Source organism: Balaenoptera musculus, chromosome 20, assembly GCF_009873245.2.
Source record: "Balaenoptera musculus isolate JJ_BM4_2016_0621 chromosome 20, mBalMus1.pri.v3, whole genome shotgun sequence".
In the NCBI taxonomy this organism is placed as follows: Eukaryota; Metazoa; Chordata; class Mammalia; order Artiodactyla; family Balaenopteridae; genus Balaenoptera; species Balaenoptera musculus.
Window position 1 is genome coordinate 48,699,234 of NC_045804.1, and position 68,724 is coordinate 48,767,957.

General features: G+C 50.1%; 5 protein-coding genes across 21 annotated transcripts in view; 3 read left to right on the forward strand and 2 right to left on the reverse strand.

Annotated features, from left to right (window-relative positions):
- The first annotated feature begins 889 nt into the window (after positions 1-889).
- Positions 890-30,356, forward strand: SLC13A5 (solute carrier family 13 member 5). Of its 9 annotated transcripts, XM_036835950.1 has the most exons (14): positions 1,578-1,660; positions 5,202-5,296; positions 6,605-6,629; positions 6,869-6,997; positions 7,280-7,416; positions 9,711-9,898; positions 10,888-11,053; positions 12,543-12,665; positions 15,929-16,144; positions 16,981-17,081; positions 18,138-18,256; positions 20,179-20,340; positions 23,385-23,522; positions 24,681-26,873. In XM_036835950.1, exons 4-14 carry the CDS (start codon positions 6,899-6,901, stop codon positions 24,804-24,806), a joined length of 1,575 nt encoding a protein of 524 aa, XP_036691845.1. In that variant the 5' UTR covers positions 1,578-1,660; positions 5,202-5,296; positions 6,605-6,629; positions 6,869-6,898; the 3' UTR covers positions 24,807-26,873. The 9 variants fall into 9 exon arrangements, 7 of the variants coding, with proteins under 7 accessions (XP_036691843.1, XP_036691849.1, XP_036691848.1 ...); XM_036835948.1 differs by lacking the exons at positions 5,202-5,296; positions 6,605-6,629 and adding an exon at positions 890-947 and having other exon boundaries at positions 1,545-1,660; XR_005017716.1 differs by lacking the exons at positions 5,202-5,296; positions 6,605-6,629 and adding an exon at positions 29,819-30,356 and having other exon boundaries at positions 1,082-1,660; positions 24,681-26,151.
- Positions 30,357-51,754: 21,398 nt separating this feature from the next.
- Positions 51,755-52,159, reverse strand: C20H17orf100 (chromosome 20 C17orf100 homolog). Its single transcript, XM_036835972.1, is given in 1 exon segment — positions 51,755-52,159. A coding segment is annotated over 1 exon segment (378 nt). The 5' UTR covers positions 52,135-52,159; the 3' UTR covers positions 51,755-51,756.
- Positions 52,160-52,477: 318 nt separating this feature from the next.
- Positions 52,478-59,147, forward strand: MED31 (mediator complex subunit 31). 2 transcript variants are annotated; one of them, XM_036835971.1, is made up of 4 exons: positions 52,478-52,619; positions 53,506-53,583; positions 54,048-54,144; positions 58,771-59,147. In XM_036835971.1, the coding sequence occupies exons 1-4, from the start codon at positions 52,592-52,594 to the stop codon at positions 58,961-58,963; spliced, it is 396 nt and encodes a 131-aa protein (XP_036691866.1). In that variant the 5' UTR covers positions 52,478-52,591; the 3' UTR covers positions 58,964-59,147. The 2 variants fall into 2 exon arrangements, with proteins under 2 accessions (XP_036691866.1, XP_036691865.1); XM_036835970.1 differs by having other exon boundaries at positions 58,759-59,141.
- A 1,053-nt stretch (positions 59,148-60,200) lies between these two features.
- Positions 60,201-62,668, reverse strand: TXNDC17 (thioredoxin domain containing 17). Of its 2 annotated transcripts, XM_036835969.1 has the most exons (4): positions 62,233-62,455; positions 61,587-61,668; positions 61,080-61,155; positions 60,201-60,442 (listed from the first exon to the last, which is right to left on the reverse strand). In XM_036835969.1, exons 1-4 carry the CDS (start codon positions 62,375-62,377, stop codon positions 60,374-60,376), a joined length of 372 nt encoding a protein of 123 aa, XP_036691864.1. In that variant the 5' UTR covers positions 62,378-62,455; the 3' UTR covers positions 60,201-60,373. The 2 variants fall into 2 exon arrangements, with proteins under 2 accessions (XP_036691864.1, XP_036691863.1); XM_036835968.1 differs by lacking the exon at positions 61,587-61,668 and having other exon boundaries at positions 62,360-62,668.
- A 62-nt stretch (positions 62,669-62,730) lies between these two features.
- KIAA0753 (KIAA0753 ortholog) overlaps positions 62,731-68,724 on the forward strand; it is a 60,474-nt gene continuing 54,480 nt past the window's right edge. For 3 of the 7 annotated variants that reach the window (XM_036835947.1, XM_036835940.1, XM_036835945.1), the window contains exons 1-2: positions 66,120-67,001; positions 67,680-67,842. In XM_036835947.1, the coding sequence (XP_036691842.1) occupies positions 67,750-67,842 (93 nt within the window). In that variant the 5' untranslated portion in view covers positions 66,120-67,001; positions 67,680-67,749. Of the gene's footprint in view, positions 62,827-63,257; positions 63,348-66,119; positions 67,002-67,679; positions 67,843-68,724 lie in introns of those variants that run through there. The other 4 variants (XM_036835944.1, XM_036835942.1, XM_036835941.1 and 1 more) reach the window with 4 other exon arrangements.

Here is a 68,724-nt window from a genome sequence, read left to right on the forward strand (position 1 = left end):
AGCAGCAGAGTTGGAAAACCGCAGACTCCCAGCCGACTTGCAGCTCTGGAGTAAATATTTGCTGTCACAAGCTGAACCTAGCGAAAGCTGACCAACACTCTCTTCTAATGGCAACATCCTATACTCTGAGCGAATCAAGCTGAATTTTGGTTGTTGAATTTTTAGCAACCAAAACTTGTTTACAAATAAAACAGTGTTCCCAAGTTAAAGCCTGGAAACAAGCGATGCCTGCTTTTATTAGCAGTGACCAGTCCTTGTAGCTGCTCTATCTACAGAAATACTTACACACCCTGCCCAAATAGACACAAATAGACTCAAAGAAAAGTATCTAAAGTTTAAGAAAAACTATTCACCAACTGCATTCTTAGGCATGTTTTATGCATGTCACCCTCTCAACAGTAATACCATTCTCTTTGCTACAGTATCAGCCATAAAAATATGAATTGGGAGGGATTGGATTCATTAGTCTAAAGTTAATTTTTTACTTACTGCAATTTTAAAAGGGTTTTTAAATTTTAACATAGTTTGATTTATAAGGAGTTGCAAAAAGAGTACAGAGAGTTCCCATATACCATTCTCCAGACTGCCCCAACACAGCATTCCATATAGACATAGTATGCTATTAAAAGCAGGAAATTGACATTTCTCCTCTCAGGGCAGCCTTGGTTAAGTCCCTTCCTCTCTGGACCCTCGTTTCCCCTGTAGAATGGCAGTAGCTGCCGCTGTCAGGCGGGCTCAGTCCGCCTTCCGCGCACGCAGTGCCAGCAGGACGTCGGCGGGCTGCGCCAGTGTCCGCTGGAGGGCGAAAGCACCCCGGGCTGCGGAGGACGGTGGCCTCACCTCCTCCGCGATCGCTGGAGAGTGCCCGGGATGCGCTGGGTGGGAGAGGGCGCGCTGGGGACGAGTCCTGTGCCCAGAGCAGCGCGGACACTGCAGGGGAGCTGAGGGTGACGGGGTTGGGGGGGGGACTGGGGGGCGGGGAGGCCCGCGGAGCCGACGGCGCTGGGCGCGCGGTGGGTCGCTGCGGGAGACCCCTCCGGGATGGGAGTGGGAGGAACAGGAGTAACCAGGTGAAGAGGAGGGAGAGGTTGGGGAGATGGATCCGAAAGACTCAGAAACCGCTAGGGACTTTCACCGGGGACCCCGGCAGGGCCCAGGAAGGGCAGGTGCGGATGCAGAGGGGGCGCCGCACGCCTAAGCCCGCAGACTGAATGACCGATCACTCCCGCTTGGCCGTCCGCGGGCGCGCCTGTCTAGGGCACTGCAGGAAAGCCTCGGAGAGCCAGGGGGTGCCAGGGCCCAGACCACTCCTGGAGGGCCCGCCCGAAGCGCTGGAGTCCGTGGGCGCCGCCCGCCTCCGCCCGCAGGCAGAGTTGGGGGCAGGCTTGTCCCACCGACCCCGCAGGATTGGCCCCGCCCCGGGGCCGCGGGGAGGCCCCACCATGGGAGGCGGAGTTGCCGCCGCCCCCTCCAACCCCCTGGACTGCGGCGCCTTCTTAAGCCCGTGAAGCTACAAGCTGCCCCTCTCTCGCCTCTACCGCCAGGCTCCCTCTCCGCGATGGCCTCCGCACTGAGCTATGTCTCCAAGTTCAAGTCCTTCGTGATCTTGTTCGTCACCCCGATTCTGCTGCTGCCACTCATCATTCTGATGCCCGCCAAGGTCAGTTGCGTCTCTGGGCAGCCCCTTGGATTCTGGGCGCCGGGTGCCCAGCAGCGGGCACCGAACCCGGCAGCATTAGGTGGAGCGCACGGATTCCCGGGGGCGGGCACGGCTCCCCTGGGGCACGGACGCTCAGGAGCTCCGGGTGCTATGGGGGGTGCCCTGCAAAGAATTCTGACAGCCATGGATCTTGGGGTTCACAGATCCCAGGGCGCAAGAACTGTTTTGGCAAGCACAGAAACCCAGAAGTTAGCACCGATCTTGGCCACACAGCCCCTCTATAGGCCCAGAATCTCCCCAGAGTGCATAACCCGGTCCCCAGGCCCCCCAAATGCCACCTGTACCAAGAGGGAGCCTGGGGGCTTGTCTTTCCCTTCTTTCTCCTGTCTCTTCCCTTGGGGAATGGGGACTTCCCAGCTGTAGGTGGCTTCCGAGGCCAGTCGGGGACCTACACGAAAAGATCATCACCTAAGTGAACCCTGAGTGCCATCTTTGTCCCTCTCTGGCCCTCCTTTGAGCCTCGGTTTCCCTGTCTGTGATCCACATTTCTTTCCAGCTCTGAAACCTGGGCAGCCACAGCTGAGTCAGAAGCCTGCTCCCAGCTGAAAGGCAGGTCAGGTCGGCCTGCTTTTGCTCACTGCCCGCTGTGGCGGCGGCAGGAGGCGGGACACAGTCCCAGGGCTCACGCCTTGGGTGGCACGACGCAGGGTCTCGGGGAAGCTGTGTCCCAAGCCCTGGCCTCCTGGTGCTCCCAGGAGGGAAGCGGAGAATGAATGGCCTTGGCCACAGGGTGGGGGCGGTGCGGGGAGCCCTGGCCCAGGCCCTGCTGGGCCGTGCGAGGCCTGTTTGGCAGAGACCCGAGCCCTTTGAAGGCTTTTGTGGCTGCTGGCTGCTCCTTCCTCATTCCCTCTCTCCACCTTCCACTCTCAGCCCAGACAGGAAACCTCAGCTCCCCCCAGCCCAAGCAGGTTTGGGAAACAGAGGGGCTCTTTAGGGGATGTTCTGAGGGCAGTCCTAGAGGAATGAGGTTGTACTGGGGTATCGGGAAGCCAATCTTTGAGAGAACCGGACTTCCACCTTTCACCCATCCTTGTGATTTTAGCCAAGCCCCTGCGTTCTCTGGGCCTTGGTGTTCTCATCTGTATGATGGGGCAAGGTGGTTTGGTTGTTGACATTTTATGGCTTTAGGTGCCAAAAGGGATTATGCTGGTTCCTAGGATGGGGGAGGGGGAGGCTGGGAGGAGCCCTTGGGTGGGCTGAACACAGACCCTGGATGGGCCAAGGACAGCAGGTCCAACTAGAGGGGTTCTTTAGTTTCCACACCAACTGTGATCGGCCATATTTCCTCTGTAGAAAAAGATTTGGGAGGGAGCCAGGCAGGAGAGCTGTGATTTTAGTTCTGCTGGTGGGGAGTGATGCTCCCTGGACTAATTATGGTAGCTTTGCTGACCTTCCTGCTCCGGAAGAGTATGACCGAGACCCCACCCCCACCCCTGCCCATCCCATCCCCCAACACACAGGTGGCCCTGAGCTGGGACCCCCAACTCAGGCTGTGTATGCATGTCATTAACCTGCCCCGGGAGTGAGGATCAGGCGAGGGAAGAGGAGGTATCAGTAAAAGTCATTCCAGGGGCTGACTTCATGTGCTTTCTCTCCCGGTGGTGTAGGTGACTGGGAGCCAGAACCCTGTCTGCTTGTTTTCTCCCTGTGTGCTTCTGTTTTGGTCACCACTGAAGAGCTCCCCGTCCCCACCCACGGCCACAAAGTTTGCAAGGAAACCTAGGGCAGGGGGCAGCGCAGCGGGGAAGCTGGCGAGAAGTTGGCAGCCTGGGCGGCCCCGTCCAAGCGGGGTGGCGACTCCCAGGGCATGTCACCCTCTGCCAGTGCCCGGGCCCCTCTCCTGCAGCCTTTCTTCTTTTACTCATCTCCTGCACCTTGCTTCCTTCCTGTCTTCATCTCTGCTCCACTTTTCTGCCTGTTCTCTGGGTTCTTTCTTTAAAAAAAATAGCTTTTTATTAAATAAAAATATATATTCATTGTGTTATTAAAGTTATGTGAAAATTCTTATGTTTAAAGTCTGTGAAGTATAAAGTAAAAATGAAAAGACTTTCAAATCCCATAAGACTCACACACAGTATGTTCTCTTAGCTACATTTTTTCCATTAAGCACTATGTCATGGACGCCCTTATTTGTTAATAATTAGGTAAATAATGAGCCATGGTTTTCTTCAGTTGTGCACTTAACGTATTTTTTGAGCCCCACTATGTGCTCTCCACGGTGCTGGGTGTGGACTTTTAAGTCCCACTGTCCACTGTGAGCTCAGCTTGAAGTGCTCCGCCGGCCACATTCTCAGCGGCAGGGAAGGCTCCGAGCTGACCAGGAACTGGGCTCCCACCTGCAGGCAGAATCCGTCTCATTCTGCACGGTGACCAACCCCTCCTCAGGCTTCTCTAAGGTCGCCTGTCCTATTCTGCTCTCTCCACAACACTCTGGGAGCATTCTAGACGAGGGAGGGTCAAGTTTGCTGACTGGTATTATTCAGGGATGGGGCACCTCCTGGGCCTCCTGATAGGAGCATGGAGGTGAGAGGGCAGTTAGCCTGTGTCTTTTCTGTTGGTTACTTCTGGCGCCTCTAGGAACTGTCCCGGGAAAACTGGTTACACGTGTCACCTGCCGCTTCTAAGTTCAGATAATAAAAAAATCACTTTCTGTGTGCCATATGTTAAGAATGGGTACTTTTAAATCTTCGATTTACAGGTGAGGACATGAAACAAGCAGGGGGAGGGGCCAGGGTTGGGAGTGGGAGGAGTATTTTATCAAAGACATCGTTGGGAATTGTTCTCACATGATGATAAGAAGAGGGAGACTGAGTTTTAGACAGTATTACCGTTTTAAAATTCTCTACAGCACACCGTCTTATTGCCCCCCCTGCAGCGGACCATTCCTACCTCTCTCTCCCTTGACACCAAGGCCCAGAGAAGGCGTAACTGAAGGCCACACAATGGCAGACAGCGGACATTGATCAGGCCTGCCCGGTGTCAAAGCCTGGTCTTCTAACCACGTTGCTATCCTGCCTTGGGCCCAGAGGCTTCAACCAGCATTGATTCTCCCCTCCTTCCCAACAAAGGGACATCTGACAAAGTTTGGAGACATTTTTTGTTGTCACAACTGGAGAGAGTGCCACTGGCATCTAGCAGGGTGGAGGCCAGAGATACTGCCAAACATCCTACCATGCACAAGACAGGCCCCCGCCGCCCCCAACACAGAACCATCCAACCCAAAATGTCAGTAGTGCCGAGGCTGAGAAACCCTGCATTAGACAGTAGGGAGGTGTCCTGGGGTTCTCATGGGCTGCCGAAGAAAGATCTATTTTTATCACTGATAACACGGTCCAGACAAAGAATGTCTCAGCCTTTGTGTGACGTTCCATGCGTATAATATGTGTTATCTCGGGTGGTGATAAACAGTGATTGTGTGCAGGTACGTTTCCCCAGCAGTGTTGTCACAGCCCATGCTGTGCTGGTCCGTTTCTCTAATCAGCATTTGCAGTGTCCCCTGGGTTTCAGGCCTGTGCTGGATGCAGAGTGACACGGATTCTGCCCCCCACTGCTCACTGCACTGTTCAGTGTTCAATGGTGGGTGAAATATAATGCCAACCCAGTGTGCTAATTGCTGCGGGTGGGGGCGTGCATAGAGGAAGGACACAGACCCAGACTAGGGGCAGCAGTGAACTGAGCCCCCAGCACTCACTCCAGGCCAAAGGAACGGTGTCATGTGTGAGAGCAGCCGTGGGAGGCGGAGCATCTGCCTCAGTTCCCACCAGTGCCCTGGGGTCGCAGGAGCTCGGGGTGGGAGTGGGCATGGGAGATGTGGCTGGAGGGCCCTGCAGGGCCTGCTCCATCACAGAGGGTCTCCCAGGACATGCTCAGGCATTTGGCTTTTGTCCTGAAGGCAAAGGAAGGCTTTTAAACAAGGGAGTGATGTGATCCGGTTTGTAAAAAGAGAAAGAGGGAGCAGCAGTGTGGAGTGATGCAAGTAGAAAGATCGTATTAGAAAATAGCTGTGCTGTAACACCTGAAATTAACACAATATTGTAAATCAACTATACTTCAATTACAAAAAAAAAAAACTACAGTGAATAAAACAGCAAAAAAAAAAAGATAGCGGCAGTGATGCAGGCAGAAGATGTGGCCTGAGCAAAGGCAGGGCCACAGGGTGAAGGAAGAAGGGAAAGAGGAAGATTTTGGGGTAGAAGCTATAGGTTTTGGAGGCTGATTAAAGTGGAGGGGGCTGGAATGAGGGAGAGGCAGAGCCTGGGTGGTTAATAATGATTATAGTAAAAATGCTGATGAAACAAAAAACAACCCAGGGAGGTGGGCATTATTATACCTATTTTATTAGGTGATGAGACGGAGAATTAAAGTCCTACAGTGAGTAAGGGGCCAGGGCTGCGAGCGCTTGAACCAAACCTAGGTCTGTCTCACTCCAAAGCCAAGATCCCAGTGGCTAAGTAGCTAAAGGGTGTGAACAGGCAGTTCACACAAGATTAAATACGAACAGTAAAGCTTGAGACCCTTGTAACTAGAGAGGCTAATAGACACCAAGACCATCTTCTCAATTATAATAAACAACAACCCTGAAAATACTCAGTGCTGGCCATTGTCTGAACGAGCTGGTTTACAACACACATTTCTGGGAGCCGAGAAAGTTGGAGCAGCCTTTTGAGAAGGAAATTAGATACAGATACCAGGAGTTTGAGGATGTGCTTTGGGGAGCCTTTCCTAAGAATTGCACTTACTTTGTAAAATGATTTAATTTTTAGAGCGGGTCATCAAAAACAGTATTTTCTTTTTTTTTTCTCTTCTTCCTCTTCCTTCTTCCTCCTCCTCCCCTTCCTCCTCCTCCTCCTCCTCCTCCTTTCCCCCCTCTTCTTCCCTGTGAAGACGTGAGGATGCAAGGCTTGGAGAGGTGAGAGACCTGCCCAGGACTGCACAGCTGGGGGGCAGGGGGCAGGAGTCTCTTGATGACGGGTCCTGTGCCCGCCTCACTGTCCTGACCCTGGAAGGCTGTGCTGACGGGGGCAGGGAAGCAGGGGTTCCCACTGACATGCCACCCTGTTTTGGCAGTCCATGCCCTGCTGTCCCGAGTGTTCTGGGGTGGGGAGCGGGGCGGCAGCAGCTCGCCAGGCCTCAGTGCCGTCTCTTCAGTTTGTCAGGTGTGCCTATGTCATCATCCTCATGGCGATTTACTGGTGCACAGAAGTCATCCCTCTGGCTGTCACTGCCCTCATGCCTGCCTTGTTTTTCCCACTCTTCAAGATTCTGGACTCCAAACAGGTGAGCAGTCCCAGAGCATCCGGGCGGCTTCCTGCTTCTCTCCCAGTGGCTCCTTCTCCCGAGCCCTTCCCTGAGCTGCCTAGGACCCGGGGGACCAGATAATACCCTGTTTGTGGGCTCTCTCTGGCATAGAGACATACCCTTGACCCTCCATCCCCATTCCAAGCTGCCCTGAAGTCAGCATCTGCTCTGCTCGCCTATCTCTGGGGACTTGGGTGACCCTGAGCCCAAGCAGCGTGTGGTCGGGGGCAGGCCTGATGGGGCCTCCATGCCATCCTGCAGGTGTGCGTCCAGTACATGAAGGACACCAACATGCTGTTCCTGGGCGGCCTCATCGTGGCTGTGGCTGTGGAGCACTGGAACCTGCATAAGAGGATCGCCCTGCGCACGCTCCTCTGGGTGGGGGCCAAGCCTGCCCAGTAATTACCCCTTCTCTCTCTCACCGCAGGGCCCTGCAGTAGGCCCCAGGGCCAGGGAGGGGTGCGTGGCACAGGCCAGATCACCCACAGGCAAGGACTGGCCATGGCCTTTCCTGGGCTTGGCAGCCAGGCAGACCCCTGGGTGGGTGGAGGCCAGATCAAGCCATGCCTGGTACCCCCAGGGGCTTTGTGGGGAAAGCAGGAAAGAGATGGCTCAACTACCCAGCTCGGGGGGAGGCGGAAAGGTCATCCCTCCAAAGCTGGCACATCTGTTCCCTCTGCAAAGCTGCTGCTTACCCCACCTTCCCCCCATTACTCAGTCGTCTCACCCCTCTCCAAGATCTCCCCTGCCAGTCACAGGTCATTCCGACCAAGCCGTGGAGTTGATACAGCAGAATCACCTGGGTGTACTGAGCGCCCGCAGGGCCCCGGGCATGATACCGGGGGCTTATTTACCACCTCATCTGACTCTCACCGCACCTCTGAGGGTTGGGGATTATTCCCATCACCCACGTTCTGTTCTGAGGCAGAGAGGAGTTAAATGGTTTGCTGACGTCACACGGGGATTGGACCGGGCCTGTCTGATGGGGCCTTGGCCCCTCTAATTGGGAACTCAGCATGCACCTTTTTTTTGAGGCAACGTACTCCCTAAATGATGGCGTGACCCAGCCCAGCCCTGGGAAGGCAGGTTGGTTACTTCACAGTAAATCCCTCCTGCTATGTCCTCATGTCAAGGACCATGCTGGGCTCTGAGCACACAGAGACCCTGGCCCGCCCAAGCACCCTTGGTGCCTCAGCTCCCTTGAGTGAGGGCTTTGTGACTCTCTGACCTGTTACCCGAGCCCCTCCAGTGATTGGTTTACAGGGTCAAATCAAAAGCCATTGCATTTTCTAGAAATGTGAGGCCTCAGAATTCCTGCTTTTAGGATCCTTTGAGTGGTTGGCTTTTCTCCATCAGCGGGTGGGCCTCATTCTGGAGTGTGCTGGAGCGCTTTCGCTCCCAAATCCAGGACGTTCACACACGCGTCTCTGCTCCTTCCTGCCCCCTGGCTCCTCCTCCGAGCCTGGCTTCCGGCTGCCCAGGGCACTGCCTGTGCTGGGGGCGACCTGTATGTCGAGGCTCCCTTGGTGCCTTGGAGCATCATGTTGAAGCCTCATTCATGTAAATTCTGACCCTCATCCTAGCCTGGATCCCAGCCTTTGTACTTATGGGTCCATGAGGTCTACTGCACGGATACCAGCTAAAGCCCGGTGCAGTGCAGCCCCGAGACCCTTCTTCAGGCAAGTAAATTAGTGGCCCTGGGGAGAAGCCTGACTGCAGAGGGGCATGGGGACCAAGAGGTTGAGTTCCATTTAGCCAACCGCCCCTCCCAAGCTCCTCTGCTCCTGGCCTTGTGCCAGGTGTGCGGGACCCATGGAGAAGAATCAGACCTTCCCTGCTCACGTTCTAAGGAGAGAGCAGACATGGAAACAGTTTCAAATCCAGCCAGCGAGAAGTGTCCTAGAGAAGACTGAGGAGGGTGTGGTCAGCCCTACCCGGTGTGCACTGGGAAGGAGGTGACAGAGAAGGGATGCTGCCTGAAGGCTTTGAGAGACCGTGAGGAGTTTTCTAGGCAGATGACACAGGTGGCACAGAGGTGGAAGGTGGGGTGTTATACGGAAAGGGAACGTTTTCTGAATACTGTCTGGGGATCCGGTCCACTGCAGAGTGGAGGGCGGCAAAGAGTGTGGAGGGAGGTGGGGCAGGGGGTCAGCCATGAAGGAGGTCCCACTTCCCCAGGGCCCTCCCCGGCTCATCCTACCCCTGAAGGCTGACTCCACGCAGCCTTTCTGAACTCATGAGGGGAGAAGTGGGGTCAGGGTGGGTGGGAATCTTCTAGACAGAAGTGGGAAGTTTGGTCTGCCTGCACATAGGGCTGCTCCAGCGCACCCCTAAGTCATATTAGGGCCAACTCTCCACACTGGGTCTGCACAAACTGGATGCTGGTGCTTCCCTTGCTAGACGGTGAGCGCCTTAGAACCACGACTGAGGCTGAGGCCGCCTGGTGACCCGGTAGCCAGCAGAGTAGATGTCAGTAACGTTTGCGGGAGAGAGGCAGAGGAAGGGAGGGGAGGGAGGGAGGGAGGCACTAAAACTGCAATCCCTTCCTGGACACCCAATCCTGAACTGGCCTCAGCACCTTGGCCCTGACCCCGGGCATCCCTGCGGGGGCACCTAGCCCCCCGCTGCTCCCTAGGGCTGTGAGAGGTGGGGTGGGGGACCCTCCGGCTCTCCTCCCGCCCCTCCTCTGCAGGCTGATGCTGGGCTTCATGGGCGTCACGGCCTTCCTCTCCATGTGGATCAGCAACACGGCCGCCACGGCCATGATGGTGCCCCTTGTGGAGGCCGTGCTGCGGCAGATGGAGGCCACGAGCGCAGCCACCGAGGCCAGCCTCGGGGCTCTGGAGCTGACAGACAAGGGCAAGGCCGGCGAGCTGCCAGGTGAGCCCCTGGCCAGGGCGGCCTTCCCCTCTGTTGCCAACAGCTTTAGCCACCTCCCTGCTTCCTGGAGCCCTCCTTTTAGCAGGCACATAGAGAAATACTTAGAAGACGCTGTTTTCCTAAGTTTTAGGAATGTGGTTAGTGCATAAAAGTTAGATCCTTAAATAGAGCTTATAGCAAGTTCCTGCCCTCCGTTCCCGCCATCACAGAAATGAATACGTGTTGATTTGATCATTCATTTGGGTATCTTTTGAGCACCTACTGGATGCCCCTCAATCCCTTCTACCCCTACTCATCCTCAGGGAGCCTCCTCTGAACAGGCCAAATCCCTCCACACTCTGTTCCCGCAGGTACTGGGGTTGGTCATCCCACCTTTGCTTCCCCGCTAGGCACCGAGCTCAGGCGAGTCAGAGAGTGCCTGTATTTTTCTCTGTCTTGTTCGCTACCCCCCCAGGGCCCAGCGTGGGGCCACTCAGGGCCTGTGCTGATAGCCTGATTGCCAGACCCTGGGCCAGCAGAGATGAAGCAGACACACTCATATTGTGGAGCCCAGTGGGATGGAGTCAAGAGGCCCCTCGGTTAGTTCATCTGACTTGGGGGAGGCCACGGGTTGCCATTAGCCAGACTCTGAGGGAGCGCAGAAAAGGCAGAGACCTTGCTAGGAGGAGAGGACATCTGAGATGGATTTGGATCCCTCCCTCCAGATGAAGGGAACAGCCTGAGCAAGAGCAAGGAGGCAGGAAAGAAAGGAGTGTGTCTGAAGTTGCTGACTTTGCTCGGAGCACTGAGGAGCCTGGGCCTTGCCGAGGGACGTAGCTGGGGGGCCACGTGGGGCCGGATAAGAGCACTGGGCTGGAGGTGGGGGAGACAGAACCTGGGCAGGGAGCCGGCAGAGCTGGCACGCCTGGGTCCTCAGGTCAGCGGCAGGGTCAGGAGCTGGGGCTGGGCAGGTGGTCCCCAGTGTGCCCACGGCAGTGTGCCCACCACAGGGAGCCAAGTGCATTTTGAAGGTCCCTCCATGAGGCAGCGGGAGGTCGACAGGAAGAACATATGCAAGGCCATGACCCTGTGCGTGTGCTACGCAGCCAGCATCGGAGGCACTGCCACCCTGACCGGCACGGGACCCAACGTGGTGCTCCTGGGCCAGATGCAAGAGTGAGTCGCTGGCCATGCCTTTTGGGGACAATAGTGGGGGGGGGGGATGGGGCTGGAGGGGCCCACCCACCTCTTCCTCCTCTTCAGCTGGGCCCTGGAGCCGGGATGGGGGTGGGGGCCGCCTGGCTGGGGTGAGAGGATGGGCCGCCATCAGCCTCTGTGGCCCAACCTCCCTGCACATGCTCAGGACCCCACAGCGTAGGAGCTGATGTCCACAGACTGGGTTGCTTTCTGCTCAGGACAAGTCCTGCCTTTCTTTCCTGGGCTCAGGATTCTCGCTCAGACAGGGAACGTGGATTGAACGCGGAGCTGGTCATGGGAATTGACAGTGTAATCCGAGAAGCGGGTTCCTTGGTTAAAACTTATAGAAAATAGATGCCCCTAAAGATGCTTCCCTCAAAGCTGGCTCACGACCTCGGTTGTTAATGGCGATGGTCCTATGACACCCGGAAAGGTTAGAGGTTAGGTCACCTGGTTCCTCACTGGCTCTTTCACTATGGCCCCTCTAATTGCCCTTGAGGGGGACGTGTGCCCCTGTGAGGCTCCAGGTGGGCCATGGGGTGGTTTAGAACTTTCCAGCCTTGGCCACAAAGGGACCCAGGCTTTGAGGACCCAGTTCTGTTCTTGGCCTTGTGCTGGGTGGGGCTTGGGTCACAGAAGTGAGAGGCAGCTGAGGGTAGCAGACACCCAGAGAGTTCTGGCGGGTTGTGTAAACGTGTTAATGAAGATAAGTACAAATTGCAGTGGGCACAGAGGGAAGGAACAGAAGTATGGCGGTGCCCGTCCTGTGCAGACAAACACCCTGGACAGGGGTGGGGAGGGCAGCTGGGAGGTGGGAAGGGCAGGCCTGCAGACACTTGAGGTCGAACAAGCAGACTGTTTTGCTCCTGCAAGTGTTTTCTGTAATGATAGCCTTATGGTTCTCCCTGAAATTCCTCTGGGCTGAATGGGAAAAGCTCTGTGGCTAGTCTGACACCCTTGGGCTAAAGGGAGCAGTGCCTGGGGCTGGGGGCGGAAGTGACCCTCCTCCAGCCCCCAGGAAACATCTTCTGGTCCCACCCTGGGAAGCTTTTGAGATTTGATTTCCTAGTGGGGGGCCTTCCCTTGCAGAAGCCCACGGGGTGAGGTTCTGAGGCATCTGTGGACCCCCTGGAGCTGTTGGCCAAATTATGTGTGTACAAAGGTGTATTTTTCTGGCCTGAAGGGCCATGCCTTTCATGAGCTTCTCAGCGGGGTGTGGACCTCCAGGAGGGTCAGTTGGTCGCTCCTCAGGCTTGTCTTGTGCGCGGCCATGTTCTGGGGCCCCTGCTTGACTGGGGTAATGCTGAGTGATGGGTGTGGGTGGCTGGACTTCAGGAGGGGGAGGCCCCCGCTCCAGACCACCTCTCGGGGCCCGGCTGCCGCTCAGCCTCCGCCCGCAGGGTCCGGCCCGCCCGCTCTCCGCAGCTCAGTGTCTGGTAGAGATGTGGACCCGTATGTTTCCCTTCAGATTGTTTCCTGACAGCAAAGACGTCGTGAACTTCGCCTCTTGGTTTGGATTTGCCTTCCCTAATATGCTGATCATGCTGCTGCTCTCCTGGCTGTGGCTCCGGTTTATTTACATGAGATTCAAGTAAGTTTGAGATGCTTATGGAATAGGGGATCTGACCACACCTCGGCTCAGCAGGGGAGTCTAGAGAGCTTCTCCTGTCTGGCCCGGACCATTTCTCCAGCCCCGTCTCCTGCTAGTTTGCCCTCCAGTTCCCGCTACCCCTGCTGCTCACCGTGCCTTTGCACGTGCTGTTCCCTCTTCCTGGCAAGCCACTCCCTGCCTTCCTACCTTCCAACCTCCTCAGTCCTCAAGGCCAGTTCAAATGCTCCTTCCTCAGCGACACCTTTCCCAACTGCCCCCACCCCCACTCCGATTCTGACGGATTGCCTGCTCGCTGCTCCGGGCTTCCCTGGGCACACCACGCCCTGCCCCTTGGCACCTGTAGTCATGCTCCAGTGCCATCCCTCCCCCGACCTGAGCTCCTCTGTGGCCTGCGGTAAGTCCTCTCTGACCGCTACACCCGGCCCAGCTCCCAGCCCAGGGAGAAAGGGCAGGTGTACCGTTGTCAAAGCAATTAACAAGAAGCTTTGTTCTTGGTGCCCGTCAACACTGCTGGACAGACTTCCACTTGGCTGCCAGTGCCCGTCAGGCCAGGTCACAGCAGACCTCCTGATAATATCCACATCAGTCCAAACCCAGATTTACTGAATGCTTACAATGTTCCCAGCAGCGCACAGCTTCTGCAAAGTTTACCTTCCAGTTCCCAGCACACAGCTGGCCAAGAGTCAACCTTGACAGCAGCCAGACTTTGGACAGAAACCATGATGTGTGGCTGACAAATACCTCAAAAGGTTGTTGTCATTTTTAAAGGCACAAACTTATCTGTGGCGTGAAGGTGACCCTCTCACACTGGAGTGTAAAGTACCTAGCTGTGAGCCATGTGCTCTGTGCCTTAGTTCACATGGCGCTCGAGCCCAACAAAAAACAGAGGCCTATGTGGCCAAGAGATCTCAGAGCTGAAAGGTAAAGCGCCCACGAAGACCTGTGAGTTAATGGGAAAAAGGGGCACTTTGGTTAAGTTTTCTTCTGAAGGAGGAACTGTTTTGAAATCTGCCGTTAAAAAAAAATCTCTGTCCATAATCAAAGCAGCCATAATGACGACTTAATGGTAGCTGTAGGCATTCGTCGCGCACCCCACCCTGCCTGGTGTCCGGGCCCCCATGTGAAAGGGAAGCTGCTCCTACGGGTGCTTGGCTGCACAGTTTGAATCCCTCATCTGGTTGGTCGTGGAGAGCAATGTCAGGGTCATTCCCTCCAGCCTAATTCAGAAAAACTGTATCTTCCTGAGTTTATGGGCAGCTTCCTAGGCCACATCCAGCCAAGGGGGCCACAGACCCTCCCAAGACCACCCAGGACTCTTGGGATATTCCTGCTGGCTTACACCCAACTTTCCTCACCAGGCTAAGCCCTGAGTTAGGGATGACGGTTCTTCTGGACCCCTGCCACAGGGCTCGGGGTCCCTTCGCCTCTCCTGCAGCGCATTGACCCAGTTCATCATGCACCCACCCAGCTCCCGGGGCCCCCACAGGAAAGCTGGATCCATTTGCCTGCATCTCGTGCCAGCCCAGCGGTCACCAGACGGATTAACCCAAAGATGAATGTGAAACCACTTAGTGTAAGAGGGACCTGAAGGCCTGGGGGCACCACTGCAGGGGGCCAGCACTGGACACCTGCGTATATGACGCAGCCCCCAGAGTCTGCAGCCAGTGTGGTGTCGGGATGTGTCTCCAGCATCAGACATGGGCTGGGCAGCTACCAAAGTCACCCCTTATCCTGGAAGCCTGAAGCCTCTGGTCCAGCCCCAGAGTCTGGAGAACGACAGGTGGCAGCAGATAGGTAGTGGGTGGAACACAGACTCTCTCATGCCAAGGGGGCGAGGACAGAGAGGCCAGCTCCCACGCCAGCAGAGCCATCCCCATGCTGGATGGTCTGGAGGGTGTCCCTGGCGGGTGACCCTGAGGACAAATGTCCTTGCCCCTTGTCCAGAACGGAGATCTTGGCAGGCTGTGCAGACCCGAGTCCCCATCACTGCCACTTCCTTTCCTAACCCCTGAGCACCACAGGAAGCTGTGTCCCAACCTCCTTGAGTCCCTGCTCTAGGCCGTGCCCCACACCCTGCATGGCCCTCACCCTCTCAAGGGTGGTTCCCGTCCAGCCCTGGCTTCAGCATTTGGCACCTCAGCACGTATTCCATTAACCCCTGTGCTCCTAGGAAGTCTGTTTTAGGGTCCCAGGAAGGACTCCCACAAGGGAAGGCTCTCTAGGGATAATCCTCTTGGCCTTGCCCCCCACCTTCAGGCTGACGGGGGCTGGAACGTGTGACTGGAATCCTCAGTGGATCCCTCGGGGTTGGCATCCTGTGTGCCAGTGGCCCCAGTCAGCCCCTCCCCAAGGCTAGGTACCCTCTGTAACTCCTCCGAGATCCCTCCTCCTTCCTGCCCCCTCCTGCCAACACTCCCCAGGGAAGTCCTGCAGGGTGCCCTGGGCAGGCGTGTTGGCCAATGGGCACTGGTTCCTAGGGAGCCCGTCCAAGAGCAGGACCTGGCTGGCTTCCCTCCTGCCTTCGCCACAGCTACTACGAGCCCCCGAGTCTTCTGCGTCCTTAATCCTACGTGTCAGCTCCTTGCAATGCAAGTACCCACCCTGCTCCTGCCTGACCCAGTCTGCTGGGACCTGTCCCTGTTCCTTGTGTCCTCTTGAGCCACCTGCTGATGGGGACTGGCATCCTGGCACCATCGAAGGCAGCTCCAGGCCGCAGTGGGAGGAGGAAGACGGAGCATGTGAAGGAGCCTCGGCCCCACCTTGAGCTGGTTCCAGATTTCTCACGGCCACCCCCAGATGTCGGCAGCCACCGGTCTCTAGGCGACTGGCACCTGCCAGGACCCCCGTGCCAGCAGTGGCCTCGGTTCTGCTTCTTTCTGCTTCCTATGCTCCTGTCCATCCCCTGCTCCGTTTTGCTCAGCCTCCCACCCTCCTGCATCCTCTCTTCCTACCTCCACTGTCCCTGACACCCCACCTGGGCCATCTCAGGCTTCTTCTGGGGGCACCCTGGGGGCATATGCTGGGTCCATAAAACAGAGACTTTGCCCCACTATGTCCTGTGAGGTAGGGTAGGCAGATGACAGAAATGGGGAGTGGGAAGGGACTTGCTCAAGGCCCCCCGGGGGACAGGCAGCCCTGTGTGGCTTTCTATCATGTTCTGCTGCCCAGTGTCCACGCTTCCATTCAACCAGCCCTGAGTCAACCAACACGCCCCGCAGTCCTCCTGTCTTTGCATTCTCTAGTATTAAAGAGTCCTGGGGCTGCGGGCTGGAGAAGAAGAGTGAGGAGAAGGCTGCCCGCGAGGTGCTGTGGGCGGAGTACAGGAAGCTGGGGCCCCTCTCCTTCGCTGAGGTCAACGTCCTTCTCTGCTTCTTCCTGCTGGTCGGCCTGTGGTTCTCCCGGGACCCCGGCTTCATGCCCGGCTGGCTGTCAATCGCCTGGGTGGAGGGCAAGACAAAGTAAGTGGTTCCTCCCACAGCACCCCCCCCCCCCCCATGGCTCTCCTCCTCCTCTGCCGTCTGGTTCTGGAGCACTCTGTTGGTTTCTGGACTCAGTCTTCCTGACAAGCTCACAGATGTGTTCTTGTGGCCCCTCTGGCCCCAACAGGCTGGCAGGGTAGCCAGGCTGTGATAGAGAGAGGCCGGTTGGGCTAGGACTGGGGCTCTCAGTGCTCTGGTTTCCAAGTCTCTGTTCTGCCATCTTTCCTTTCTCATGTTTCTTCAGATCCGGGCGAGTCCCTCTGAAGACACACATCCTGGGGTCCAGAAGCTTCTTTAGATAGAGACTTGGCAAAAGGGGGGATATGAAGTTTCTCTCCTGGCTAAGATGTTATGTGGTCAGAATAGAAGAAAGGTTGAGAAACATGCATATCCTAGAAAGGGCAGAAGATGTGCACAGGGAGATTGCTGCCTGTTACTGCTTACTCCATTTTGAAGGTCTGCTTGGGGTAGCCCCAAAGTCCTTGTGGTCACCCTGGTGAACCCAGAATCCCGGAGAATCTGGTTGAGGAGAGCTCATGAAGCTCACCTATGGAGCAACACAGACAGAGAGGGAAGTGAGCCCCTCGGAGTCACTCAGAGTTGGTGGCAGAGCTAGGCCGAGAACATGGGAGTCTTGGTTTCCAGCCGGGATTCAGTCTACCTCATCCCTCCCGATCTTGGCCTTTGCGGTTCCAGTTTTCTTACTCAGACGAGCCCATCTCCTCACGTGGGAGCATTCAGACACAGTGCAGGCTTGTTGCATGACTGTCAGTGCAGCCAAGATGGGCTCATCCCATGTGCTCTTCCCTACCCAGGTATGCCTCCGATGCCACAGTGGCCATCTTTGTGGCCATCTTGCTATTCATTGTGCCTTCGCAGAAGCCCAAGTTCAACTTCTGCAGCCAGACTGAGGAAGGTAAGGCTCCTGTCCTGGCCTCCCATTCATCAGGGTTGGGGCCCCGGCAGCAAAGGATCTCCATGGTGTTCCCTGGGCCTGGGAGGGAGAACATCTCACCCTGTTGAAAAGGACTGGCTAGATTACAAAGTCTGGGCACAGCGTATTTTCCAAGCCTTCTCTGTATATTGTTTAGTGCAGAATCTCCTCTTTTGCTTTTTAAACATTTGAAATCTTATTTATTTTACAACAGGAACAGAAAGAGATTTCCCATTTCCCATAATGCCATCAGTATTTTGGGGGTTTCTCTTTCCCTCCCAGTCTTTGTTAATATGCATATATATTATATGGCTATAATCAAAACATACATAATTTCAATCCTGTTTCTTTACTGGTTTTTGTTTTCATGTTTTCGCTTGTGGTTATGCTAGAAACATTTCCTGCTATTGCCACAGTCTTCAGATTTATTTTCTCTAATAACGGCATTATATTGTATCGCGGGCTGTAACCATTCCCCTGTCACGGAGCATTCTGGCTGTTTTGAATTCTTCATTATTATAAATTAATGTTTTCGTGAATATAGCTTTTTCTTCGAGGGTGTTTCTTCTTTCGGATAAATTTCTAGCAGTGATTGCAGCTTGGGTAAAAGAGTATATATGTCTTAAAGGCTTTTAAAATGTATTGGTAAATTGCTTTTCAAAAAGACTGCACCAATTTATAACACTAACAGGAGTGTATAATAGCTTTACCATATCATGTCTTTACCAGCAGTGGGTGTTGTAGTGATTACCGTAAATTTTAGCTAATTTACAGATATGAGACGGCACTCATTGTCCTTGCAGGCTTTTATTCCCCTGCATTAGATCTCTTTTACCTCTTTTGCTTGCTAATGCTGCTCTGGGTTATGTATGGGTTGTTTTGTTTTTTTTTTCCTGGCCACGCTACATGGCTTGTGGGATCTTAGTTCCCCAACCAGGGATTGAACCTGGGCCCTCAGCAGTGAAAGCACGGAGTCCTAACCACTGGACTGCCAGGGAATTCCCAACGTATGTGTGTGTTTTTATCATCTCTTCTCAGAAAGGAAAACACCATTTTATCCGCCTCCGCTGCTGAACTGGAAGGTGGCCCAGGAGAAAGTACCCTGGGGCATCGTGCTGCTCCTGGGGGGTGGCTTTGCTCTGGCTAAAGGATGCGAGGTAACTTCTCCACTGTGGGCTGCCTAGGGCCCCTTCCTTCACCAAGAGGGCAGCTGAGAACTGCTGCACCCCTCCTCCTCGGCACCCCAGGCCTGTGCCTGTGTGTTTCTGTGTCTGTCTTCTCCATGTAACTGTTCATTTCTTGAAGACGGGGCCTCTGCCTTGTCATCTAGGTACCCTGCACCATGAATAGTGCCTGGAATAGAGAAAGTACTCTCTGAGTGATTTCAGAAATGAGTGAATGAGTGACCCTGGTTAGCCAAAAGAGATGGGGGATGATGGGAGGTCTCCTGTGGGGTTTGGTAATAACAATCTCTGCTTTGATTTATTCTAGGCAGATCTTTCTTTCAAGTCTTTGTGAATATTTTCACCATTACCCTTGGTTCTTCTTCCTGATGAACTTTGTTGATATGGTTGCCATTAAAATTTTTTTTTCTCTAGCTAGGTATGTAGCGACATAGGAGGAGAGGAAGAGCTTTTGGGGGAAAACACCCAAAAATGCAACTTTCTTACCTCCCCCCTTCCCTGATAGGGAAGAAATGAGCCAGAGGGAGGGATGCTTGGTGCTGCGTTCCTCTGTCCATCCGTTCATCCATCTATCCAGGAATAGAACGTAATAGATAGACTTGGTCTATCTTATTATTGCTGTTTCCTCAGCATCTAGGACGGAGCCTAGCACATAGTGGGTACATAACTATTATTTTGATGAACAGATCCATCCATTTAGTCACCTCTCCATCCATCTCTCATTCACTCATTCATTCGTCATCAAACCTTCCTATTATGTCTGTGTTAGGTCAGGCACACGAATTACAGAGATTGATATATGGTCCCTGTTCTTGAGGATTTCACAGCCTAGAGAGGGGGACATGTTTGGAAGAGCATTTCAGAAAGAAGTGACACATGAGTACAGAAATCAGCGTGTTGTATCCAGCTGAGGAACAGCAGATGATAAGGCTGGTGAGGCTCACAGAAGCCACTTCACTGAGGGTCAAGATAGGGAGTGTGGACTTCATTCTGAAGGTGGTGGGCAGCTACTAAAGGCTTGAGGCCAGAGAGTAACTTGGTCAGATCTGCACTTGGGAAAAATCTCTTGGATGTCTGAAGTGGAGGCCTAGGCCGGACAGGGGTTGGGGGAGACCCAGTAGATGCTCCATAGCCTTCATCTAACACAGGCTCAGAACACTGGACTCCATGGTCCACTGTCTCCTTTTTGAAACTCCTTCCTCCTTTGGTCCCCAAGACATCATTTTCTCCTGTCTACTTCTAACTCTGACTATTCCTGCCCTGCCTCCTTGGTTGACTTTTCCTCTGTTCTCCCTTAAACATGAGTGTTCCTGAAGGTTCTGTCCTTGGCTTCTTCTTTGTTCACGTTTCATTCTCTCCCTGGACAATCTATTCTTAGCCTAAAGCCCCAAATCTAAATTCCCAATTTCTGGCTCAAATCACTCTCCTGAGCTTTAAGAACTGTGGGAGACAGAGAGGAGATGATGGACATGAGATGTTTTGGGTGTCATGGTGACTGGGCATAAGAAATAAGGGGGACAGAGACCCCAGGATGACCCCCTAGCCTTCTAGGTTGGACACTAGGTGAGTCTAGTCACTGGGCTGGGGAGCCCAGGGGGAGCAGAAGATGAATTCAGGTTGGGGCATGTTGGGTCTGACACGCTCATGGGATATCTGTGTGGAAATCCAGACAGCAGACCAGCTGGGCTGGAAACGAGGATTTAGGAGATAGCAGAGTGAGGATGGAGACTGAAATTGTGGGTACGGATTAGATCACCTATGGTACGTATGCAGAGAGAGAGAATCGGAAGTGAAGGATGGGCTGAGCCCTTTGGAGACAGATGAAGGTCCCTCCAGGCTCCGGAGGAACTGTGAGCCAGGAGCCCTGTGGTGACTGCCCTCCCTGTATTTCCCAGGCCTCGGGGCTGTCAGAATGGATGGGGAAGCAGATGGAGCCCTTGCATGCCGTGTCCCCGGCAGCCATCACCTTGATCTTGTCCACACTCATTGCTGTGCTCACTGAATGCACAAGCAACGTGGCTACCACCACCCTGTTCCTGCCCATCTTTGCCTCCATGGTAAGTAACCCTGCTGGGGGTGATGACCCTTAGTCATCATTTCATAGGAAGCTGACCATATCCTGGGTCCCTAGAGAGACAGTGACATCAGGGGCCCAAGCCTGGCCAGGCTCTGGAGACCTGGGTCCTGAGCCCTGCTCTAACACAGACTTGTGTGCCCTTGATGGCCCTGGGCCTGCGCTCAATGCTTCGCTGGTTCTTCTTTGTATCCTCCACGCTGACCAAAAGTGCTAAGCAACAACCAGGTGCCCTAAATTTATTTATGAATGTAATCGATTATTTCTCAAGCTGGGGAGACAGGGCTTACACCACGGATGCCATGGGGGAATGATAGAGGGTCTCTCAGAATGTAGCACAGGTGAGCAGGAGGCCTGCAGGACAGGGGGACACCATTGGCTAGAACCCGCCAGGAAGAGATCTTGGGGGAAATGGAGCCTGGGAATGGTGGGAGGGGAGAGGATGTTCCGGGAAGATGGAGTAGCCCACATAAAGGAAATGGGAGCATGACTGAAAACTCCCAGAAGCCTTGCTTGGCAAGCTCAGGGACTGGGGATCAGTGGGCACTGAGCCCAGAGAGGCTGTGGGTGGTGGTGGGTGGGGATGCTGAGTGCCAGGCTAAAGGGCTGTGTTCCGTGGGCAAGCATGTTTTTGAATTGGGACTGAGAAGAAAGCAGAGCTTATAGGAAGCTCGACTGTGACCTTCTCTTGCATTTCCTTTTGTCACTCATCACTTGGCAGTACCAACCTCAAGGTGGTACAGAAAAAGCCCTAGGTTCGGAGTCAGAAGACCTGAGTCCAAGTTGTGGGATCCTCAAACCCGTCACTCAAGTTCTTTCCCCTTCTCTTGTGCTGAGGGTCAAGTAGGATGAGGGCTATGAAAACCCTCTGTAGATGCAAAACGAGCCAGGGAGAGGCTGAGGCTGTCATTCTGGAGTTGGGAGGACAGACTTACAAAGGCCTCAACACAGGATTGAAGTTGGTAACTTTTCATTCAGTTGCCAGGGTGTCCACGTGTATAAAAAGCAAACCCAAGTGATTTTCTCCTTTTATTCCAAGTGAAGATGGAAGTGTTAGAAAGAGCAAGGTGGCCCATCTCCCCCTCCCCTAAGCAGGCTGCCCAGGGCGAAAAGATGCCGAGGAGCGTCTTCTGATGCTGGTCGTGCCGTAGCGAGGACTCCTTCCCCTAGCAGAGGCCTGGCTTTGTCACCTCCAGATGCTAGTCAAATGGGGGTCTTCACCTGAGTGGGTGGCCAGGCCCTTCGAAAACAAGCTTTTCTAGAATCCGAAGCCCCGAGTTAGATTCCACACAGACCTCACGCTCCTGCCTCAGCACCCACCTGCAGGCAAGGGGAAGGTGGTGACCCCCAGCTGGGTCACAGAAGCACATGGGGTGCACACACCATGGGGAAACCAGGAAGCAGACTGGTTCCTCTCAGTTACTCCTAGAGGGAGTGCAACTGGCGCAGCCTTTTCAGAGACCTGTTTACCCACGGGAACCATAACCTGAAACCCGCTCATACCCTTTGACTCTGGGAATCTTTTTTTTTTTTTCCAATAAAAAAATATTTATTTTTTCCTATGGTTTAGAATATATCAATACAGTGATACATGTAAATATGTTATAATAAAAACCCCTATATTAAAAGTATATGCTAAAATACTTTCCTGATAGTGGTGAAAATAAAGAAAATTGGAGGCCACTGGTAAAAAAAATATTATGTACATATTTATATTTTGTGCATAGAAAGGTTTAAAATACAAGGTTTGTGAAAATAAAACGACAAGGATTTAAAAAAACCCAACTGCTAAGAGATTACACCAGACTCTGGGAATTTTATGTCCAGGAATCTGTCTTAGGAAAATCATCAGAGATGCCTACAAGCTTATATTATAAAGATGCACATCAAAGAATTATTTGTTATAAAAATACTTCCATAATAGCAGGGGACTGATGAAATAAGTTATCATATATTCATACAATGTAATACTATCAAGCCATTAAAAAAAAAAAAATCAGTCCTGAAGGGTAGCTCATAAAATGGGAACACATAATTTTTCAAAGCTGAAAATGTGATACATACACATAGCCAGAAAACGTCTAATAATACCAAAGAGTATACAGACCCTTACGCTCTAGCTTCCTCCCTAAAGACAATTCCTGTTATTAATTCCTTAGGTATCTTTCTGGACGTATTACACATGCACACACAGACACACACACTCTCCTTTTAAACAAATGGCATTATTCCGTGGTCCTGTTCTGCACCTTATTAAATCTAATCATATATCATGGAGATCCTTCCATTGTTAGCACATAAAACCTACTCAATTCTTCTTTTCAGCTGCAAACTATTCCATTGTTTGTATATATGTATTTTATTTGACCGTCCTGCTATTGATGGCCATTGAGTCTGTTTCCTGTGTGTTTTGCTGTTACAATATTGCACTGAACATCTCTGCATATGTGTCTGCTCTCATGTGCAAGTAGATCTGCATGATAGATTATTAATTTTGATATTGACAGACATTACAAATTATTATATCATTCATTCATTCAACAGATATTTATGAGCATCTGTCTACTCTGTGCTAGATGTGGCTGAATTTTAAGCTTTAAACAGATGGATACCAAATTCCATACACAAAATGATCCCAAATGTGTATAAAAACACACACATACAGAGGCACACACACAGGTGAGAGATGTGGTCCCTGCCCTCTAGGCCCTCTCTGTGTCAGGACAGACAGACATGTGCACACATGGCCTGGAGGAGTGCCCAGCATGGTCTCTGGCACATAGTAGGTGCCCAAGAAGTAGATGTTGAGTGAATTGAGGGGCTTCAGAAAGGCTTCCCGGTAAGTTTAGCCTTCAGGGTCCAGCAGAGTTATCATCCAGATGTGGCAAAGGGTAGAGGGGCCAGCAGGACAGAGGCACAGAGGTGGGAATGTACACAGTACATTAGGGAAAAGCTTTTCAGAGTGACGGCCCCCAGGAGCTTCTGTTTTCTGCATCTGTGACGTTGTAGTGCTGTGTTTTTCCCCAGTCACGTTCCATTGGCCTCAACCCGCTGTACATCATGATCCCCTGTACCCTGACTTCATCCTTTGCCTTCATGTTGCCCGTGGCCACCCCACCTAATGCCATCGTGTTTTCCTATGGACACCTCAAGGTTTCCGACATGGTAACGCAGCCGCTTTTATTCACTCCTATCACCTATGATGCTTTTGTCATGAGGGATGCCCCATTTGTTAATGACCTGTGGTGTCAAACAGTTTGGGACCAAATGTCCAGACCTAGCTCATTATTTGCATTTATATGCAGCTTTTTCCTTCTTTTTTGACACGATCTCTTGTTTCATAGACTGCTCTGTCCCCCAAAGCTGAGAGGCGGGTTACAGAATCTCCCACCTGGAAGTGCCCGAGCAGCCGCCAGGGGAGCCTTCACTGAGCACTGGGAAGGGGTGAGGGTGGGAGTCCCACATGGACGAGATGGACTTCACAATCTAGTAAGAACCCGTGAGGACAGTCAGGAGGGGCAAGGCTGAGATGAGGGGAAATGTTAATGACAGCCAAAGAGATTGACAGAGGTGTCTACAGACATGGAAGCAGGCAGGGGGAGAGACACCACTGCCTGGGAGCAGATGCTGCCTTGGAAACAAATGCTGCCAAAGGAGGAACTCTTCAGTTCTGCTTTGGCTTTATCCCAGCCTCCGGCGGGAGGAGGGCACCTCTGCAGCTCCGGAATGGGGAGAGGCAAGTGGGCAAACAGGGGAGGCCAGGAAAGCGGGTCCCTCCCTCGGCCCAATCGGGTGTTAGTTAACTCAGAGCCTCCGCTGGGTATCTCTGGGACTCCATGGAGCATTCTCACACAGAGGGTGGGTCCCAGAAACCAGGAATTGCAAACTCAATTCCAATCCCCAGTGAAAATCCTGCCACAGGGTTTGAAAGCAATGGTTAGTGAGCACCCAAAGAACGCAGAGCAGGCCCTAGAAAGGCCAGCACGTGCCTGTGGGACGGTGAAGGCGCTGGGGTCAGACCCGGGCCCCTCCAGTAACTCCCTCGCCTCCCTGAGGCCCAGTTTTCCAAACGTCCCAATGGGCCTGAAGAGCCCACCCGTGCTGCCTGTTTCCCAGGCTGCCTTAGCAGTGGTGATTCTTACTGGACACGAAGTTGCTCTGCCTGGGGGGTGGGGAGAGCACAGGGCCTGGCCTGGGGACGGGAGGCCCAGCAAACAGCCTTTGTTCCCTTCTCCCAGAGTGCTGGTTCCCAAGGCCCGTTCACCTTTGTTCTGACAGCCTGGCAGACCCGAGGGTGCTGACTCTGACCCTGTTTTTTTCCAGATGAAAACAGGACTAATAATGAACGTCATTGGAATCACCTGTGTGTTTTTGGCCGTCAACACCTGGGGACGGGTCATATTTGACTTGGACAGTTTCCCTGACTGGGCTAATGTGACAGCACATTGAGACTTAGGAAGAGCCGCAAGACCACACCCAAGGCCCCTGCCCTCCTGAGGACACCCGAACCTTCCAGTACAACTTGTAGCAGAGCTTTGGGGTTCATGCCCCAAGGTGACCCCACGATGCCCACACCCCACGGAGACCCAGCCAACGGTCCACCTCTTCCTCCACGCCTGGGGTCTCAGCTGGGGCCGGGTGTCTGGAGGGCAGGCTCGGAAGTGAAGGGAGCCTCCCATAAGGCTGCTGGCGTCCATCTTTCCTGAGGGCCTGCCATCATCTCTGGGACAGGCAGGGTGCCACCCCCACTAAGCCTCGAGCTGGCCCCATGGCTGGGCTCTGGTGTTCTCTCGTCATCTAAATGGCAATCAGATCCCAGCTCTGGAGGTGGAAAACAACCTTCCAGAGCCTGTGTCTCTCCCAGCTTACCTTGGGCTGCCTCAGACCCCTCCTGTCACTTGGAAGGGACAATCCAGCCCGGGGACAAAGTGTCTGGTCCTGGGCAGCTTTCCTCCGCTGGAGCGAGTGGGAATCAGAGCCTCCTGGGACCACCAGGAGTATGGTGCCACCGCAAAAGGATGAGGAATTTGAGTCGATAACTTCTGGATGACACCACCCCACTGTCACCCCACTGACGGTTCACTGCTCCATCTGAACTGACAGTTTGGACCCCCTTCCCAGCTCTGTGGGGCACCTCCTTCAGCTCCTAGGCCCCTCTGTTGTCTGGCCGACATTTGCTGGAATCTGCCCCTTTTCTCCCAGGCAGGTCAGTTTGGCTCTTCCGGGAGATGCTTTTCCTGCCCCACGACAGCTGGGATCACACTCCAAGTATGGGCAGTGATGGCCTCCTTTGGGGCCACAGGCGGAGGTCTAGGTCCTCCCTCACCTGCAGACCCAGAGGGAATACCTGTTAACCGCCAAAAGCAGGGTTCCTTCAGGGTTTGTCTGTCATGCCAGAGTTTGGGCACCTCTGGGGAAAGCCTCCCTCTGCTGACTGGTCTTGGCAGTCTAGCCTGCTGCTGACAGAGCATCGCTGAGAGCAAGCAGTGCCCGGCGGTCCCTGAGCAGACAGCCCCTGCCCATGGGTGAATCTACCTGAAGTTGCTGGACAAGGACTCCAGAGTGGCCTGGGAGCCCTCAGAACAACCTGTGAGAGACACATGAGAGGATCCTATCCTCCTACCCACCAACCCAATTTTCTTTCCTTCTTGTGCTGTTCCATTGATGGTATTTTTCAGAGCAGGAGTAAGTCTGGGAACCCAAGGAACCCCCATGCCCCACCCGAGGACCAAGCATCCCACCTGGTTCCTTGGGTGGGATGATGTCTGAGTGCCCGGTCTGTCTCCCATGGAAGGTACATGGCGCTGTCTCTGGCTTTCTGCTGTGTGTGGGGTGGGGGTGGGCAGGCAGGTGGATGAATGAACACTTACTGCCCACCTCCAGTGTGCCAGGCCTCCCCGGCCCTGGTGCATCTGACAGTCATCTCATTCAGTCTTTGCAGCAGCCTGCGAGATAGGCAGGCATTATTAACCTCCTCTGTCTTTCATTAATACTGGGGCTCAGAGAGGCCACGTCATGTCCAAAGTCACACATCAAGTTAGTGGTGGCTAAGGTTCCAATTCGGATCTTCCGCTGCCATGTCCACTGCTGCTTCCTCTAGCCATTAAGGGCCTTGGCCTTACAGGGACGGTAGGGAAAGGTGGGTGGCCAAGAGCACGTCTACCCCAAGGCCCTGCCTGCTCAGGGATCATTCACAAGAGCCCTTTCTGCTGCCTCCTCTGAGATGGGCTTAGGTCAGTCCTGGAACAGACAGGGCTGGTCTTTGCCCAGAGAAATAAAGCCTTTGGTTGGAGAGAGCAGTACGGAAATGGCTACCTGCTCCCCTGCCAAGATAAAACCGACCCACCCCTCTGTCACTGCTCCCTACACTGCTGTTGTTGACATGTCTGCCCCACCAGTGAGGGCTCCCAAGGACTTGCACTGCCTGCTGGGTCCAGTGCTGGCCCTATGGCTAATCCACAGCAGGCCACCACAAGTGTGATTGGTAAATAAATGACTGATCAGTGTTGTCAATTAGATGTATGCCTGGTGGTAGTGAGCAAGGTCAGTGAAGGCCATCCAATGTGGGCAGTGAAGGATGAGTAGGACTGGCCAGGCTGATGGGGGAGGATGTGGTGGGGTGGGTGGAAGGGTGGGGGGATTCCATCTGGTAGAGGAATGATAAGAAAGCTGGGCAGGGGTTCAGGAGAAAAGATCCCAAGGTTGAGGAGGCTGACCAAAGGCTGTTTCTAAACAGCATCTCTTGAAGTTGGCTGGAGTTGCACTAACATTTATGGCCAGTGCCAATCAGGATTGCTTTCGGCTGCAAGTAAGAGAAAACCTAGCTAACAGCGGCTTAAATCATAAGGGCATTTAACGTTTACTTAACAAGAAGTCTGGAGGTAGACGGTTGCTGGCACTGGTCCAGCAGCTCACTCGGGCCACCAAAGACTTGGGATTGATCGTCCACTCTGCTATCTTAAGGGTGCTATGCCTTTACTGTCATGCTTGACCCTCATACTATATACACATCTGCATTGAAGGCAGGAAGGAAGGTGTGCGAGACGGGGGCATGATGGTGCCTACTGCATCTTTCCCTTTTATGAGGAAAGCAAAAGCTCTCTCAGAAAGCCCTACAATCTTCCCTTCATGTCTTGTTGGCCAGAACTAGATCATATGCCCACCCTTAGGCCAATCACTGACAAAGGGGAATTGGAATACCATGAGACCAATTAGGACTCATTTCTTGGGCTTGGGAAATTGGCCTATGTTTCCTGAAATCAAGAGGTTTTCACCTACTACAAAATATGGCTTCCGGCAGGGGAAGAAAAGGGGGAGCTGCTGGGTAGGTGATGAACCAGGGTCTGCTATTATGACCCCTTCAGAGGGCTGCCCTCACTCCAGGCTACTTGAGTGGCTCCCTTTCCATGGAATTCAGTAGAAACACATTCCTGGGTAGGAAGAGAGTATGTGTTTGGTCAAGGGCTTCACCTCTGCCTCCACTTCCAGGAGAACCACTGGATTGGGAGGCTAGAGTCTGAGTCATGGACCAAGCTCAGTCCTGACGTCGGATACTGAACAAGTCAGTCCACTCTCTGGGCCTCAGTTTCCATCAGGAAGGGGCTGGACTAGAGCATCTGTAAGGGCCTTTCCCCAGAGTCATGAATACCCTTACCTCACTGACCCTTCATCTGCTTGGGCCAGATGCAGCCCCTGCCGCATCCCCATGATGTCTTGGCTTAAAGTCTATTACATGGCCCACTCCCTGCTCCCATCTGGGTCTTAGCCATTTGCTGAAAGCCCTCTGAGACCTTTTCCCCATTGATATTTTGCCTCTTATATTTTGTAAAGAGGTTCTACCCAAGACCCTTGATTTCTCTCTTCTTAGCATACATCAGACATTTGGGCCCAAGGTTAGCTGAACACATAATCTTGACCAGGATTGCTCTCTGAGCTGTTTTGCCAGGGACTTTTGACTCCACAAGGATCCCATGCATTCCAGGGTTCCTTATCCTTTGATCCTGGAATTGGGATCCTTCCCTGTCCCTCTGAGCGCCTCCTCTGGCAAAACCAGTGAGCAGGGCATCTCCCTGGGACAGGAAAAGTCTTCCCTCCTCCCCACCATCCCTTACACACAAGAATAATGGATAATGAAACTTTTGCTCTGGACTTCAAGCAGGGAGTCAGCTCACTAGCACAGAGTCCAATTCTCAGGATGAATACGGACATTCCCTGGTAGGACCCTTGATGGCATGTTCTTTTTGGGGAAATAAAGACCAAATGCTGGACCGTCTGGTTAAAAACTACACCTGGAAGTCCTATTCTTAGCTCAGAACTCCTTTTTCTGGGGTACTCTCTCCCCCGGTCCCACATCCTCTTAAAAGCCTTGTCTTCCAACCCACCAAAGAAGCTTCTTTTCACATTAAAAAAAAAATTCCATCATGATAAATCTTCCACATCATGGGATGGCTTTTTACATTCTCCAACAGAAAGCTTACCATTTCCGGCCAAAATCCTTGTGCTCAGATAGATATTCAGTTTATTTCCTGTGGCGTCCTGAGCCAGGATTCAGGTTCTCACTTCCCTGCCCCAGAAACGCCTTCCAGGCGCTTCCCTGATATGCTTGTGCAAATGCCCCCTTCCAGGCGCTTCCCTGATATGCTTGTGCAAATGCCCCCTTCCAGGCGCTTCCCTGATATGCTTGTGCAAATGCCCCCTTCCAGGCGCTTCCCTGATATGCTTGTGCAAATGCCCCCTTCCAGGCGCTTCCCTGATATGCTTGTGCAAATGCCCACTTCTACTCTCAGAGACATAGGCCGCCCACTGCCAGCAGTGTGAGAGCAGCATTTATGTCCCTGCTTCCAGCTATCAAGGGTAGAGAAATATGACAATTCAACCTCAGAACACCCTGTTATCCAATCAAGAAATTTTAACTAGTTTTTATATCTAAAAAGTTACCATGAACACAGTGAAAAAATTCCAACAGTACAAAAAAGTATTGAGACATGTCCCTCCACTTTAGACCTTGAGGCCTCCAGGCCCTTCCAGAAAGGCAACCATTGCCCAATAGTTTCTTACATGTCCTTCCAGACATGTTACATATACAGTCGGCCCACAGGGGTTGGCTCCAGGACCCCTGAGGGTACCAAAATCTGCGGATGCGCAAGTCCCTTGTATAAAATGGCCTAGTATAGTCGGCACCCCCGTATCTGTGATCCTGCATGATGGTTGGTTGAATCTGCAGATGCAGAACTCGAGGATACAGAGGGCCAACTGTATACAAGCTTACGTAATAGATATGTGTCCTCTTTATTACATCTGGGAGCATACTATACACATTTTCTGTCCTTGTTTCCACCCCTCCCCCTTAATTTATTTGGAGATCATTCCATTTCAGGACATACTAAGTTTGACTTTATTTCCCCATTCAATAGTTAATTTTGTTTTTCTTTTTTCTTTTTTTCTTTTTGGCTGCTCCCCAGCTTGTGGGATCCTAGTTCCCCGACCAGGGATTGAACCCAGGGCCTGGAAGTGAGAGCACCGACTTCTAACCACTGGACCACCAGGGAATTCCCAATTTTGGTTTTAAACTGAGGTAAAATTAAATTCAGTGAATTGCACAGATCTTAAGTGTACAATTCAGTGATTTAGACAACTGTATAAAAGGTGTAAGCAACACCTCATTTCCATCTCCTTAACCCCTGAAGGTTCTCTTGCCCCTTCCAGGAATCTACACCTTCTTGAGGCAACCACTGTACTGATTTCTGTCAGCATAGGTTGGTTTTGCCTGTTGAAATTTATGTAAATGGAATCCTACAGTACCTACTCTTGTGTCTGATTTATTTTGTGCAACAAAATGCTTTAGAAATTCATTCCTGTTGTGTGTATCCATTCATTCCTTTTATCGTTGTTGCTAACTAGTGTTCCACTGTATGAATATGCCACAGTTCGTTTATTCTCCTTTGATGGACATTAGGTTTGCTCCAGTTGAGGGCTATCTGAATAAAGCTGTTATAAAATTCTCTGCATACGTCTTTTTGTGGACATATGTTTTCACTTCTCTTGGCTGTGTGCCTAGGAGTAAGCCTCAGTCTTTTTAAAAGCTGCATAGTATTCTATTGTAAGTGTATACCGTATAATAAACAAGACCCCTGTTGATGGGCATTTGGGTCATTTCCAATCTTTTGCTAAGACTGTAATAAACATGTCTGTACTTAAATCTTTGTAAATGTACATGAGTAGAATACTTGCCTAGAATGGCATGCTGGATGAAAACGTGTATGTATTTAAATCTGGGACAGAGGGGAATTCCCTGGCAGTCCAGTGATTAAGGTTCTGCACTTTCACTGCTGAGGGCCCGGGTTCCATCCGTGGTTGGGGAGCTAAGATCCCACAAGCTGCGTGGTGCCTCGGCCCCGCCACCCCCCAAAAAAAATCTGGGACAGATATTGCCAACTTGCTTTCCAAAAAGGCTGTGCCAATATATATTCTCAAGAACTGTGCATGAGGACTTCCCTGGTGGCACAGTGGTTAAGAATCCGCCTGCCAATGCAGGGGACACGGGTTCGAGCCCTGGTCCGGGAAGATCCCACATGCTGCGGAGCAACTAAGCCCGTGCACCACAACTACTGAGCCTGCGCTCTAGAGCTCGCGAGCCACAACTACTGAGCCCGTGTGCCACAACTACTGAAGCCCGTGCGCCTAGAGCCTGTGCTCCGCAACAAGAGAAGCCACCGCAATGAGAAGCCCGCACACCGCAACGAAGAGTAGCCCCCGTTTGCCGCAACTAGAGAAAGCCCACACGCAGCAACAAAGACCCAATGCAGCCAAAAAAACAAAAAACTGCATGAGGCTATATTCTCACATATCCTGAATAACTCTGTATATAATCAAATTTCTCAATCATTGCTACTCTGATAGTTGCAAAATGCTATCTCATGATTTTCATTCTCATTTCTTTAAATTGCAAGTAACATTTATAATTTTTTCACATATTTATAATCCATTTGTGTATCTTTTTTGGGGGGGTAAACTCCTTTTTTCCTATTTTTAAGAGTTTTTTAAAAAGGCCTTTTCTTATTCACTTATAAGAACTCTTTATATATTAAGGAAATTAGTCATTTGTCGTAAGAATATTTATAGTGTATGCTAAAATATGGTAAAACTCTGTTTATTCTTCTTTTTAATCCTCCCCACCTCCTGCCCCCAGCTATTATCACATATTTTTCCATAAGAATTTCTGAATCAGCTTCTCTAGTTCCAAAAAAAACTTGGTTGGCAGTTACCTCTCTGACTATCTCTCTGCTACTCTGCCTCACTTTCCAGGGTTTCCTGACCTCAGCACAATTGGCACTTCAGACCAAATAAATCTTTGTTGCAGGAAGCTGTCTGTGCACTGCAGGATGTTCAGCAGCATCCCGGCATCTATTCACCGGAGACCAGCAGCAACCCCGCACTTCCCACCCCCCACTGTGACAATGAAAAATGTCTCCAGGCATCCCCAAATGTCTAAGAACCACTGACTCATTCTGATCTAACTACACAGGCCTCTTTGCTGCTCCTAGGGCACACCAAGTACACTCCTGCCCCATCACCTCCTTTAAATCTCTGCTCAAATGTTACTACTACTCAGCCTGTTTTAAATTGTAACTCCCCACCACCCCACACTCTCTATAATGTCTTTGATTTTTCTCTATTGCATTTTTCATCTAGCGTACTATATAATTTACTTCTTTAGTTCTTTATTTTGTTTGTCTATCTCTCTCCCATCTTTAAGACTGTAAGCCCCACGAAGGCAGGGATTTTTGCCTGTTTTGTTCAATCCTGCATTCCTTGTGCCTAGAACACACCTGGTACACAGTAATGGCTCAATACGTATTAGATGACTCAATGAATCAGAATAGGTTTATAGATTAGATGAGAAATGACATCTTTATAATATTGATCCATCCTACACAACAAAATGTTATTTTTCCATATATTAAACTTTTATATCCTCCTGTAAAGTTTTCAAGTTTCTTACAAATAAGAAATACTAAATGTTTTTTGCAGTAAACATTTGCCCAGCCTGTTTTTTCCCATTTGTGGACTTCGGAAGCCAAAATACCTGACTCACAAGGGGTGAGGACAGGCTGCCAGCTGCTTCCCTGGCCAGTGACCGTTGGGCCTGGGGTCATGTCTAGAAGCCCTCGCTGTCTCTCTTCCCCATCACCCAGCCCAGAGTGCTTCCTCCTGGCAGGCCCTCCACCGTGGCTGATGGCACTCCCTAGGTATCCATCTCTGTCCACCTCCCTGAGGGGCGCCAGCTAAGGGATATTGAAGTGATATCGCTCAAGACAATCCCACTGTGTGGGGCCTCCCCAGAGACCCAAGGGCTCACCTCTGAGCTCTCGTGTGGGGCAGGTGACAGACACACTGAGGGTGACTTTCCTTTCCTGGCCAGCTCCCTAGCCTACCAGGAGGGGCCTGTGCTAGGGGACAGATTGTCCAGCAGAGCAGGGGTGTTGGAGAAGAGGCCTGTCCTTGACAGGCTCTGAGAGGAGAGAAAGAGGGGGCTTCCTTCCTGTTCTCTGTTTCCCCAGACCCTTCCAGATGGGCCCCTGCTCCCCACCTTGCACCACACTCCTGCCCAGGTCTGAAGTGTGGGAGTGGTGGTAAGACCTGAGGCACAGCCGAGCTCCGGACTTCCTCCCTGGGTGTGGTCTCTCGCCTGTAAAACAATGACCCTTCTATGGTCTGAGAGCTCTGGGCTGGGCACAGGGCGGGCACTTGGTGAAGCGGCTGCTCTTATGTTATCAGGCATCGCTGCTGCTCCCGGGGTCTCCTTTTTGGCAGGGCCTATGAGGATGCCCATCAGGACCACATGAGCCCCAGGTCCACCCCAAGGTCACCCTGACTATGCCCAAGGTAGCCTCCAGATGGATCTGAAGCTGACTCGGTACCACCCGGGGGAGGAGTGAGACCTTTAGAAGCAATAAGCTTCAAAACGATTACGGGCCCCCCTCCTTTTGCGTAGGTCAACATAAAATAAGATGATGCTTGTGAGGTAAGCCCAGAGGCCCTGACCGCTGGTGTACAAAGTGCTGTGTGGCGTCCTGCCTGCCCTGCCCCCAGCCGGGCCTTACACTGTGCCTGGGACCTCCCGGGGGTGGGAGTGGGGCAGCGGCCCTGCTCAGAGCCCAGAGCGGAGCCGCTGGACAGGCCTGGGCTGTCTCAGAGGCCTGGCGGGGCCTGAAGCTTGCCGCGAGGCAGGGAGGCGGGGGGGGGGGGGGCAGGCTCCCGCCCGCTGTGGGGCTGCGGCAATGTCCCATGGTTCACCACTTCACATTTATAGCTCCAGTGCTTCTCAGCTTACTGTCCCTGCGGTGGGAGGCCCGGCTCTCTGGAAACCGCAGCTGTGGGTAGCTGGATGCCTGCCCGAGTGCTGAGCTGTGAGGGAGGCTCACAAGTTTCCCGGGACGGTGAGCCTCAGCCCCAGCCCCCGCCTCAGGCTTGCCCTGGCCTCTTCCTAGAATCTGGCTGGAGGCTGGGGGGAGCTGCCCAGGTAACGAGGGTCCCTCACCCTGTTAGCCCTCCGTGAGAAGCAGGAACCCTGCCAGAGAGTGGGGTGCTCCCTAAGGCTCCAGTGCGACTCTGGGACAAAGGGGCTGATGGAGGAGGTGAGGCTGAGCCAGAAGGAGGCTCACAGAACAGGGCTGGGGTGCTGGAGCTTGATTCTTTTTTTAAAATAATTAATTAATTAATTAAAGTTTGGCTGCGTTGGGTCTTCGTTGCTGCACGGGCTTTCTCCAGTTGCGGCGTGTGGGCTTCTCATCGCGGTGGCTTCTCTTGTTGCGGAACACGGGATCTAGGCATGTGGGCTTCAGTAGTTGTGGCTCACGGGCTTAGTTGCTCCGCAGCATGTGGGATCTTCCTGAACCAGGGCTCGAACCCGTGTCTGCTGCATTGACAGGTGGATTCTTAACCACTGCGCCACCAGGGAAGTCCCCGGAGCTTGATTCTTGATGAGCACCCAGGAAGCATGGAGTTGCTGCTCTCCAATCCAAATTTCTCACCCTGCGAGAAATTCATCGTGGCGTGGCCCTCAGCAGACCCGTGCAGCAGGTCCGGCTCCATTTGGCCAGGAAGGGGTCTGAAGCTGGGAGACGGTGGGAGGTAGGCGACCTGCCTAGATGCTGGCAGCCGAGGAGGAGGAGCCAGGCTCAGGCCCAGCACCACGAGCCTGACAACAAAGCCCCGTTCTCCTCACTGCCCCATGCAGACCTCGAGTTCTGTCTGAACTAGGGAGTGGGCCCCTGCTGGCCTGACCATGCAGACCTCGAGTTCTGTCTGAACTAGGGAGTGGGCCCCTGCTGGCCTGACCATGCAGACCTCGAGTTCTGTCTGAACTAGGGAGTGGGCCCCTGCTGGCCTGACAGAGACCTGGCTCCTGTGCCCCTCGCTGTGAAGCTGCCCGGCTCTGGCTCAGTTAAGGGGCTGACTCCCCGCCCTGTCCCTCCCCCACCCCCCAAGGCCTGGGCCCTGACAAGGGCAGGTCAGGGAACGAGGGAGGGAGTCCGGGCCCAGGCATGAGACAGCCCTCTGGGGCGTTTGGAAGCTCTCACCCTGCAATCGAGGGAAACCCCAGAGAGCAAACAGGGGAGGGGATGGGGGCAGGTAAGGCCATGATTACCGGGTGGGGTGCAGAGGGGCCCTGTGGGAAGGCAGGGCTCACCTTGGGGAGGTGAGGCAGGATGGCAGTTACCTAAAAACAGAGCTGATTTTCATAGAAATAGAACACCTACTGGGCGTGTTTCTTTTTTAAAGTTAGGTTTTATTTTGGTGTTCCCTTCCTCAGCAAACATCCCTGGCACGCCAGCCCTCGGTGGTTTCAGCTGGTGACTTGGGCGGCTGGCTGGTTCAGGTCATGGTGCCCTTTATCTGGGACTGTGAAGCAAAGAGCAATTCAGTTCTACATTTACTGACCCCTGCTAGATGCCTGCTCTGTGCTGAGAGACAGGGTCACAGGGAGAATCGGCTTCCGTCCCTGCCCCCCAAAGGTGTACCCAAGTAAACAATCCTCCTACTGATTGTATAGGAGCAGACGGGGTTAACTCAGCTTGTGTGAATCAGGAAAGCCTTCCCAGCATCTATCCTAGGCATAGTTTTGAAGGATGAATAGTTTTTCAGACTCTCCTTTTTTCTTGCAACAAACAGCAAGCAGGCACTTCCCTGGTGGCGTAGTGGTTAAGAATCTGCCTGCCAATGCAGGGGACACAGGTTCGAGCCCTGGTCCGGGAAGATCCCACATGCTGCGGAGCAACTAAACCCGTGCGCCACAACTACTGAGCCTGCGCTCTAGAGCCTGCGAGCCACAACTACTGAAGCCCACACTCCACAACTACTGAAGCCCGCGCGCCTAGAGCCCGTGCTCCACAACAAGAGAAGCCACTGCAATGAGAAGCCCGCGCACCGCAACAAAGAGTAGCCCCCGCTCGCTGCAACTAGAGAGAGCCCGCGAGCTGCAATGAAGACCCAACACAGGCATAAATAAATAAATAAATAAAAACCCAAAAAACCCCCCCAAAAAAAACCCAAACAGCAAGCAGCCACTATGTGCCAGGTGTCAAACTAGTAACAAAGAGACAGGACACAGGCCCTGCCCCGAGAAGTCTAGTAGGAGAGTCATGTGAATGGTGACAATAATGTCTTAAATGTCAAAATAGAAGTACAAGATGCATCAAAGGCCTGAGGAAGGAACTGTCCGTTCTACGGTGGGACACGAGAGCAAGGGTCTGGGCAAGGAGCTGGCTGAGGCGAGAAGCCGTGTGCTGCAGAAAGTTGTGCTAAGACAGGTGCTGGGATTGGGCTTTCTTGGGCCCAAGTGCTTAGCAAGTCGCCGGGGGTGTGAAACCACCAAGCAGCAGCTGGGAGCAGGCCTGGTGGTTTCAGGCAAGCTGCCTATGGACGAGCCGTGTGATCTGGGGGCGTCTGACAAGTGGGTTCCAGCTCCCACCCCTTCACATATGGCCTGGGTGGCCTGGAGCCCCACACTTTACCTCTCCGCGCTCCATTTCCTCACGTCTAAAGAGATGATTACGAGATGTGAGGAAATGGGATGATACCTGTGAAGGCCCTCTGACAGAGCCCAGGCCTGCCTGCAGCTTATGGATGAACGGGAGCTGGCCTATCTCCCCCACAGGGCTCCCTGGAGGCAGGACTGGGTGTGAGGGGCCACGTGGAGGAAGGGGCAGTGGGGCTTCAGGTCTGTGAGGAGGGACCCAACCCCACTCTTGCTCTGTCAGGGGCGTCTTCGTGAGGCTGACAGGTGGTGTTCTTTGGTGGATCCCAAGATGGGGAGAGGGCCTTAATTAGCCTAGGCCTGGTTAGTCACAGGGGCTGCCTGTGTAAGCATGGCTGGCTTGTGCTCCTTTTTCTCGTCTTTTCTAAATTAGGCCCCTTTGAGCAATGGCAATGCCAGCTTATCTGTGACAACTGTGTCCAATAGCCAGGGCTTTGCCTATCTGACCCTGGGACCCTCGTCAGGGTCTGGGGGAGAGCAGCATTCAGGAATCTTCTAGAGTGCAGAGGCTCTGAGATGGGCCTGACCAAGGGAGGCTGGCCTGCTTCAAGGATGGTGCTCCCTCAGCTCTCTAGGCCCCTGGCTCAGGCCTGAGGCTCAGGTTGGGCAAAGCATCACAAGTATCGGTGTCTTTTCAAGAGCCCAGTGTTGACCTGGCCTTCGCGCAGGCTGCCCTGAGAGGGGCTCCGCCAAGACGAGCCTTGTGAAAGGCCGGTTACCTGCCAGTGCTTGGCGTCCAAAATAGAATCTGCAGAAGCAGCAAAGCCTTTAATTCAATGTGTCTCAACAGCGGGTCGGTGTGGGGAGAACTATGATCTGACTGGTCTTGAGTTATAATTACGGAGTCAGAATAAAAAATTACAGGCATTGTGTGGGCTTGTTTTAAATATAACGTAATCCATACCATCCTCTCTCTTATTTGCTAGATTTGAGGTGGAGTCTTTGGCCGTTGGCACAGGTTCTGCCTGACGTGTAGCAGATAAAAATGGCCCTTGCCCAGTGAAAAGGGCACAGGAGGAAGCCTCCCCAGACCCCTAATGTTCCCGACTGCCCACGGCCCGTAACCCACCAGCCCGCGTGCGCATGGGTCTGTGCAGGCCTCTTTGTTGTTCACGGTATCTGTGTGCTGCACCTCCCCAACCAACCTCCCTGTCGCCAGCCTCTCCCAGCCAGTCTACCAGAAACATCTTCGTAAAACACAGTCTTGAGGCTTAAGAACCCATTAATGGTGCCCCTCTGTCTATAGGGTAAATCCAAACTCCAAGTTCTTTCAGGTCTTGGCCCCAAACCACCTTTCAGCATCATATCTGGGAACGAAGAACAGCCAAAGAACAGAGGTGAAGTACAGAACAGAGGTGAAGGGCCCTAGGTTCCAACTGTGTAGGATTAAACTCAGGCTCCACGTCTCATGAGCTGAGTGAGAGACTGGGCAGGTTACCCCATCTGTGTGCTTTAGCTCCCCACTATCGTAGGTTGTGAGGATGGAATGAGATAACACACTCCTGGGGTGACCCCAGGCAGGTCTCTTTTCCTCACTGAGTCTCAGTTTATCTGTTAAAAGGAAGCAACAGACTCACTGCCTTTCAAATAAGTAAATTTTTTAAAAAATGATATTTCTTCAGGTAGTTGTGTGTAGTGAGATAGGCATGTGTTTTTTTGTTTGTTTGTTTGTTTTAGGCATGTGTTATTGGTTCAACCTTTCTGGAAAGCAAAATAGAAAGACTAAAAACATGTTTATACTCCTATGAGTATGAATTTAATCTAAGGGAAAATTCAAATTGTGGACAAAGATTTATACTTAAAAGATGTTTACCTCAGCGTTTTTTTTTTTTTCAGTGTGTTTTTACATTCTTGAAAAATGAAAAACATAAATGACCAACATTTGGATAATAGTAAGTATTTATGGTGTGTCCACTCAAAACTCTTATTCAGGAATTAAAAGTGTTTATGAAGAATATTTCATTATGTTGAAACAAACAACCCAATCCAAAAATGGGCAGAAGACCTAAATAGACATTTCTCCAAAGAAGATATACAGATTGCCAACAAAACACATGAAAGAATGCTCAACATCACTAATCATTAGAGAAACGCAAATCAAAACTACAGTGAGGTGGTGGGATGAATTGGGAGATTGGGATTGACATATATACACTAATATGTATAAAATGGATAACTAATAAGAACCTGCTGTATAAAAAATAAATAAAATTCAAAAAAAAACCAAAACAAAACTACGGTGAGGTATCACTTCACACCGGTCAGAATGGCCATCATCAAAAAATCTACAAACAATAAATTCTGGAGAGGGTGTGGGAATGTAAATTGATACAGCCACTGTGGAGAACAGTATGGAGGTTCCTTAAAAAACTAAAAATACAACTACCATATGACCCAGCAATCCCACTACTGGGCATATACCCTGAGAAAACCATAATTCAAAAAGAGTCATGTACCACAACGTTCATTGCAGCTCTGTTTACAATAGCCAGGACATGGAAGCAACCTAAGTGTCCATCAACAGATGAATGGATAAAGAAGATGTGGCACATATATACAATGGAATATTACTCAGCTCATAAAAAGAAACGAAGTTGAGTTATTTGTAGTGAGGTGGATGGACCTAGAGTCTGTCATACAGAGTGAAGTAAGCCAGAAAGAGAAAAACAAATACTGTATGCTAACACATATATATGGAATCTAAAAAAAAAAAAAAAAAGGTTCTGAACAACCTAGGGGCAGGACAGGAATAAAGATGCAGACGTAGAGAATGGACCTGAGGACACAGGGAGGGGGAAGGGTAAGCTGGGACGAAGTGAGAGAGTGACATTGACATATATACACTACCAAATGTAAAATAGATAGCTAGTGGGAAGCAACCACATAGCACAGTGAGACCAGCTCAGTGCTTTGTGACCACCTAGAGGGGTGGGATAGAGAGAGTGGGAGGGAGACACAAGAGGGGATATGGAAATATATGTATACATATAGCTGATTCACTTTGTTATACAGCAGAAACTAACACAACAATGTAAAACAATTATACTCCAATAAAGATGTTAAAAAAAAAAAAAGGAAAAAGAAAAGAATCCGCCTGCCAATGCAGGGGACATGGGTTTGAGCCCTGGTCCGGGAAGATCCCACATGCCGAGGAGCAACTAAGCCTGTGCGCCATGACTACTGAAGCCCACGTGCCTAGAGCCCGTGGTCCACAACAAGAGAAGCCACCGCAATGAGAAGCCTTCGCACTACAACGAAGAGCAGCCCCCGCTCATTGCAACTAGAGAAAGCCTGCGCGCAGCAACGAAGACCCAACACAGCCAAAAATAAATTAATTAATTAAAAAAAAAAGAAACAGCTGAGTGTTAAGAATATTAGATGAAAGGGTAGAAAACTTGATGTTTGAGTTCCCGTCTGGCTTTTAACAATCTCTTGGATTCTAATGTGCTAGGACCATCCATGGAGTCTGAGAGGTGACTGCAGGAGCCCAAACTCTCAAGGCCTGTCTGCCTCCGTGACAAGTGGCAGCAGGCAGGTCCGGAGCCTGGATTCAGCAACCCACCAATCACGGGGGTTCATCAAGGGCACCTGCACAGCTTCCCTTGAGGTCAGCTGCCTTTCTGAAATCTTCCCAAGTGCCCATGAACCTTCAAGGCCATTGGAAGTGGAGCAGTGTGCCAGCCCCCTGTCCCTGCCACACTATGGAGTGCTGGGGGCTCCCTATCCACTTGGGGCCAAGTGGGTTTTCTGCCTGAGAGGTGAGCTCTTTCTGCCACTTCAGGCAAGGGGCTCGCTGGAGCAGGAAGGCAGGTCAAGCTGCTGTCACCGCTGTGGGCCCCTCTGCTGTCCACACGTCTGGACTCTGGGGGCCCCACTCACTGGCTCTGTCAGACCACATATTCCCAACTGCCAGGACGTGCGGGTCTGTTTGGCGAGTTGTCCTGAGGCTGGAGAGCCTGGAACACATCATTGGAGGAGATCCCTGACGGACAGCCTGGTCATTACCAGCCGTTTCTCGGGAGGTCAGCCCAGATGAGCCCCCGCTCGAAGGAAGGGCCTCGTCTGAGTTCACTGGGGAGGGAGGCCTTAGAGGCCAGGGGCCAGTGTCCAGGTCCAGCCAGCAGCTTGTCAGGGCTCATCTAGGACCTTCACAAATCAGCCACATGTCTGCCCAGTTAGAAACCAGAGAAAGACAGGATTCAGAGGCTGAAAGACGAGACAGACAGGCTTAGAGAATGAGGCCGACAGTCAGTGAGAGGCAGGGAGGTGGAGAGAGACAGACACACAGGGCCGGCGACGCAGCAGGAAGGCCATGGCAAGAGAGGACCAGTACCTACGACAGGCTCACCCTCGATGCAGTCAGGGAAACGCACGCTGGAGTAGCGATGCGCCACTCCACACCGCCGAAATTAGCACACATTAGGAAATGATAACATCTCATGCTCCCATGGCTGTGGAAAAAGCTGCTTAAACACCCTGTCAGTGGCCCCATAAATAAGCACAGCCTTTTAGGGAAGGAATTGGGCAATACGGCTCTAGAGCTATTTAAACGTTCATCCCATTTCCCGTGGTAATTCCACTCCTGGGAATGGATTGCAAGGAAATAATTCAACAGAAAAATAACAGCTTTGTACATAAAAGATGATGAGTGCAGTGCTATCCACATGTCCAACATGCTATAGTATGGCCGCTGTGAATATTTTTGCAAATACGGAATACGAAGACCATGGTATGTGCAAATAAACAAAAGTAAAACTATCTGTACATAAAAAGTAATAATTACATAAAACAGCCACCTGGATGCTTGGGCGGCCCGCCGTAGCTGGTGAACAGTGCTCCTTGACTCCCAACACATTCCTGTCTTCCCAAGGGACCTACCCTGCCGCTCCGTCTGGAGCTCTCCAACCATGAAGCCTAATCCGCAGACCTCAGACTGGTTGGGAGACAGTCTCAGCTGAGGCTGCCCACCTGGCCAGCTCACTCTGGTGGCCCCAGGGAGTCTGGGTGATGCCCGCTGAGTCACTCCAAGGTTATGACCAAGAAGCCAAACCAGAACAGACATGGTAGAGTTGGATCTTCATTTAAGAAAAGTGATAAAGTGGTTTTGCAGGCTCTGAAGTGCCTTGCTATTTGCAAGCACAGCAATCTGTTTAAGCCAGTTCAAGTCCGGACTCCCAGCTGAAGCATCACGGGGTGAAGGCAATTTATAACAGACTGAAGGCAAAGGGAGGGAGGGATCGTGGGGTCACCCCTCCTGGCCTGCCCCAACGGTAGGCACAGATCTGATTCTGAACTTGAATCTTCCCGTTTATGTCTTCCCCTAGCTCCTGGAGGCCATCTCAGAATCACTGGGCGGGATTTCAGTAAATCATGGGCGAATAAAAAGAAGGGGAAACGACCATGTAGTATATGAGTGAGCGTCTGTCACCAAACAATTCTGTCTTTATTCAAAGTCTGTATGGCTTTCCAAATGTGCCCTTAATTGTGCTCTAGAGAAGCTACACTCCCTGATTACTGCCAGGGGATGCCCTGCCTTACAGGGGCTGAGAACATTCAGTGATCATGCCTGTGTCCAGACACACCTAACCTTGTCCATTCGGTCTAGGCATAGTTACTGAACACAAAGAGGCTCTGTGATAGTCCCTGTCCTTGATGTGCTTTCAATCTCATGGGAGAGACAGGAGTAAACAATGAGGAGTAATTTAAAGAGCAATCACGTGGGTGCCGTAAAAAGAGGGAGCTGCAGTGGGGAGGGACAACACTTAGGAAGTGGGCTCAGGGTGGGGTGGAGGACCAGGCCAGGCTCCTTGGGGAGGTGGAAATGCAGCAGGGCCTTGAGGACAGGCTGGATTTTACCTGGCAGAAGGATCATCAGAGGGCCAAGGGTAAATGTGAGAGTTCACCTGGCCTCCCCCAGTTCCTCACCCTTGAGCCTGCTAAAGACCTGGGCTCAGCACTAGCCAATCCTGCCCAGACTGACAGAGGGCAGTGGCAGTCTCAGTCTGAGCCCAAACTGCTGAGGGTCCTGAAATTCATCCTGACCATTCATTCATTCACTCACTTATGTTTACCACAAACACTTATTACACACCTGATCTGTGCTAGGTGTCATTACAGGCTTTTGGGGATCTAGTGACAAACAAGTCAGGGTCCTTGCCTTTCCAGTGGGGAACACAGACAGTAAACAAGCAGCGAATAAAATAAATTCGCATTGTGGTAAGTGCTACGGAAAAATGTGAAATAAGGGTTGGGGGTATTTAATCAGTAAAGTCAATGTTTTATGTAATACCTAAATGATATAAAGAGGCAAATCATTAAAAAATCTGGGGAAGAGCATTCTAGGCAGCATACATGGAAAGTGCAAAGGCCCTGAGGCAGGAATAAACTTGGCATATTTAAGGATTAGCATGAAGGCAAATAAAGTGAAAAGGAATTGGGGGTAAGGGGAGTGACAGGAGGTGAGATCAGAGAGGCAATGGGGAGCCTGGCCTGGTCATGATGCTGGTTCCTGGGAATCATAGCATCTCTTGCATCACAGCCAGGCTCCTGCCTTGAGTTAAAGGTCTCAGGATTGGACGCAGGCCCTGCACACGAATGTGCTTGACAGGGTGCTGGTACATGACACACCCTCATCCAGAAGTGCCCACTTGGTCACACAAGGACAATGGATAAGCCACACCTGGTGTATCGTCCTCACAGAACACTAGGTCCTGCAGCTGCTTTGGTTTCACCTTCTCCCATTCCTATGTTCCCGCTCTTGTTCCTTCAGGGAGTGGCACTGGAGTCCCAGCATAAGTTGGAAACAGGTCCCAGAAAGTGTGCTTTTAGGAGTGAGTACAGGCACAAAGCGGCTGTAGCACAGAGTGCCTAGAGGGACCTGGTGGCACAGACGCCAGAGAACTGAAGGCCAGGCCAGGCGTAGCACAGGAGGTGCAGGAGCACTGAAAGTGTTTGAGGAAGAGGGGAACGAAAAGAGTGAAATGTGTTTCACAAAACATAATTTTGGTAGCATGTTGGAGATGGATCAGAAGAGAGAAAAGGAAAACCAGGCAGAGAGATGACAAAACTCTGAACTAAGGCAATGGCTGGTCTCAAGAGACAAAGCAGACAGATCCACTGGACTGACTTGTATGAGGCTGTAATAGTGAGAAGTCAGAGGTAACAGATTTCTGCCCGGCAGCTGGGCAGATGACGTTATTCACTGAGGAAACACAGGCAGAGGTGTGTGGGAATATGCCCAAAACTATGGGGTGGAGTTGGGACAGGAGGCAGATGGGCCAGTTTTGGACATTTTGAGTAGAAGATGAACCTAGGCCATCAAGAGCAAGATGTCCAGGCCAGTTGCTCAGGAGAGAGGTCTGGGTGGGAAGGCCATCAGCACTCAGGCAGCAGTTGGCACCATGAGTGCTGGGGTGAGGTAGGCACAGTGAGAAAAGAAGGCTGAGGAAAGAACTCTGGGGACCACTGATATTTGCAGGGTTTCAGGGGCAGGGAGAGGACTCAGTGAAAGAAGACTGGGCCAGAGTGCAGCTCATGGAAGCCAATGGGGGAGAAAATTTCCAGAAGGGGATGGTCCTTGGGGTCAAATGCGACAGAAGGGTCAGGGAGGATGTGGACCAAAGAGGCCACTGGATATGACACTGGAAAGAGCAGGAAGAGACTCTGGGAAGGCTCTCTAGCCCTCTCTCGTCAGCAAAAGCTAGTGGTTAAGAGCACAAGCGCAAGTGTTAAGAGCACAACTAGGGGAGCCAGCCTGGGTGTGGGTCTTGGCTCCTCTTCTTCCTAGCTGGTAACCTGGGGTAAATCACTTAACCTTTCTATGCCCCAGTGTCCTCATCTACCTCCTGCAGATGTGAGGAGAGCAGGAGTGCTTTGAACGGTGCCTGGGGGAGAGTGAGTGCTCAACGCGTGCTGGGTGCTCTCCAATAATCAAGGCGAAGGGAATGTGAAACACGAAGAGTGTTCCCTTAAATCAGCGTGGGCACATAACATGAAGATACTTTGATTTTCCAAGATGAACACGGCTAGGGCCCAATCCCGAATCACAGGGCCTTCGTCTGAGAAACACTAGACACCGAAGCATCCCCAGGGTATTTTGAAAGTCCAGAGATGAGAATCCAATCTGGGGATGGAAGACGGGAAATGGCTGAGGCGGTGCCACCTGGAGTGTCCCGCCGTAGGGGGGGACCAGGGTGCTCGTGGAGCTCCGGTCGCTCTCACTAGTGGTCACCCCTGAAGGCCAATGAGCTGGACTTTCTGTTAACAATTGTCACCTCAGGCCTGGCCTCAGGCCTCTGTGCCGCTTGGCATTCCCTTGAGGTTTCTGCTGGGCTAAGGATCAGCCTTTGCTGCCGTGCGGGGATTGCCTGACCTCTGCTGTCCACTGTCTGTCATGGCACAAACTCAAAGATGGGCACGGCCTCACAGGACGCACTTTTCTCCAACTTTCTGGACAGCGACTCTCAGTATTAACATATTGACACCATGACAACACAGAAAAGTTTCACAAAGCAATGCTTACCTTTACCATGTGTGAACGCTCTGATATATTCTGTATTTTTCTATTTTTATTTCATTAATGAGAAAAATGCTGATTACAATCCACTAAATTGATGTCACAGCCCCAGGCTTTCTCAGGGAGTTCAAAAAACATTCACTTAAGGAACTAAATTAATGCCTTGTTTCCCAAACATCAGTCAGTGTATTCCACACTACTTTCAAACTTCTGGCCACACCCAAGGCCGATTGTTTATGGAATCTGATTATTTTTTCTTTAAATCAATTCATTTAAACATTTAAAAATGCCTACTATAGCTGAAGTAAAATATTGGTGAAATAACAAGTTTGAGGGTTAGTTATATTTTTTTATCTAATACACACTGAAATAAATATTTAATTATCAAAATAAAAAATTTTTCCATACCTCCTAAAATCCTCTTGCACACCAGCAACATTTGCATTCCTCACTTTGGGAATCACAGATCTAAAGATTGGTCCAAACATCTCATTTTCAGTGGGGGCAGTGAGGCCCAGAGGGGTGAATTCACTTATCCGAGGTCTAGTTTTTCAGTCAGTGGGAAGGTCAGTCTGGTCAAAGGAGGGAAGAAAGAAAATAAAGGAAACTTGAGATCTCTAGGCTGCCCCTGGCCAAAGTCTTATCAGTCTTATCACTTTTGGAGAGAGGCCCTACCCTGTCATCTCACCAGAATCCAGGTATCAGTTTATAGTTACCTTGGCAGAACCATTTTAAGACCTGGGTCTTAGATATTCTTATTTTTGGAGGTCCTGATCCGTATCTTATCACATATATTACAATGTGCGCACACTGGCACGTATTAATTTCAATTTTGCTATTTTCTTCTTCTTGTATTTTGAAGTCAATGAATTTTTCAACCTTCAACCGTTTTGGCAGGCCCTTACAAAGTTCACAACCCCTAGGGTTATAGCCTGCCATGCCTAATGGATGAAGTGGCTCTGGATGTAGTAAAGGAATCCGATCAACGAAGACACACTAAGGAGCAATGTAATTACTTTAGCCCTTTCTCCTGGTATCTTTAAAGGGTAATGTGGACAGGCCACTGACAACTAAATGAATGAGTTTCCAGTGGCAAAATCTTTGCTGTTCTGAGAGACCGGTGGGGGCAGTGCCACTGCAGGTAGGCTAAGTGCCATGTGACTGGCAAGATGTTCTCACTCTGGGGGCAGTGCCACTGCAGGTAGGCTAAGTGCCATGTGACTGGCAAGATGTTCTCACTCTGTGCCTCAGTTTCCTTATTAAGTAAAACAAACGGATTAGACTACATTGATGATTTTCAAAATATATTTCAAAAAGGAGGGCAAAATCAAGACTTTATTGGACATATAAAAACTAAAAGAATTCATCACCAGCAAAGCTGCACTAGAAGCAATGATTAAGGAAGTCCTTTAAGCAGAAGGAACATGCTACCAGATGGAAACCTGGATCTATACAAAGGAGTGGAGAGCATCAAAACTGCTAACTATGTGAGTAGAGCTTTTAAAAGTTATCACTTAAAATTCTTCAAAAGACAATCAACTGAATATTTAAAATAGATAACCAACAAGGACCTACTGTAAAAAATTAAAAAAAAAAAGACAATCGACTGTTTAAAGCAAATATGCTAACAAGGTACTGTGGGATTTGTAACATGTATAAGTAAACTGTATGACAACAATAGCAAAAAAGTCAAGAAAAACAGAAGTATACTCTTGTAAGATTCTTATACTATGGGTCAAGGAGTATAATATCATGTTAAGGTAGAATATGAAAAGTCAAAAAATGTATATATAAACCCTTGTGAAACTACTAAAATGAAAAGAGTGAATAAGCCAACAAAGGAGGTAAAATGGAATAATTAAAAGTACTAAATTAGTCTTAAAAAAAAAGGAGAAAAGGGAACAAAGACCAGAGGGAACAAATATAAAACAAACAGCTAGATGGTAGATTTAAACCCAGCCACATCAATAATTACAGAAAATATAAATTGTCTAAACATCCCAAGTAAAAGGCAGAAATTATTAGGATTAAAAAAAAAAAACCAACCAAGATCCAACTATAATACTAACAACAAATCTACTTTAAATAAAAAGACACAAATAGGTTGGAAAAAGATGCACCATCTTAACGATAATCAAAAGAAAGCTAGAGCAGCTATATTAATATCAGATAGATAGATTTCAGAGCAAAGAACATTACCAGAGATAAGGTTATTTCACAATGATAAAGGGGCCAATTTATCAAGAAGCCATGATGATGCTAAATGTTTCTGCACTTAATAACAGAGCTTCAAAATAATAATGTTTTTGGAGTCTCACAGGAATGAGTGCTCTGTAGAATTCCGTATAAATGTTACTTCTGTCTCTCGTCCTTTTCTATTTTTAGTATGATCCACTATGCTCATTGTAAATTAAATTTAAGGACACTAGACCTACCTTAATTTGGCTATCAAAAGAAACCATCCTAGGAGGCAGTCAAAAGTGGTTGCTAGCACCTCTGCTCCTGGCCAAATTACTTTTGGCTTCTATGGACTTCAGTTTTTCCATTTGTACCATGAAGATCAACCGTTTGGAAAAAAAGTTTTTAAACGGCGAACGGTTTCTCCAGCCTAACAGCTTGTGGAACCCCCTAGAGGCTGGGTCAAGTACCAGCTATGCTGGGATGGGAGCAGCGGTAAGAAGGGAGGAACCGGAATCCTGGGAGATCTAGATGGGCCCTTGACCCAAATACCTTGCTGGTTGGGCTCCTGATTCTTTCCATGGCTCATGTGATCTGGGGAAAGAGTGTTCTAGTAACAGAATTCTTTCAAGTATTTTCAACACAGCTGACAGAAAATACATATGCTGAACTTTGTAAGCTGCCCTCAGCTTACATATAAATGAATGGATTATGAGAATGACAGGTGCTGACAGGTACTTAGTTTTTCCAAACTAACCTGGCTGGCAACAACTGAAGGCAGGTCACGGCTACTACCTAGATCAGTAAGTCTAACGGATTAGTAGATGGAGCCATGAGACGCCTTCTTGGCTGGGAATAGAGGGACAGCACAGCTCTTCGTTCTTCATTGCACACACGTTGGGCTAGCGATTGTATACCATGTCACAGATACAAAAGCACCCGTGCTCCTTTGGAGCTTCCAAGACAAAGTGGGAAGGACGATGACACACAGTATGGGTAGCACGCACTTAACAATATGCAGCAGGTACCTTAAAAATTATGACAGATATAAGCTCCTTTAACATACAGGATCATTTTACAGCTGTGGAATCTGATATACAGTATATATGACAAGTATCTTGTCACATCCTTTTTTTTCATGTCTCTTGTCTTTTTTGACACTTTCTTGCTCTGTGTATATCCCTTTGGATTTCAGTTTGGAAATATGAGTAAATGAAACTGGGAGGAAGAAACCTAGGTAAAAACCCTTCTTATGAAACAAATGTAACAAAAAGAAAGAGCTACCAGAATCCTATATCCTTCCAAGAGAATCAATCATCTAGAAACCAAGTCTTTGGCTTTTTCACAGTAACCTTCCAACCATTTTTCCAGGTATGACTAAGAAGGGGGTTAGGAGCACTTAATGCAGAAAGGTCTAGAAGGCTATACACCAAGTTGCTGACATGAATTATTTCCAGAGGATGGAAATGGAAACGGACAAATTACTAAATTTTTCTTTACACATCTTAAATTATTTAATTTGTTACATTAAGCACCTATCGCTTTTGTAATAAAAACATTGATAAGGAACATTGTTAAGAAAAGTAACTACTTTGTTCACTTAAAAAACACTTGAGAGTGTACATAATGCAAGCAGTCTGTCACATTAAAAAGAATGAGTAAGCTCACCAAAGACTAAAATTCCGAAGTCTAACTGTTAGTCTACAGCAGAAGTTTTATGAGGCAGAAGCATTAGGGTAGCCTCTGGGGGTTTCTAATGTTCCCCTGGCCTGAGCCCCTATCCGCCTGGGAGGCCCAGCGCACTCCCGTGATTAAATGAGGTAACGTGGTACTGACTGAGCACAGTGCCTGCCAACAGCGAGTACCCTACCTCACAAGGAGGCCCCACAAAATCAAGGTCTTTACATCTTGCTAGATGGGACCGCCTTTCCTCCTGGGATAAATATCATACATGGTTGAAAGCAGGGATGTAAGGTCTCCTCGAAAAGCCACATATCTCTCCCCTCTGACAGTTCCTGCCCTGACATTTGACAGAGACCACTACCTCTAAGCCTTTTCCCATAGCAAACCTGTCATGAAGTGGGGTGCTTCCCCCAGTGGACCATGCTCTAGCTTTCCAAGCTGCTAGAATCTTCAGAGTTTTTCACTGTTGGTACTATAGACATTTTGGGCCAAGTGAATCTTTGTCGTCGGGGGTGGGGTGGCGGGACGACTCTGCGCGACGTAGGATGTGTAGTGGCATCCCTGCCCTCCACCCACTAGATGCCTGTGGCATCCAACCCCCACAGCTGTGACAACAATGCCTCCACACGTTGCTAAGTGTCCCCTGCGGGGAAAACTGCCACCAGTCGAGAACCACTGTTATACATCAGTTCAGTTGTTCAGCCATCCCGTGAGAACCTGGGACACTGATATCCATGCGACAACCTCCAAAACACCCCCCCACACAAAACCCCCGAAAAAGTTTAACTTCTGAACCTTTAAGAACCCTCTTCCCAGGAGCAGTGTAACGTTGCCAGTGAAAGTCAAGTTTTCAGAAGCATTTGCCTCACATTTTAGTGCAACTTTCTCCCTTATTGGTGGCTACCAAAGGGCTACAGGCAAGGACAAGTTAGGTCGGTCAAGCCAGACCCTGCGCGGGTGAGAGGCGGGAGAGGTGTTTAGCCAGCTGGTGCTCCCTGATGAACAAGAGCTCTAATCCATTCATGGGCATAAAATGAGCGAGATAGACTGGCAGATGATTGTCACTCAGTCCCCTGGCTTTAAATACCATCTATGGACTGACGACCCTACATTTTATATTTCCAGTCCTCACCTTTCTCATGGCAGCCAGCCGCTTGCAGTCAACTCCATTTGGGTATTTGATAGGCATCTGAAACTCAATACGGCCAAAATGGAACTGATTTTTCCTCCTAAACCGATCCTCCCCTAGTATTTCTCAGCCTAGTAAATGGCACCACCATACACCAAACTGCTCAAGTCAAAACTTAGAAGTCATCCTTGATTCTTCTATTTCTCTTTCCCTCACCTTCCATATCCATCAGTCATGTCAGCTCCGCTTCCAGAACACATCCCTAATCTGTGCTCTTTTCTCTAGTTCCACTTCTGCCACCCTAGTATGAGCCACTATCATCTCTTACTGGACCACGCTATTAGCTTCCTAACTAGTTCCTGTTTCCTCTCTGGTCCCCTACACATCAGGGTTTCTCAACCTCACACTATTGACATTTTGGACTAAGTGTGTTAGTCCAAACGTAGTTCCCTTTGCTTGGGGGAGGGGGGCTGTCTTGGGCACTGGTCTCCACTCACTAGATGCCAGTAGCAACTGCCCCCCCCTCCATTGTGACAAACTAAAAAAAGTCTTTAAACATTGCCAACTGTCCCTTGGGGGATAAAAATCACCCCTGAGAACCACTGTCCTAATCCTACACACAGGAACCAGGATATTTTTTAAATGTAAAATGCATCATGTCACTCCCCTGCTGAAAACCCTCCAGCGTCTTCCCATTGACCTTAGAATAAAACCCAAGCTCCTTATTGTGGCTTTCAAGACCCTCTATGAACTGGCCACTGCCTGCTTCTCTAACATCCTCTCTTCCATACAACGCTCTCCCTCCCTAAGCTCCAGCCACACTGGTCTTTTTTCTGCTCCTTGAACAGCCCAAGCTTGCTCCCCTTCACCCCTTGGACTTGGCTGATTCCTCTACCTAAAATGCACTCTCCCCAGACCTTTGCATGACTCATTGTTCACTATACAAGTCCCAGATCAAATGCTGCCTAATCAGCAAGGCCTTCCCTGACCATCCCACCTAAAGAACCCCCTTACATTCTCTATCACATTACCTGTTTATTTCCTTCATAGTGCTAATCACAATAGAAAACTTTCTATTGTCATTTGTTGTCTGCCTTTTCACTAGAGTGTAAGCTCCCCAAGAGCCAGGACCCTGTTTGCCTTGTTCACTGCTACAGCCCAAATGCTAAAATAACACCTGGCACAGAGTAGGTGCTCAATAAATATTCCTCCCCTGTACCTCCTCAAATCACAGGTCAGGTTTCCTTTCTAAGATTATTCTTGACTGTTGATGTAGTTTCACTTTGAACTACATTTGACCTATGTTAAAATGTGTATGGCTCGGGCTACCATGCACAAGGGCTTGGCATAAAGAAAATAACAATTTTGAAACATAAACACAGGCCAACTAATTAATTAAGGAAAGTCTGTTCCTTGCCCCTCAGGTTTGCTGCAGGCATATAATCATTCCACTGGTCATGACTTCAGTTTGCTCTGTCCCTAAATTTGAAGCAGCAAAGGTCGTTCAGGGGCTAAGAATCCAAAACTCACCTGCCTCAGAGGTTCAAACAGCCTCTTTGTCCATCATCTCAATATATACAATATCTAGGGCCCGAAAACTTTTTGTGCTGCCTTCAAGTTAAAATAGTTTACTGGGTGAAAGGCAGGAAAGGATGGTCCAGGGAGCAGCAGTGTCAATGAATGTTGGCTGAGTCCCGAAACCGCAACTTGGCTCTTTCTTAAATTGATTTGTGGTCGGTTTCCAGGAAACCAAAGATGATCGGTCCACCTGGCGGCAGGCTGGCTGCGAACTGGAGGCAATTCTGCCCTGGCCAAGGGCCATGGCCCTCTCGTGACCCCGAGGAAGGAAGCCATTTCATCGGGCCTTTTGGACATTTTGGCGAGCGGCCGGCTGCTCCCGCCGCGGCGGGCTCTCCACGCGGTGCAGAGACGTCTCCACCCGCAGAGACGAGGCCCTGACGCGGCGGGAGGCCGTCTCCGTGCGCTGCGAGGCGGTTTCCACGTGCTGGTATGACACCTCGAAGACGCGAGGGAGCCGTTTCCCAGAGAGGGAGACGGAGCGCCCCTAGCTGCGGCGCTGCGTAGTCTCCACCTGCCGGGAAGACCTCCGCACCTGACGGGAGGACGTCTCCACGCGGTGGGACGAGGTCTCCACGCGGACCGTCGCCGCCTCCTCGTAGCGGGCGGACTCCACCCGGGGCGGAGAGGGCTTTCCCCCAAGGGGTGAGGCCATCTTACAGGGGTAACGGAGCCAAGCAGGCCTCGCGAGGCCCCATTGCCCCACGCTCCTCGACGGATTACGTCACTCGGTGAGGAGTGACATCACATGGCACTGTGACGCAGGTACAGCGGTACCCGAGGGTCCCACGACACAAGGACGTGTAGGAACAGTGGTCCTGGCGGGGGCTGGTAACGGCCCCTCTGAAACCCTGGGTTAGGCCCCGCGATAGGTCAGCCCCCGCATCGCCCCCTAGCCTGTCAGGAGCCCGCGCGGGGGGAGGCGGGGCCGGGCCGGGCCGGGGCGGGCCTGGGATGGGCGGAGCCGCCCGCCCACGCGCGAGTCTCTGCCCGCCTCCCGCATCCCACACTGCACCGCGGCAGGAAGGGGGAGCCGTGGCTTCCGGCACCTCCCCCGCCACTCCTGGCGTTCGCGGTGTCGGCCAGCTGGCTGCATAGCTTCTTTGCTGGTGATGGCAGCACCCGTCGCTATGGAGACAGGTGAGTGGCGCTCCGAGCCGTGCGTTTTGGCAAATAGAACTATCCTGGGCCCAGACACCTGCTCCCGCTTCCCCGGGTTCGCCTTCCAGGCCTAACTCCCCGCAAGGTGATTGTTCGGACTGGGAGGGGCTAGGGCTCTTCTACCGTCTGGAAGGGCGAAGGTAGTTTGGCCTTTTCAGAGTTTGTTTTGTTGGTATATCCTTTCTCCTCACTTGTTATTCAGACACCGACCCCACCGGCTTCCGGTGAGGCTAAAGGAGAGATTTTGGATCATAAACCGCTTCCTCGATTTGTTTTCTGGGTCTTAAATGAGCTTGCATAAGTTTAAAATATCGTCGACAAACTCGTGTATTATTTTGCCACTGACGCGTCTCACCGAAGCACGCGTTCCCTGATCTTGCGTACTCGCCGTGGTCTCTTTCAACTTGCATTCTGAACTTTTCTTGATAGGTTTAGCGTTTGCTTTATTTTTGCTTAGCTTAATCACTTAACAACTTCTAACGCATTATTAAAATAAGGCAAGGCACAGTTACAGCAACTTACCGCAACAGTGGTCAATGTTAAAATCCCAACATAGTGGCTCACGAGTGATAAATGTTCTGCCCCGTGTGTGATTCTGTTTTCTTTGATAACTTGTCTTTAACATTAGAGAATTCATTCATTCCTGATTAAACATTCCTTTTAATCAGGGCTTTGCTTTCCTTAGACTTATAAGGAAGGTTTTTCTCCTCCCTCGCCCAGTTTAGGAAAACATTCACATGCCCTTCTTTATGTAGAAACGTATCTCATCATTAGTCAGGTTTCTTTACTGCTGTTTTCTTTCTACAAATCAGTATTGTATATGGTGACGTTTATTTTGGATGATTTTTGCTATCTTCTCTCCTAGATGATGCTGGAAATCGACTTCGGTTTCAGTTGGAGTTGGAATTTGTGCAGTGTTTAGCCAACCCAAATTACCTTAATTGTAAGTTGTTGAGCACCTCATTGAATTGAGTAGCTATTTATAATTTCTGATAGAAGAGTTGCAATTCATAGTTCCAATTCATAGTTGGCCCTTTGTATCCTCGGATTCAGCTGCAGTTGGTTGAATCTTCCCATTCGGAGGGTGACAATACTGTCATTGTCATTGCGCTATGTTATTTTATATGAGACTTGAGCATCTGTGGGTTTTGGTGTGTGTGGGGTCTCTTAGAACCAGTCCCCTGTGGATCTGAGGGATGACTTTAGTATCTACTTATCGTATCGCTACACTTATATTGGTATATATATAATTGAGCAAACTGGGACTTCTGTCGTGAATTCAACGAGTGTTGGTGGTGGGGATGTTATGTAAGTAAATTCTTTACTTTTATGTTAGGAGTCACAAATCAGTAGTCCAAGGATTGATTTGCTCTACAGGTGTATTTTTTTTTTTTTTATGCCTTTCAGTTCTTGCCCAAAGAGGTTACTTCAAAGACAAAGCTTTTGTTAATTATCTTAAGTACTTGCTTTACTGGAAAGAACCAGAATATGCCAAGTATCTAAAGTAAGTTTAATTTTTATAGTCCTAAATATGTGTGTACTTTATTATACTCCAAAGCACTGATATTTAATAGACTTCTTAGTTTCACATTGGAAAAAATATATTTTGAATCTCTGCACTTCTTTTAGTTGTCTCCATTTTAACACGAGACACACTGATCTCTAACTTTACTTGGATTATTTCAGTAATATACTCACCAGTATCCCTGCTTTCTCCCCGCCATCCCCCACCCCCAGGCCAAACAAAGCAGAACCATTTTCTACACAGAAGCCAACTTGGTATCTTAAAAATATAAATCAAAGCATTCCATTAGAACTCTTCAGTTGCTTCTCATTGCATGCAGAAGAAAATCTAATCTCTTTTCTTGAGCTAAAGACCTATATAATCTAGCCCTGTCTTGTCTGACCTTATCTTATACCACTCACTCCATCTCACTGGATTTCTGACCCCAAGGAACCCACAGTCTATATATGGAATGACATAGCCATAGGCTGAACGTGAAAGACCATAGAAAGGGGTACTTACTTGTAAGGAAGGTTTTCTAGAGGAGGTAGCCTTACCCGAGTCTTAGTAGCTGCTTATTTTATTTTATATATTTTACATAATAAATATATGTATTTATTATTTAAGTTGTGCAATAGATGCTTTCGTTTTAAGGCTTATGAATTGCAAGGAGCATACTATAATCACGAACTTATACCTTTTTTTTTTTTTAATTCTGCTAATTTGCAGTAGTGCTATAGCTTACATTAAAAAAAAAAAAAAATTTATTGATTTATTTGGCTGCGCCAGGTCTTAGTTGCGGCATGCGGGATCTAGTTCCCTGACCAGGGATTGAACCCGGGCCCCGTGCATTGGGAGCGCGGAGTCTTAACCACTGGACTGCCAGGGAAGTCCCTGAACGTATTCCTTTTTAATGGTAAAAAATAAACCGTGAATTCCCACCTGTGCTTTGTCTTAACTAGGTAGTCAAAAAGCAATGGTGAAACTTTTAGTCTTTTTTTTTCCTAAACAAACACAAGTTTGAGAGGAAAATGTTTCAAACTTGTACTCCCACTTTTCTGATCTGTGTCTTATAACAAGGAGGATGTGCGAAGCCCACATCCTCCTGTAGCTTGCAGGACCCTTGGCACCCTTACTGGCCCTTTATAAAGAACCACTTATTCATTTAATAATCCAGAGAAAAGACTTTTTTTATTAGATTGCAACATGTTGTATGTATGTAGACTTAGAGACTCAGTGTTGGACAATGAGCCCTAGACACCATCAAGTTCAGTTTCACCCACAACATTGCTGAGATGGTCATCTACATGCTGGCTGGAGGTTTCCAGTGAGCACATACTACTCCATTCAGGGGCAACCAATTCCATTGTTAGCTAGATGCTAGAAAGTTCTTCCTTGTATTATAATATGATATACCTCCATGTAACTTCAACCCATGTTGAGTTTTGTCCCTGAATTAATCCAGAACCAATCTATGCCCTCTTGAGGAACAGCCATTCAGATATTTAAATTCAAGAGAGGTTGCAAACTAACCCCCATTTCATTTCTGCAAGGTTTTCGTTTAATAGTTGCCAACATTTGAAGATTAGAAAGTTTCATATTTTAATCCAGATTTCTAGCTACTCTTTAAAATTCTGGAAGATCTGGTAACCCCAGGTCTTTGTTCTCCCAGGTCAACCACTGGCTAGAGCAGAGGAGCAGCTGCCTCTTCTAGACAGTTTCCACTATTTTACTAATAGCCACGACTTGCAACTATAATTTATCTCTTACATCTTTTTTTCTCACCTACCTTCAGCCGCTTCTCATGTGCCCACCTTTGGATATTTTGCACTTATGCCTTATGTTTTTCAGCCAAGAGCTAAACACAGGCCTTCAGATGTCAGGGTACGGTGGACCAAATAGCTTTTTTTTCTTCATATGGACATTATACTTCTATTTGTTCAACTTAAGTTTACATTACCTTTTTTGTGGGGGCAGGGAATGAGGGGGCAAGGATTCATATTGTTGACTTGCTGGGAGCTTTATGTCAACTAAAATCTTTCAGTTCTTATTTTCATCAATGCTATTAGTTTAGTTCTCCATTTATTTCTTATTTATTTTTTAAAAATCTAATTGCAGAACTTTCCTTTTGTACCTCTTCTATTTCATCTTGTTGGTTAATGCTATAATTGTAGCCTATTAACATATTTATAATTCCTTATTTTGTCATATAATGTATTCTGAGCATTGTCTCTACAAGTCTGATAAATGGTCGCTGTGTGTCTAAGTTCCAGTTACTGACTAAATGCTACTTGAAGACCATTCTCTTGGTTGTCACATTAACTTATTTTACAGTTGAAGAAACTAAACCTTAAGGGAGTTTGAGTACTTTGTTTGAGGCTACCCAGCTGGAGAATGGCAGAGCTGGTTTCAAACCTAGGTCTTTTTAACTACCAACAATGTCCTCACGAAAAGGAAATAGCCAGGTTAGGTGTGAGTAGGGCTTTCCAGGCTTAGCTGCTGACAATTACAAGCAACTATGTATCTTTGGAGTATAGGAAGCAAATGTGTAATAAGGACAACGTGGTGTAGGGCCCTGCTACTCAATGTGGTCCTCAGACCAGCAACATTGGTATCACTTGGGAGCTTGTTAGAAATGCAGTCCTCAGGCTCCACCCTAGACTTCCTGAATCAGAGTCTGCATTTTAAGAAGTGATTCATGTGTGCATTAAAATTTGAGAGGCACTGCTGTAGTGTACTGTCCCCAAACTTTAGTCATTTGTATACCACTTGTACAATTTTGGCTCTATCTGTGTACTCCCTGTAAGACTTACTGTTTTTTAATTGACTCATTTAAATTTTATGTCTTTTCTATTTGAAATAGTTTTACTTAAAAACAAGTGGAAAAACAGTAAGAAGAATTCCTGTATATTCTTCCCCCAGATATTCTAAATGCAAACCTCTTACATAATCATAGTACAGTGATCAGAATCAGAACATTAACATTGATATATCATCTGATCTTGTTATCTAACCAGCAGACCTCATTCACATTTTGCCAGCTGTCTCACTAATGTCCTGTATCTGGGGCAGTGTCCAGTCTAGGCTCAGATGCTGCATTTTGTTGTCATGTCTTAGTCTCCATTAATCTGAGTTCATCAGTCTTCTTTTTTTTCCCCCCCCCGTAAGTGTGACACAGAAGTAATCTTATATCCTTCTTGGTATATCAGGAGTCATAGGATGTCAATTTGTCCCTCTACGGGTGATATTAATTTTGACCACTTGGTTGAGGTGGTGGCTGCCACTTTTCTCTGTATCAAGTTACTATTTTTCCTTTTGTATTTAATACGTATTTTGTGAGGGAATACTTTGAGACTATGTAAATATCGTTTCATATTTCATTCTTTTACCTAACTTTAGCATCTATGGAAGATACTTGCTTGAAACAGTTTTTACTGTGGTGATTTTCTAATTTCATCATTCTTTATTCATTTATTAGTTGGTATTCAGTTGTAAGGAAGGAACATTTCCTTGTTCCTGATTTATTTATTCATTTATTAGTTGGTATTCAGTTGTAAGGAAGGAACATTTCCTTGTTCCTGATTTATTTATTCACTTAAAAAAGTTACATCAACATGGACTCTTGGATTCTTTATCTTGTGGGTTATAATTATGTATCTTCTTGATCCCAGATATAGCCAGTGGGAGCCCCTTCACATTGGCTCCTGAGTACTTTTGACATATCCCTATAATTTTTTGAGCATTTTTCTTTCTGGCACTACATAATATTCCAGGCTCATCTTGTACTTTCCCTCTGTTAGCCTTAGAATCAGCCATGTCTCCAACCAACCTTGGATAATTCTATATAAAACCCATGATCTGGGCACTCAGTGTGCGCATTGGTGTCATTGCTTCTAGGCCCTCTCAACACACAAAGCTAGAAATTGTGTGTGTATATAAATACCTATTTCTAGATCTGTGTGTGTATGTATATATATATATATATTCAAAGCCATGAGTTCATACTGTTTTCAATTCCAACTCAGTAACAGGATTCATTCTAGCCTTCCCCCTTCCTTATCTGAAACTCTTTTTCTGAGAGCCAGAAATTTGGCTTTCTATCTACAGCATATTTACTTACGTATTTGCTCAACCTTAGAGTATATGTACTTAATTTCAGAATTGTTATATCCCTATGGAAAACTAGAATACAGTATTTGTGCTTAGTTCTTTCTGAGATTGACTCAGTTTTAAAATAAAAGTTGTCTTATCATTGTTTATGGAAAACCAGTAGGTATTAATTAAACACACAATTAATTACTAAAATAAAAAGTGTTCGTGTTCCTCACCTTGGAAACCACCAGAAGAGAATAGCATGCTTTGTCCCCCAATGTTGACTCCGTTTACCAGTTACTGTGTGGTCTTAGGCAAGTTATTTAATCTTTCTGAACTTAAGTTTTCTCACTTTTGAAAATTTTGCTGACTTTTGATGCATAAGCAGGAAAAAAAAAAGAACTGTACTACCAAAGTATACTAAATTAATGTTACAGAAATGGTAGGCTGCAAGATCGTTTTTAGGTGAGTAACTGAACTAGAGCGTGGTATTATTACGTTATGTCGATCACTAACTTACAGACTTAACCCCAGGTACCCTCAGTGTTTACACATGTTAGAACTGCTCCAGTACGAACACTTCCGTAAGGAGCTGGTGAACGCTCAGTGTGCGAAATTTATTGACGAGCAGCAAATCCTGCACTGGCAGCACTATTCTCGGAAGCGCATGCGCCTCCAGCAAGCCCTGGCGGAGCAGCAGCAGCACAACAACGCATCGGGAAAGTGAACGGCTGGATCCGGACCAGGCTCTTAAGACACGTACCTATTGCTTTTGTGCAGTGACGACAAAAAGACTCTTCCTGTGTACCTTTATCGTGGTAGCACCGAGAACCGTTAGTGTGCTATTTAATTGAACTAACTTTTTCTTGTTAATAGATGATTTCTGTTAAACCAGAATTGTTCTACTTTGATTTCCCTGTGGATTTGTAAGCTTTTATTAGTATTTAACACAGTCAGCTGAGTAAGAATCGAAATGTTAGGTGTTTCAGACCAATTTAAGGCAGTGGGGGGCGAGGGAAGGGGAGGGCCACCGAATATCCCAAACTCTAAGCCGAGCTCTGTTTTCATGTACAGTGGGGCCTGGGACAAGTCTGTCTCCTGGAACCTTGCTGTCCCTCAGATCAGCTATCCTGCCCTTCATCTACAGAGTGAGAGGTGTGGAGTAAGTGACCTCTTTACATCAGACAGCAGGAACCGCATAAAGGTTCTTAAATTCTGCAGGGCAGGAGACATACCTGTATCACCAGTTGCTTTGCAAGTGAGTTTTAAGGAAGAATCATTGGTATGTCACTGACCTGGTAATGGCAGGGAGAAGATTGGTGGTTAACTACTAATTGGACTCTTGACCTTAAGACTAGAACAGAGGTGAGGAGCCTCGAACACTTGTGCTCATTTGGGAAAGCTGACCTTTATTTGGCAGATACCATAAACCAGGCACAATGTTAAGTGCTTAGTTGCATTCTCATTTTATCCTCAGAACGATCCATGTTCATAAAGGAGGAAACAGGTTTAGACAGGTTAATGGTTACACAGCTAGTGAGTGATAATCAGTGAGACTGGCTCACAGGCTGGAGTCCTTCCCATCACTAGGTTATATGGTCTCTGACCTCTCTGCCACCCGCCTCATCCCAAGTAGTGAGGCATATTCAGGCAGCTGTAACAAAACTGCCAGCATTAAGCAGAGGCTGGATTAGATGTGCTGTGCTTCCCTTCAGTGGTTAGGTTAAGTTCTACATTCTAAAGCCAAAGAAGGTGTTTTAGGAATAACAGTTCTTTGTAAATTCGTGGAATTTAAGGTAAAAGATCCTAACTCCTTTAGAGATTTGGAAGCTGTCTACTGCACTATTAGGGGCTTTTAGGTATTTCTGTCATCTCCAATAATAGCTTCCTTTGTGCTATTACTGCCACTCCTGAAGACTTATTTTACCTATGGTAGCTTAAGAATACCCATATATTAAAGCAAATTGAGGGTTCATGAGCATTTTAATAGCACTCTCTATTGTTTAGACATGTACCAATTTTTTTACATCATCATTTATTTATTTACTTATTGCTAACATGAATTCAAAGCAAGTATGCACATTCTTTTATACTAGAGCAAATCAGGAAGTAAAGACACAATTGCCATCATCAAATCTTAATCTTCAGAGAACAACATCTCCACGAGGTTGGCCTGAAGACACTCAGATTCTACCAGTTTTTGAGGCTGTAAGAGAACAACAGTCATATCTTAACCCACAGCTACAAAAATGTTATTAGGAGGGGAATGAGTTGTTCTACCTTGAATGACACAAGTCTTGGAACAGAGAAACTATGCTATTCAGAAACTATTAACTAGTTGTAACAAGCTTTATGAAATAGTTAAGATATTTACCTTAAGGTGAGTCATTAAAATACTTGGCTCCGTGGACTAAAACAGGAGACAGGAAGCCCAGCGTCAGCCCTTCCCTTTAACTCTGTAATTTAGGATCCCAGGGCCATGACTAAACTAGAGGACATGCCCTTTCTTTTCATCCAGAATTATGGATTAAGTCAAAAACAACTACTGATGCCACTGTTTTAAGGAATTGTATGTTAACCAGCTTTCTTCAACAGTGCTTACAGAATTTTAAAATAAGAATGGCTTTTAAAAGGCATGAAAAAAACCCTAATATTTGCATTATTAATGACTTATTGGGATAGGCCATAGGGATGGACAGCCATGTGTATTTTGAATACATTCTGAAGAGCAATGTGATACTTGGGATGAAATGTCAAGATCTTTTCAAATTTGAATCCAGAACAAGTTAAGAGTTTTGATAGGGTGAACTGTATCCCCAACACAGTTAAAGAAAGATACTCACTGTTCCATATTTAAGTAGTGTAGGCACTGCAGTTAATTTCAACTTTTTCCTGAAGTCATTATTTGGATCTTTCCAACTATTTCAGAAGGAGAAAGTGATCATGAAAAACATTTACTTGGTTTCTTACATTCTGCTTGGTATTTGATACATTCCCACTTTCAGTCTTTCAGTAAACACTGTTTTTGTTGTAAACATTTTAAAAACCTTGACGTCTACGACATATATTCTCCTGTGCAAAGTTTTCATTGAAGTGAATATATACTAAGATATAAAATAAATATAAAGACAATTAAGTTCTGAACTAACATCAGGCCAAATTATTGAATTACCCTTACCTAATACAAATGGCTGAACATTCAAATTTTTAATTCGTATTTAATATCTTCTAGTTGCTTGACTTATCCGACTGTACCTTAGAACTGGGAACCTGAATCACAAGACCCTTCCCGCCTAAATTTGCAAGAGTCTAGTGCATGTCTGGGAAATAGAGTACACATTGCCACTTACTAAGGTTTTTCTCCTACTTGGCAGTAGATGAACACACATCCTTCACCAACATGCTTCAGCCCCTCTCGGACGACCGGTTCAGCTTTTTAAAAAGGTGATAGAAATAATTACCAACTTTACAATCAGGCACTGATGAACAGCGTCCCTCTCCCCTCCCCTCCTCTCCCCTCAGTCTTGGTAAGTACTCAGACTTTATCCTGCAGTTAACTGAGGAGATTAACAGAAGTCACGTGTTTTTTTCTGATTTTGAGAGCCACTTTAAGGGTAAGGACCCACTCTCAGTCCTGATTTGTCCCCAGGCCACAGCGCCCAGAACAATGAAAGACAAATATTTGCTGACTTATCATAAGGAGACCAATTCACGTCTCCTGTAAGACACTAATCACATTGGGGAAGTGAAAAGTTCTAAATGGACTAGATTCCAAGATTACCCGGGTCGAATGGTAGAAGAGCACTCTTGGCGGGGCGGGAAGGACTTAATAGCAGGAGTCGGGAACAGGGTAGGAAAAGGCAAGATGAGAGCTCAGATCGCCCTGCGGGACTCCGGGAGCAAGACTCCCTCCGCTTCCTCTCCACCCCACTCTGGCCATAGCCTCGGCCTTCCTGCCACTTCCTCTGGGCTGCAGCCCCCGAATCCCGGCCTCACCCTGCACGCAGTCGGGGCACCAGCTTTTGCCTTCGGCGTCCTTAGAACCAGAAAAGTAGGCGAAAATAGTCTTGCCACTGTGCTGCTCCACCGCCTGCGTGAACTCCTCGTAGCCGTACACGCTTACCTCTTCGTAGCGGGCCATCGGGAAAGCGTGCTTCGGAAAGCTAGAGGTGTCTTGGGTTCGGCCGCCGCTGGGAGGAGCTCCATGCGGGGTGGGGCGAAGCTATTTCCGGGTGGGCGGGGAGCTGGGCAGGGCTTGAGGGAGCCAGCCTGGCTCTGAAGTGCTACGGGAGCCTCTGACGGCCAGAACTCCTCCGCACCGTCATTCTGTTTTCTTCTCAGGTCTCTCAGTGCTGGCTGCACCCCGAAACCCCGGCTTCTGCCCCTGTCTGGTCCCGGCCCCAGCCCCATGTGCAGTGGCTGCAAAACCTGCCGCCACGCAGCCCCTGAACCCTTAGGTGGCTCCGGAGCCTTAACGGCTCCCAAGCCGCCCTGCGCCCGTTGCCATGGCGACTGGGCGAGCGGCCGGAAGTGAGGCCTAGTTGCGGCCCCCAGCCCGCTTTCTGGTAGGCGCGCCGCGCCCCAGACCAGGTGGGCTCTGGCCGGAGCTGGGGGGATTGTGGGAAGCCGCGTTAGGAGTCATGGATCTGCGGGAGAGGAGACTTTGACCGAGCTTAGATCCTGCCGCTCGTCGGGCCTAATTACCTTTTCTCCTGCCGAGGCTTTAGTGAGGCCCCGGGACCGGGGGGCGGGCGTCCGGGACTGGGCGGGGGTAGGGGGCTGGGAGGCAGGAAGGCTCCTAGGGCTGGAGCTGAGTGTGTGAGTGCGTGCGTGGAGCCGCCCTGGGAGCCGGTGCTGAGACAGAAAGTGCCCCGGGGCTGCGCTGGGAAGGCGGGAGTCGTCCTGGAGCGATGAGTGGGGCGGCTGGCCCAGGGGTCTTGCCGGGGCTGCGCGGGGGCGAGCTAGCGGCGGAGACGTCGGGCCGCTGCGTGGGGCCCAGCAGGTCCGGGCGCGGAGTCCGGCGGCCGTGGGAGAAGAGACGGGGTGCAGGGACGTCCCGAGGCCGTGGAGGGAGGCGCCGGGCGAGGTCCTCGGTTCGGGGGACGCGCTGTGTGAGTGCGGAAAGGCTGCAGGACTGTCGGCGGCCATGGGGGAGAAGACCTGCAGCGGGAACAGCCCAGGCCGCCGGGGCGAACGAGGCTGGGAGGACACCTGGCACGGCAGGCTCGATGGAGGCTGCAAGGGACCTTGGGACTGTGTGGGTGAACGGGGCAGTGGGGGAACCCCAGGTGGTGGGGCCTGTCGGCTCTGTGTGGGTGACTGGCACTGGGGAGGAGGAGGAGACGTCTTATAGGAGCCCCCGGGGCTGTGAGAGAAAAGGTTGTCCGGGATCTACGGGGCATGAGAGCATTCTGGAACTGTGGTTGAAGGTGCAGGCTATGAGGGCAGCTTCAGGATATGGGGAAGGAAGCAGAGTCGAGCTCCATCCCGTGCCTGCAGGAGAAGGGCCGGTTGAAAGGGGGGTTCCTGGACGGGCTTCGTGGGTAGAGACCAGCCGTGGTGGTCTCACCGGACCGTGGGTGAAAGGACAGGCCAGGACAGTCCCCCGGGCCGCAGGAGTAGCCATAGCTCCGGACCTAGGGGCAGGCTGTGAGAGGGCCTCAGGTTTGTGTGGGCAGGGCCAGGCTGTGAGGATGCCACCTGTGGCTGTGCCTGGGACTCTGGAGGCAAGTTCTGGGATTGCCCCACACCAGTGGGGGAGAAGACAAGCCGTGGCGGTGCCTGGGCCCGTGGAGGGGATAGGCTATGGGGTTGCCCTGGGCTCTTGGGGAAAAGGGCCGACTGGGGGGGTTCCCGGGGCCACTGTGGGGTGGCCTGAGGCTGTGGAGGTACCTAGAGCTGTGGAGGGAGAGCCCGGCGGCGGGGCTGCTCCAGGTCTGCGGGGGAGGGAGCAGGCAGCGCAGGTGCCTGTCTTTGGGGATACCCCAGGCTTAGGGGGAAGGGGGTGGACCGCAGGGGTGCCCAGAGCTGCGCGGGAGGAAACTCCTTTTGTGGGTGCCCCAGCCGCGTGGCGGAGGAGACAAGCCGTGGAGGAGACAGACGCCGGGCTTCTCCCTGGCCTGTGGGGCACCGGACAGCCCATAGGGGTGCCTTGTGCGATTGGAGCGGGAACGAGATGTCGGGGTGAGCCAGGATTTGGGGAGAGGGGGCAGGCTGTGTGGGTGGAGACAGGCTCTGGGGGCGACTCCGGGTCCCGGGAAGCTGCACAGCCTGCAGAGGTGTCTGGTCCTGATGAGCAGGAGGCAGGTCCTGGGGGCGCTCCAGGCCTGTGGGACATAGGACAGCCTATGGGAGTACCTAGGGCTCTGGGGCCAGAGACAGGCTGTGGGAGTGTCCGGGGTCCGTGGGGAATGGAACAGCCTGTGAGGGTGTCCCAGGCTCCGGTGGTAGCGGGAGCTGTGGGAGAACGGACTAGCGGCGGTGGTGTTACAGGCCTGTGGGCTAGGCAGCAGGCTCTGGGGGTGCCCCCGGCTGATGCAGTGCTGCGGGCTGTCAGGGAGGAGACCTGCGGTGGGAATGTCTTGAGTCTGTGGGAAAGGAGGCGGGCTCTGGGGGGGCCAGAGGCTCCGGTGCCTGCAGCTTTAGGGGGACCCGGGTCTGTGGATCAGGAGGCTGTCTGTGGGGATGCCTCATGTCTCTGCATGAGAAGACAGGCCGCGGGGCTCTCTGAGGCAGTGGGGTCGCCAGAGGCAGCAGGTGTGTCCAAGCACAGGAGTGCTCCAGCAGGGGTGCCCACAGCTGTGTGTACCTCTGGGTCTGGAAGCGTACCTGCCAGGGTGCCTGCCGCTGTGTGGGTGCCTGGCTCTGTGTGTCAGGAAGGCGGCTCCAGGGATGACTCGAACCTGTGGGGAGAGGTTCATACTGCCAGGATACCCTTGGCTTCAGGGGTACCTATGGCTCCCCAGGAGCTGTGGTCTGTGGGAGAGGATACTGGTTGTGAGGCTTCCCCAGGATCATGGGGAAAGAGACAGAGTGCTAGGGTTCCTGTGGCTGCTGAGGTGCCCACGGCTCCTCGGGTACCTGGTCCCCTGGGGGTGGAGACTGGCTCTGGGGGTTTCTCACGCTTGCCAGGGAGGGGACAGACTGCAGGAGTACCTCTGACTGCAGGGGTGTCCACAGCTGCTTCGGCCCCTGGGCCGCTGGTGGGTGATGCCAGCTCTGGGGATGGCTTAGGGGTATGGGGAAGGGGACAGGCGACTGAGGTGCCCACTGCTGTCAGGGCTTCAGGACCTGCGGACGGGGAGGCTGACTCTGAAGGCGTTGCAGGCCTATGGAGAAGGAGAGCCGACGGAGCCATCCCTGGGGCTGTGAGGGTACCTCTGTCTTTGGGGGTGCTTGCAGCTGTAGGAGTTCCCACGGCGGGGCGCCGGCCTGCCGCAGTGTGGGTGACTGGGTCTGCAGGAGAAGAACCCAGTGCGGCTGTCTCCGGCCTCACGACGGGGAGGAGGCCGTCCGCAGAGGGCCCCGGGGCTCCAGGGCGGGAGACAGGAGGTAGAAGTGTCCTGGGGCTGCCGGGGTGGGTGTCTTACACCTGTGGGCATGGGACCAGGTTATGGAGCTGCCCAAGGTCTGCGGGGGAAGAACCGGACTCTGAGAACGTGCCAGGGGTGTCCAGGACAGGCACGGCTGCGGGGGTGAATGAAGCCGAGGAAGTGCCTCCGTTTTCAAGGGAGGAGACAGGCGTTGGCCACTTGAGAGATCATACACAGCAGGGTGGGATGAGACAGGCTGCAGGAGGGTCTAGAATCAGAGGGAGGGGGAACAATTTGGGAGAAAATTGTGAGGGGGAGGACAGATTGAGGGGTGCATTCCAGTAGTATATATAGGGAACAAGTTGGGGGACCCTGGGGCTCTTTGGGAGGGAACAGGTTGGGGGGAGATTTGTTCTGGGTTATGGATGAAGGCACAGGCCGTAAGGGTGTCTCAGGATTGGGGAGAGAGATACTTCGTGGAGATGCCTCACCGTATATGGGATAACACATTGGGAGGTTTCCGGGCACAATGGGAAAGGGACAGGTTGCAAGGAGAGGGGTGTCCCAGGACTTTGTATAGGGGAACGGTTCGGGGTGGGTGTCCCTGGACTTTGTGTGTGTATGTGCTTGTGTGTGTGTGTAGCGTCACTCGAGGTGTCCTGGAACTGTGGGGATCACCTGGCTTCTTCCTGTTGGAGAACGGACTGTTAGGCCTTTGGCATCCAGGGGGAAAGTACTGACCACGTACAAGCCGCAGATGCCCAGGCCCCAATTCTGCAGGCTCCTTCATTCTGCGGCTCCGGCCCCTGGGCTGTGGAGATGTCAAGCCAGTTGGGATTGCCTCACTCGGGTGCCTCCTCCCATCTTCGCTTTTGATCATGTCTCTACAGCCTTAGAAATAAGGAATCTTTATACTTCTACAGATATGTCAGTCTTTAAGCAAATCCAGTCTACAATCCTTGAGTTTATTCAAAAGCTTAAATTAGGGATCTCTTAAAAAAACCTGAATTTCCCAGTTGATTTCCAATGGGATTCTTTGAGAGGACAAGCTCCCCCATGCAGTTAACACTAGTTGGTTTATGGAAGATCTGCTTAATTCGACAAATGTTGAGTTAAATTGTCCACTATGCTCAAAGCACTGTTGTGGGGAATCTCAGAGAAGAGCAAGACAAGGCCCTAACCCTCCAGGAACCTTGTCTAGCTGGGAAGATGAGACAGATACCTGTGAAATAGGTAAATAACGACATGAGCAAGTGTGTGCGTGCAGGGGCAGTAGTGCGTATGAGGAGGCATTCAGAATAGGGAGGGGCACTGGTGCGTGTGTCGCTTACCAAACGCTCTCATCTGTTAGACACTATGTGAATATAGGGTGGGGGGAGTTGGGGGGAAATTGAAGATGTACAGAGGTCATTCAGCTAGTTAATGGCAGTTCCTGGCGTCAGTCTACGTACTCCGATGCCACAGGTTTACTTAGAGTCATTCAGAGTTATGTCCTTTTGAGCTACCTAGAAGAGTGAAGCGTACTGCTTTTTGGTTAGTAGTTAGGATTTATTAATGTACGCTGTATATCCATAAAACTTCCTTGTGGGAAAGTGCTTGTTGGCCGTAGCAGAGCTCTGTCTTTGGAATAACGTCTTATCGGCAACCTTTGAGATGTGAAATTTGGAATGAAAAGGGCTCAAGAGATAGTCATTAAGCTAGTGTGTCCCCTATTCGCTTGGAAGGTAGAATTTCAAAAGTGTAGTTGTAAGTGGAAGAAACTATCATATACCTGTCCTTAAGCATTCACTCTGTAGTATGAGGGGGCTGGGGACTACTAGAATATTGTTACATGAGCATGGCATTGTGTTTTACTTATTCTTTCCTTTTGTTTGAATACAGTTGGTCTGAAAGTACTTTCTTTTATTTTAGGCAACGATTTTAGGAGAGAACTGTTGGCTGATGACTGAGCTTTCACTATTGTGCTGCACTTTCTGACGTGATGGGATCAGGCAGACCAGCCTCAGCCTGTGTTCATCTAGCATCTAGTGTCCAACTGGATGGGAGGAGTGACCCCAGGAAACTTCCGACCCAGGTAGTTTCGTTTCATTTTTCTCTTCAGAGTTTTGTTATGAAACATTTCAGACAAAGAAAAGGACAATGAACACGTTTTAAATCACCTTTTAGATTTAACCATTATCACACCTAAGAAAATGGACAAAAAATAATTCCCTAATATTATCTAATAACCAGTCTTCATTCAGCTTCACCCAGTTGTCCCCAAAATGTCTTTTCCCTCAGCACTGTATTTACGCAAATCTTCAAACATACAACAAACAGAATTTTACAGTGAACCTGTAGATTCCATTACTATTTCACGTGTTTGTTCCATTGCATATCTGTCCTTCAGTCCATCCCTCTAGAATCCATTCATCAATCCCTCATACTTTTGGACTCAGATCAAAATAAATTGCAGGGGCTTCCCTGGCGGCGCAGTGGATAAGAATCTGCCTGCCAAGGCAGAGGACACGGGTTCAGCCCTGGCCTGGGAAGATCCTGCATGCCATGGAGCAACTAAGCCCGTGCGCCACAACTACTGAGCCTGCGCTCTAGAGCCCGTGAGCCACAACTACTGAGCCCGCGTGCCACAACTACTGAAGCCCACATGCCTAGAGCCCGTGCTTTGCAACAAGAGAAGCCACTGCAATGAGAAGCCCACGCACTGCAAAGAAGAGTAGCCCCTGCTCGCCACAACTACAGAAAGCCCGCGTGCAGCAACAAACGCCCAACACAGCCAAAAATAAATAAATAAAATAAATAAATAAATTGCAGACCCTGAGTACCCTGAGTACTTGAGCATGTGTATCATATACTAGAATTCATTCATTTTTAAAGATTTTTTTTTTTTTGATGTGGATCATTTTTAAATGGTCTTTATTGAATTTGATACAATATTGCTTCTGTTCTGTGCTTTGGT

Bases quoted from the DNA above. Each gene is read 5' to 3' on its own strand.
- SLC13A5 (XM_036835948.1), top strand. From the start codon at position 1,559: ATGGCCTCCGCACTGAGCTATGTCTCCAAGTTCAAGTCCTTCGTGATC. The intron at 11,054-12,542 runs GTGAGTCGCTGG...GTTTCCCTTCAG, and splicing joins CTCCTGGGCCAGATGCAAGA to ATTGTTTCCTGACAGCAAAG. The intron at 20,341-23,384 runs GTAAGTAACCCT...GTTTTTCCCCAG, and splicing joins TGCCCATCTTTGCCTCCATG to TCACGTTCCATTGGCCTCAA.
- MED31 (XM_036835970.1), top strand. From the start codon at position 52,592: ATGGCAGCACCCGTCGCTATGGAGACAG. The intron at 52,620-53,505 runs GTGAGTGGCGCT...CTTCTCTCCTAG, and splicing joins ACCCGTCGCTATGGAGACAG to ATGATGCTGGAAATCGACTT. The intron at 54,145-58,758 runs GTAAGTTTAATT...ACTAACTTACAG, and splicing joins GAATATGCCAAGTATCTAAA to ACTTAACCCCAGGTACCCTC.
- TXNDC17 (XM_036835968.1), bottom strand. From the start codon at position 62,646: ATGGGGCTGGGGCCGGGACCAGACAGGGGCAGAAGCCGGGGTTTCGGG. The intron at 61,156-62,359 runs GTAAGCGTGTAC...CTTCTGAAATAG, and splicing joins CGATGGCCCGCTACGAAGAG to TTGGAAAGATCCAAATAATG. The intron at 60,443-61,079 runs GTGAGTATCTTT...GTTCTCTTACAG, and splicing joins CACTACTTAAATATGGAACA to CCTCAAAAACTGGTAGAATC.